This window comes from Amphiprion ocellaris, chromosome 11 (assembly GCF_022539595.1).
Source record: "Amphiprion ocellaris isolate individual 3 ecotype Okinawa chromosome 11, ASM2253959v1, whole genome shotgun sequence".
In the NCBI taxonomy this organism is placed as follows: domain Eukaryota; kingdom Metazoa; phylum Chordata; class Actinopteri; family Pomacentridae; genus Amphiprion; species Amphiprion ocellaris.
The window spans coordinates 6708551-6779315 of NC_072776.1; the positions used below are offsets into that span (position 1 = coordinate 6708551).

The 70765-nt window shown below is 39.9% G+C and overlaps 4 protein-coding genes across 6 annotated transcripts in view; all 4 read right to left on the reverse strand.

Moving 5' to 3' along the window:
• Positions 1-480: 480 nt before the first annotated feature.
• On the reverse strand, positions 481-11766 carry si:dkey-229b18.3 (uncharacterized). The gene is made up of 7 exons (XM_023285966.3): positions 10460-11766; positions 8327-8400; positions 7845-8073; positions 4246-6260; positions 3782-4000; positions 3311-3443; positions 481-1457 (listed from the first exon to the last, which is right to left on the reverse strand). Exons 1-6 carry the CDS (start codon positions 10809-10811, stop codon positions 3339-3341), a joined length of 2994 nt encoding a protein of 997 aa, XP_023141734.2. The 5' UTR covers positions 10812-11766; the 3' UTR covers positions 481-1457; positions 3311-3338.
• Positions 11767-15331: 3565 nt separating this feature from the next.
• chaf1b (chromatin assembly factor 1, subunit B) lies at positions 15332-27996 on the reverse strand. The gene is given in 15 exon segments (XM_023285949.3): positions 15332-15977; positions 17529-17617; positions 19211-19564; positions 19566-19787; positions 21377-21536; positions 21643-21734; positions 21819-21888; positions 22010-22103; positions 24350-24434; positions 24573-24669; positions 24802-24905; positions 25396-25516; positions 25621-25753; positions 27398-27553; positions 27908-27996. Coding segments are annotated over 14 exon segments (1848 nt in total). The 5' UTR covers positions 27524-27553; positions 27908-27996; the 3' UTR covers positions 15332-15876.
• A 1058-nt stretch (positions 27997-29054) lies between these two features.
• Positions 29055-41627, reverse strand: morc3a (MORC family CW-type zinc finger 3a). 3 transcript variants are annotated; one of them, XM_023285919.3, is made up of 19 exons: positions 41570-41627; positions 38455-38527; positions 37196-37328; positions 36716-36942; positions 36245-36401; positions 35481-35628; positions 34807-34935; positions 34583-34702; positions 34394-34491; positions 34176-34283; positions 33973-34101; positions 33381-33455; positions 33185-33227; positions 32935-33009; positions 32646-32754; positions 32486-32558; positions 31297-32380; positions 30465-30652; positions 29055-30327 (listed from the first exon to the last, which is right to left on the reverse strand). In XM_023285919.3, exons 1-19 carry the CDS (start codon positions 41606-41608, stop codon positions 30153-30155), a joined length of 3183 nt encoding a protein of 1060 aa, XP_023141687.2. In that variant the 5' UTR covers positions 41609-41627; the 3' UTR covers positions 29055-30152. The 3 variants fall into 3 exon arrangements, with proteins under 3 accessions (XP_023141687.2, XP_054871377.1, XP_054871378.1); XM_055015402.1 differs by lacking the exon at positions 41570-41627 and adding an exon at positions 40517-40953; XM_055015403.1 differs by lacking the exon at positions 41570-41627 and adding an exon at positions 38614-38671.
• Positions 41628-48710: 7083 nt separating this feature from the next.
• dop1b (DOP1 leucine zipper like protein B) overlaps positions 48711-70765 on the reverse strand; it is a 28267-nt gene continuing 6212 nt past the window's right edge. Inside the window, exons 2-38 of the mRNA XM_023285909.3 lie at positions 69946-70123; positions 68550-68731; positions 68287-68457; positions 66251-66440; positions 66066-66164; positions 65118-65241; positions 64896-65005; positions 63492-63603; positions 63277-63397; positions 63032-63151; positions 62759-62867; positions 62276-62512; positions 61878-62185; positions 61390-61784; positions 61029-61300; positions 60775-60927; positions 60531-60631; positions 59179-59369; positions 57491-59081; positions 57170-57269; positions 56890-57081; positions 56608-56730; positions 56376-56510; positions 56233-56288; positions 56039-56143; positions 55740-55806; positions 55462-55621; positions 53680-53762; positions 53469-53578; positions 53228-53377; positions 52623-52684; positions 52262-52390; positions 52033-52169; positions 51884-51939; positions 51651-51794; positions 51395-51527; positions 48711-49903 (exon numbers count right to left, since the gene is read on the reverse strand). Of these exons, the coding sequence (XP_023141677.2) occupies positions 49646-49903; positions 51395-51527; positions 51651-51794; positions 51884-51939; positions 52033-52169; positions 52262-52390; positions 52623-52684; positions 53228-53377; positions 53469-53578; positions 53680-53762; positions 55462-55621; positions 55740-55806; positions 56039-56143; positions 56233-56288; positions 56376-56510; positions 56608-56730; positions 56890-57081; positions 57170-57269; positions 57491-59081; positions 59179-59369; positions 60531-60631; positions 60775-60927; positions 61029-61300; positions 61390-61784; positions 61878-62185; positions 62276-62512; positions 62759-62867; positions 63032-63151; positions 63277-63397; positions 63492-63603; positions 64896-65005; positions 65118-65241; positions 66066-66164; positions 66251-66440; positions 68287-68457; positions 68550-68731; positions 69946-70083 (6924 nt within the window). The 5' untranslated portion in view covers positions 70084-70123 and the 3' untranslated portion in view covers positions 48711-49645. The remainder of the gene's footprint in view (positions 49904-51394; positions 51528-51650; positions 51795-51883; positions 51940-52032; positions 52170-52261; positions 52391-52622; positions 52685-53227; positions 53378-53468; positions 53579-53679; positions 53763-55461; positions 55622-55739; positions 55807-56038; positions 56144-56232; positions 56289-56375; positions 56511-56607; positions 56731-56889; positions 57082-57169; positions 57270-57490; positions 59082-59178; positions 59370-60530; positions 60632-60774; positions 60928-61028; positions 61301-61389; positions 61785-61877; positions 62186-62275; positions 62513-62758; positions 62868-63031; positions 63152-63276; positions 63398-63491; positions 63604-64895; positions 65006-65117; positions 65242-66065; positions 66165-66250; positions 66441-68286; positions 68458-68549; positions 68732-69945; positions 70124-70765) is intronic.

Here is a 70765-nt window from a genome sequence, read left to right on the forward strand (position 1 = left end):
AGGTATTTTTTTAGGATTTTCTGGAAGATTTTTACTAATTTTTTCCAAAAATTTTGCATGGAATACGAATTTTCTTGCCAAATTTGGGGGATTTTTTAAAAATAAAATTTTTAAGGGAAACTTAACGAATTATTGGACTTTTCTTCCTGAAAGTTCTGCAAATATTCAGAAATTTGGGTAATTTCTTTGCTGAATTTTTGGGATTTTTTTCAGACAAGGAAACAATATTTTTTGGTGTCCATAAAAGTCATCTTTAAAAGAGGGTTAAAGATGAAAAGACTTGTCGCTTAAAAAGGTTGTGGCTTAAAAAGTGACACTTGCTGTAAAAAAAAACAACAAAAAAAATAAGCAGGAAGAATGTTACACCATTTGAGTAACTGGCTACACTCCCCTTTGTTCCATGCAGTTCATCCATGTATCAAAATAGATGTACTTAAAGCAAGAATAAGATGATATGAAAGGCAAAAAATGTATTCACTCTTAACAGATAGCGAAAGACAGCTCATTTATTTTGAAAATCAATTTGTCAAACATAAACATCTCTGTATGTGCACACATTGCATTTACTCAGTAGAAGGAGAATTTGAAGTAGAATAAAACGAGCATCTTGTCTTGGATTAAAGTGGAAGAGGAGATTAATAAAACATCTGTAATGACACTGTTGTGTTGATTACTATTCAGAAATTCACATTTAAAAACAAGACACGTTTCCCTTTTTAAAATTGGCAGCCTTAGAAAAGACAGTGGACTACAAATGGCCTGCAAATACACATGCGGTGGCATCACCATACCACCCCCTCGGGTCAAATCCCCCAACTCATGGAATAGGTGAGAGTAGCAGATCAATACGAAAGGTGGGAAAGACTAGTCAAGTCATTTAAAAGTTAGCACACCAAAGGACAAAGACCCACTGAAACACCCAAAGGACAGGCTCACTCTTAAGACCCCGCTCCGACTTCAAGTATTCCCTCCAGCACTTGCATCACTTCAAGTATTCCCACCATGGACTCCAAACCTTTAATTTCATTACCACTTCTTAGGTTTACAACATTAGCTATGATATAAGTGCACTCAAAATTCATCTATACATAGAAAAATAAAGATAACACTAAGTAGCAGTAATAGTTATAACAATCACTTTACATTTCATTTTGTACACAACCGTGATGTTATATCACTTTATACCGTGGCATCACCTCCCCTGCCCCCTGAGTGTAATGTTCAAGTTTAACCTTCTGTAGCTACGGAAAAGCAAACAGGAACAGCAACCTTGGTTTGGTTATTTAAATAACTTTAGCAATCATTGACGACAGCAATGATTAGAATCGAGAGTAATTATGCCTTCCCACAGACCGTTGTGCTTGTGTGTGACGGATACATTATGTACAAGCTGCTGATCGATCATGTGCCTCTGGATTCAGCCTCTTCGCTGGTGTTAGACACTGGCAGTCTTCATCCTGGAAAACAAACATGAGTGTTGAGAAACAAAATCCTGTAAAGAGAATCAATGCAGGTGCTGAGCACATGTGATCACGCTGCGCTGCAGGGTATTGATAGCTCTTTCTGCAACATATACAGAAAGTGAAGATTAAATTCACACTTTTCTCCTCTTGGAGAAAATTATCACCTATTAGCTTCAGACAAGGCATCTGATGTGTAGCTGACTGGAATGTAGCTCAGGTGTCACCAAGACATCCTTGGAAGAGCAGACATGTTGATGAGAGGAGCAAGTTTGGATTGGTTGGTTGGTTGGTAATAAAAAAAACTCTAACGTCATAGACACACTATCCTTTAAGGCTGGGTTATGCTTTCTGCACGTCACATTCGTTGCGGAAATGAGATGCTCGGAATCCACACGACAGAACATGTGTGGCTTTTATACTCTGTGCGGCGTCTGCTCCCAAACTGCAGGGCGCAGTGTATCGTAAACACATGTCTACCACGGTACTAAAGTAGAGTAGAAGAAGTTCGCCTTCATTTACACCACTTACAATGTGGCATTTTACCAAATAGTTGCATTTCAGCAGTTAATTTTAATTTCACGCCATGAATTGTTCATAACCTGGCTATCATGGTGATCTGTGTGATGAATCGTATACATGCCTGTATTTCTGAACTTCTGCTGCTAGGAGCTGTTGTTCTTCCACCAGTTTTCCACGTGTCTCCATCCGCGTTGTTAGAAAAATTTGGAGGCGCACAATGTGGAAATTTTCTGCTTGAGAGAGGCCGTGTAATTCGTCCGTACAAAACTCACAGACGCGTCAAGCATAAAACAAGCTTTAGGCATTTTCAGACAAGGCAACTGATGTGTAGTTGATTGGAATGCAGCTCAGGTGTCACCAAGATTTCCTTTTAATAACAGACATGTTTGAGAGGAGACTTAGTTGAGTACGTTTTGATTGGTTTATTGGTTGCAGGGAAAAAAAAACCCTCGAAGTTCTATCTCCAGGAAGTGAACAGTCAGTCACTCAGTCAGTCACGGACACACTCTCCTTTACACGGCTGGTCCCTGCAGTTATTGGACAGTAATTACATACGTTGGGCAGGAAATTCAAAGCGTGGGATCATTTTATAGGGTTAAGGACGACCCCAAGAAGGTGACATGCAAACCCAGGGTTTCTGCCAGTAAAGTTATTAGGCCCTGCGGCTGCAGTAGGTGGAGCTCAGTGGTCCAGTCTGGGAACATGTAAGCAGCTCACTCTCATGGTCACTCTAAGTGGCAGAGCACACAGAGAGGTCAGGTAAAGAGGCAGACACGGCTGTTAAAAAGTTTATAGACTTTTTAGCAGTCAGGTGGACCACCGATGCAGCAACCAAGCCTCTTTGTTAACACAAGGCTAGTGTGGGCCAGGTACAGACTCATATCAGCGTTAAAGTCGGGTCCTGCAGTTTCTGAGATGAGAAGCTCTTCTGCTACACTGTGCCAACCCAATGCACACTATATGATTAGTCTTGGTAACTAAATCTCCTTTGTGGTTTTACTGACACAATCAGAATGATTGGCCTTATATTTTTGCTGGTGTTGCTCACTTCATGCAGACATGCAGTAATATTTACATTTTAAAGGTTCACCATTAGCTGCAGTTTTGTATTTATCTGTTATGTAGCATAGTGTTAACAAGGTTAGCCTACTTAATACTATTTTCTGTCAGCCCTGGAAATCATTTTCAGATGTCCTCAAAAATATATACTTCGATAAGTAAATCAACATCATGAATGTGCAACGACTACATGACTAATGGCTGAATTAAGGACTACTAGTCAGCTTGGAAAATCTTCAGTCTTTGGCAGCTCCAGGTGTCACACTCACCAATCTCAGTCTCAGTGCCACAACTGCTTCAGGAACCAGCAACAATACAGCTCCGACATTTGTATAACTTGGGGTCGTGGGTGCGGATGTGGTTCCGTACATTCCTCAGTCGAAAGAACGTCTTACTGCAGAGCTACAGGGCACAGAGTCAGAATGATAAAGAGTTAACAGCACAGAAATGACCAGAGGAGGGCACAGGATTATTGATGTGTTGTGATGCCACATTTTCAAGAAACCTGTCACCATGGAGTGTGTGCATGACAAAGTGCAACGAAACCTCGGATCTGTCCCCCCATGGCACTTATGACGAGTCCGATCAGTTCTGTTAGTCTACGTCATTACTTCTTTGGTTTGCTTGTAGAAATGAATTGAACTACAGGTGTAAACCCATGAAATGCCTCACTTAACTCCATTCATGTGAGATTTGCTTGGCAGCAGAAGTTATAAGATATTTGGGAAGCCAGTGCTTACCGGACATGGCCAGTGCTTGCCCTCAATGTGCCTGAGGCGATGCATAATTAGAGCATCACAGTCCTTGTAGGAGGCTGGGCACTGCAGGCAGGCATGGGCCGTCTTTGGAACTTTGGGGGCTTGACTACGAGGCCCTCGGAGCTGCTTTAGTCGTGCCCGATGAACAGCATCCATCATGACGCAGTTCCGGCTGTTCAGAGCAAGGAGTTTACCTTGTTGCTGTGGGAAAACAAATATGGTTGAGTTTACTCAAATTATGTGGAAGCAAACATAACGCTGCTTTCACAGGTTAGGCACTAAGGGCAACATTTCAAACTAAAAACGGTGCAGTTTTAAATTAGATATATAAAGGAAGGTGACATTAGCAATTCTCCACAGCATTCAATTACTCATTTCTAGATGGTTGATGGTCCCTAAAGGACACACAGTCATCATCATATATCACTAACTGCCCTATTATATACCTTTGGCATGGTCCGTGCAGTTTTTGACCCAGCATTGCATTTGGCCAGGTGCAAAGTGGCATTTCGGGAGCTCGTCCTGGTTCGCTGAGCCTTGCCTTGGCTCACTCTCCTCTCCTCCCTCTCCCTCTTCACTACAGGCAGGATGGGGGGCCCTCTGGCTCGCAGGGTCCTGTGTGTGGACTCGTTTGCTTCAAATTTCTCCCCAACTTGTGACACAGAACGAGTTAAGCATATATCCACGCTCTCTTCCTCTTTCTTTAGTCCTACCATGGGCCCCCCTGCCGGCCGACAGAAGCTGAACAGAAAGCCTGAGTCCAGTAGTTTGATGGGGGGCTTGCTCTGGCGTTTGCCCAGATCTGGTGAGGGTGGATCGGGGAATGGTCCGACAACTGGCACAGGTTCTGCTGGCTCCTCTTTAATGACTTTGTACAGAGGGTGGCTGTAGATGGACGGCGGAGGTGCGTGCTCTGAAAAGGAGAGCGCACCGGGTTCATTATTCTTGACTTCTGGTCTAGTGTCCATGACCCTTCTTAGCCCCTCGCTCCCCACCTTCCTTCCCTCCTCTCTGGGTTTGCACTTTGTCTTCTCCACCTCCCTTGTGGAGCCCCGCCTGAGTTTGGCCTTGGCTGCTGGTCGGCCGCTGTTATAACGCAGTGTTTTGACCGTCTCTACAGTGACCTTACTTCTGGCCTGTGTCCTCTGTGAAGGCAGGGATTTGTGAGGTGTGTGGGCACGGTGATTGTTTGATGAAAGTCTGAGACCTGAGATACAGTATTCAGCTGGCTCTGATTTGATCCTGACAGTGTTTCTCACAGCCGTCTTGTTGGTGCGGCGTCGCAGAGGCTGTTGGGTATGAGGGTGGGCACCATCACCCTTCCTCACAGATCGTCTGAGCTCCCTCCCCCCGAAGGCAGGCCTGGATGCAGGCTGGAACATGTCTGGTAACACTCCTTTACTTCGCATGCTCCTGTCACTGGGAGGAATACGCCGCTGGGAGGCGTTTGGTCTCTTTGCTGTTATCTTCTCGGTGCTGACTGAACCCACAGGCTTGGTTTTTACAGACTTGTTTAGAAGGCGAGTGTTAACAGGGTTACAGAGGGGAAGAGCCAGTGTCACATCCGCATATGCTTGTCCTGGGGTTGATGAACGAGGTTTCCGGCGCTTGGTCAGTGAATAGTTATTAGCCTTCAGCTTCCTCAGACGTTTCTTCTGTCTCCAGCCAATCAGATCCTCTGGTCTGGGGAGAAGAGCGGTCCTCTGTAGCCCCAGGACATTCATCAGCTTGTATTTCTCCTGTGCTCGTGCATAATCCTCCTCATCCTCTCCAACCTCCTCTACTTCTTGCTTAATCCTCACAGGGCTGCAGACAGTGCTGGGCCTTGATCTGGAGGAGCATGAGAGCTTGGTGATGGAGCGAGACTTTTTGTTTCTTCGAGGGCTCTCTGGCATTGGCAGCAATCTCTGAACCTCCTTGGCAGCTCCAGGAGTGGAGCGGAGAAGACGGGTGTTTGACGGAGGTATGGAGGAGTAATTCTGCGTCTGTGAGGAGGCTATGGCGTGTCGGGGTGTAGTGGCCTTTTTGGACGAGGGAGATTTGAAATCCATGAGCTTCATCCTGTGTGAGGGACTCAGAGGGAGGCCGTTATGGCCTTGGGGTTTTGGCATTCTGCGCAAATTGCGTCTGGGACTTCCTTCTAAAGAGTCATCCGTTGAATCCAGCGTGAGACTGAAGTTGTCGTTCATGTTGTCCTCCAATTCCAAAACACTTTTCCTTTTGCTTTCCCTCTGTAGGTGATGGCGGTTTTGGCATGCACCAGCACCGGCTGAAGTAAAGCCCTTCCCAGGATGGAGTTGCTGTTCCTGCTCTTTAATGAGGGCAGAACAGGCTTCCACTGCAGGCCACATGCCCAGGTGGCGGGCCATGGCGATAACTTCCGGTAGGTCCTCCTGGCGGACGCACAGAGTGGAGGAATAGGAGAAATCCAGCAGAGACAGAAGGCTGTCCTCACTGAAACCTGGGGAAAAAAGAAGTCTTTAATTAGATATGCTGGACCCTCGTCAATCAGTGAGTGAGATGAAGGAGATGAAAGCCACTCAGTGTAAACAGAGGATCAGAGAGACAGCAGTACAAGAGGGGGCAAAGTGTAATGCCAGAGAAGAGCAGAAGACAATATAGCAACCGCTTTAATCAGACACTTCTAATCCTATCAGAAGACACACATCAAAGACATACAGTAAGGAAATGATAAGACAGACTATGACATCATCTCAGTTCAGGATCTGGATTCTCAAAGTCCAGATTTCTAGACTGAATACATCATAAACTGACAATCTGGACCCATTTCATAAGGCCTTTGAGGTGCAGCTGAGAAATGCAGCATCCTTTTGCCTAAATTGCCTGACAGGACTGGTTCTCACTTTCTTGCAACCTTTTGTTTTTGGAATAATAAAAGATGAACCTTGTCAGCTCGAGTCACCAATTCTCATGTGAATGCAAATTTATTCAACTTAACTTTGAAGCAGTCATCAGTCACTGATAAATATGTCACTACCAGACCAGCAGAAAATGAAAACTGACCCTATTGTTTGTTGTAGCCTGGACATGCTAATTATAGAGCACTACAGAAACATTGTTGACTGTACTCAAATGTATTTCAAACTGGAGCTGCAACAATTAGTTTATTAGTTGGCCACGGGGGAATTTATTGGCGTGTATTTTAGGAACCAAATAATCCCTTTAAAGCAAAACCACCAAACATTTGCCGGAGACAGCTTCCCAAAGGTACTGTTTATTCTTCTCTTCTTAGTCACATACAAAAGCCAATTAACTATCTTTGGACAGTTAGTGATGTAAAAAAAATTCGCAATTTAAATGTTACTATCAGTGCTGGGAGATTAAAATGGCCATTTTTTTTATTAATTAATTGACATTCTGTTTAATAACCAAGAGTTTAATTTGCTAATGAAGATAAGGGTTGGGTTAAGCTCAACAAAAAATAGCACATACAGTAAGCTGTCCCACCATGTCAGAAGCTAAGTGTCTGAATGGACACCATCTCGGACATGTGATATATGTGGACAACAGTGCACATTTTCAGTCTTTCCTAAAACTAATTTATAATGTTGCACTTGGTATTTCATACAAAACATGCTTAAAATATGTACATGTGAGAGAGGGACCTATTGGATTACTCCTTCTAATCACTTGCATTAAGTAGAAGTGAATTATTGATTATCCTATTTGGAAATTTTTCACTGGAGTTCCTCCAATTTCTAACATAAAAGAGGTTGAAGGGAGGTCGTCTGCGAAGCTGTACATCCATCTAAAAAGCACTTCTGATGACGTACACTATCAAGCAAACTAACACTAGTATCACCAAACTCTTCCTTGTGTTTAGATTGGAAATACTGACTGAGTAGTGTAGGAGCACTAACACCCAAATCCATAGTTTTGTTGTCCTTGGGGCTACACTGACTCATGTGGTAAGAGGGCACGGGCTCAGTAAGGTCTTTAGGTCGAAATCCAGGCACCGAGCTGAATCACTGCTCAAGTAGCGATGTTTTCTAGGTCAGCTTGGCCTCTAGGTGTCTGATCTTACCAGTAAGATCTATGTCTGCTTTCATGCTTGAGTCCATTTCCGTGAAGATTTCCTGAAAGTGATCGCTGACCGCCGCCAAGACGGCTCTGTGGGCCGAGAAGGACCGTCCGTTTGTCCGCAGGGTGATGTCACAGAAGAGCCCCGCCTCCCGCTGACTCCTCAGCTTGCTCAGCATGTCAGCGCTGTATGACGCCATCGTCTTTGTGACACATCCTCTGCCGCACAGCTCCTGAGAAGCAAAAGCGCCGAGAGAAAAACCAGCAGAGAGGCATCATTATAGGAACATACATAAGCGCTTGTGGAAGACAAGTGTGAGAGCAAGATTGTGTGACAATGAGTGAGAAAGTGTAAATTAAAACATGCGAGATGCAGATAATAAGGCACCGGTAGATACAGAGAGGAGCTTGGAGTTTGATAAGAGGAAAAAGGCCTCAGGACTGTGTTTGCTGTCAGTTTGGTTTCTGACTCTTGCCTGCCCTTACCTCTGATTTCTTGCTGCGCTGACTTTGACAGGTTTGACAGCCCAGGACAAAGTCTCTGATCTGGAAGTACATTCCTGTAAAGAAAACAGTTGTGCAAACTTTAGAGGAGAAGGCAAAAAAGACAGGTAGGAACTGTTGATAACTTAATCTTAAAGGGTCAAAGCCCCAGCAACACTGAGTGCTGGCTTCTGACCCTCAAGAAAACCCCAAACTAAAGGGATTATCTCACAGATAAGTCAAGACCACAGTTAACAACAGTCAATCACGTCTGAATGGGTTTCTTGATCTTCCTCTGATTCAATTATTAGTGTCTTTGTCATGTGGCCTCACTGTAAATCAGTGTGTTCAGCGTAGAAACACAAGTTCCTCTGTCGCCTTAAAAATATGAGTCAACTAAACTTAGGCTGAGTAATATTTCAGTGCCTTCGTGTGTGTTCTGATATGTAAAACTAGCTGAACAAGTTGAGCAAATTTAAGACATTAAATTGAACTACTCAGCCAACTCTCAGACAAATGTCACCGAACGCCTTGATTTCTTGCTTTTACATTTTCTCAATTTAAGGAGTCTGTTCTCTATTTGACATTAATCAGCTGCTGCATGTATTGAAATCATTTAATGATAAAGTCAACAGGCAAGGCTGCTTCTACTTGCTATGTTTTAAAGTGTACGTTTTTACATAAAGAAACAACCAGGATTTACCACATCTTAAGTGGCACACAGCGTGGTCTCACTGTAAATGGGATGAGTTGGTGAACCTCTCAGCTGTAGACTGATCAAAATCAGTTCAAATCAAATCATCTCCAAGCAGAAACCTATCTTTTATGAGCCTCTAAAGTTAGCCAAAAATAACTATAAAAAAACTATATATTTTAGGTTGAATTAAGTTGAAATGAACAAGAAGAGATCAGTTAATTCTGCTAAATTCCTGTTTATGTTACACAGTGTACACTTTCTAGCATTAAGGAATGAATCACCCTTCTACTTAAGTATAGTTTAGACCAGGAGTGTCAAACATGTGGCCCGCATGCCAAAACCGGCCCACCAGAGGGTCCAATCCGGCCCTCAAAGTGTAAAAATTACAGAGAAGACATTAACTGCAAATTGTAAATTTGTAAAACCATAAATCTAAAATCATTTTTAGACCTTGGCAAGTTTTTTTGATCATAAAGCAAAATACCAGATTGCTCAGTGTTATTTTTATGTCTTATTTTAATATTCTGTCTTGTTTTTGTTGTCTTTTTTGTCTGACATTTGTTGCTTGTCTCACGCTGGTTGTTGTTTTGCGTATCGGTTTTTTTTTTTTTAGTGCTTCTTTTGTCTTGCTTGCGTAGTTTGTCTATTTTCTGTCATTCTGTTTCTCACTTTTGTCGTCTTGTGTCTCGCTTTTGGAATATTTTGTCTTGCTTTTTGTCTGATTTTTGTTGTTTTGATCATAAAGTAAAATACTAGATCACTCATTGTTCTTTTTGTGTCTTATTTTAGAAAATATTTTGTCTTGTTTTTGTTGTTTATTGTCTTTTTTGTCTGACATTTGTTGCTTGTCTCATGCTGTTGTTTTGCGTATTGTTTTTTTCGTTTTGTGCTTCCTTTTTGTCTTGCTTGCGTAGTTTGTCTATTTTTTGTCATTTTGCTTCTCACTTTTGTTGTCTTGTGTCTCGGTTATGGGATATTTTGACTGTTTTTTTTGTCTGATTTTTGTTGTTGTGATCATAAAACACTACATTGCTCAGTTCCAGATGGCTAAACGTTTTGTGCCTTTGTAGAACTTCTGTGATCTGTAAGTTGTCATGTGCAAATGATAAACTTAGGGATAGTATGGTTGAAATTGAAGTTAATTTTCTTAAGAAATTTCAGGTTGTTCACAATGTTTTGTTAAAAAAAACCAAAAAAAAAACAATTCCTTCAATGTGAACATTTTCAGGATGTACTTTTTTGCACTAAAACAAAGGGAAAAATTCGGACTTGTGGTTATTTATAGGTTATTAAGCTGTGATTTTACTGGTCTTGTCCACCTAAGATCAGACTGGGCCTGAACTATAATGAGTTTTACGCCCCTGGTTTAGACTGCCAGGCTGTCTACACAGTCAGGGAAGTATTATGAAGTCAGATGTAAATGAAGATGATGATCATACCCTCCCACCAGTAGTTTTCAGCCACGCATTTGTAGGTCTCTTCCAGTGAGAGGTGGCGCTGGCCGGGTCGCCTCCGGTGGAAGGTGGAGATGGCTTCATGTCTCCGGTCCTCATTCAGAACCTCCCGGTAGTTGATGTAGCCCCTCTCCAGCTTCTTTCGGTACAGCTGCCCGTCTATGACCTCAAAGTTGGGCGACCACCGTGCGGGGGGTCCACGCCCTTCGGAGTTCCCCACCAACTCCTCCATCTCCCGGGGCCGCTCTCGGTCTCCATCCGACCAGGAGGACTGGGACGGACAAAACGTCTCCGCGTTCGCGTAACGAGCGCCGGTGTGGGTGCAGTCGCCGGCCATTTTAACCGGTTTAATACCCCGATAAAAGGATGCAACTTTGTCCAGTTTGACTTCCTCTAATCAAGCAGCCCTCCTCCCGTTTTTTATTATCTGCTAAACTTTACCCACCGACCTGAAACAAAGTCCACGTGGATGTGGTGACAGCAGATCACAGCCCACCGACACTATCTGACCTCCTGCTAGCAGTCTGACACAACCGTACAGGGCTAGTTAGTCGATATTAGCCATCATGTCTCTCATCGAGGCATGTTTTTCTTCAGCAGAGCAGATGGGATCCAGCGGCAGCTTCTCATTGGACGCTTTGTATGTTAGCTGTCAATGAGAGCATCACTTCTCACTATGTGGCTAAAACGTCCCCAAATACACACAAAACAGTTACACTTTCTGTTTGGTCACATTTCCGAGCAATTCTGCGGTTTTTTTAAAAGGGGAACTTCAGCAGGAAAAAAAAAATGTTTGACTTGTCCAGCCAAGTGGAGATAATAAATACAAGCCAGGAGAGTATCGCGCCAACAACGCCGAGCCAAGTGATGTAAAGTCCTCACAACGACCACGTAAACAGGCTTTCACCGCCGACCTGTCACCGTCTTCCATCTATTTCAGAGGTCGGGAGTGGCCTCCGGGGCAGGATGACGGCGGGCAGCCTCACCTCTGGCGTTAAGTTGAGATTTCTTTTCGCCAACTCGAGTCGGAAGCAACATGATGACGCAGCTATCAGCTCAGCATCGCCACTTGAACGACCTAAATGCGAGGTTGTCTCCCCGAGCGGCTCGAAATGTTCACAAATCACCGCCGGTTCCGCTCAAAAGCGAGCCAACAAGCTGCGGTCACACACCCAACATAGTTCGCTCCCTTCTCGCTGCCGCAAAGCCAGTCTGGTAGTGAAATAATCCAATTTTTCAAACTCGTAACCTTCTGTTTGTTGCTAATCAGCAGCCTAACCGAGCCAACTCCTCCCCGCCTTCACACAAAGACCATTAGCAGAAGCGTTAAAGAGCCTCCGCCAGACGCATTGTGATTGGCCCACGCAGCTGTCAATCAAGGTAGTTGTCGTCCCCATCGCAGCAAGGTAGGTTGTTCGCTCACGATGCCAGTACACTAGTGTTTGCTTCACTTGCTGCACAGTCAAGTTAAACATGATCCACCCAGTTTAATCTGTTCACTCATGGCATACGCTTAATATTATGTAAAGGCTGTCCATTATTTATATTTTCTAAATAACTTGGTGTTATTTAGCGGGAACGAAGACTGCTAAATGTGTAACATTTTTCAAACGTTAGCTATCACAATGTCAATGTTAGTTATCTAATACTTCATCAAATTTACATTCATTTTGGCGTAATTTCCACTAGATTGCTAAACTCTTGACACAAAATACAGCCATGAATTTCAGCCTCAAATTCTAATGTAGCACGGTTCATGAATAAACAACATTTGCAGGATTTTTAATCATTGTTGCATTTTCAAATAAACTTGTTGCAGCTGCAGTTAACAATTATTTTCATCACTGATTATTTTCTCAGTTGTTCAGATAGATGGCAGTCAATGGTGAAAAACACCCACCAGTGTCTCCCAAATGTTTTGTTTTATCCACAGCCCCAAATCATTCAGTTTACTGTCATACATGAGTGAAGAAATCAGAAAATAGTCCATTTTAAGAGGCTGTAAGAAGACTATTTTGACCTTTTCTTTCTCTAAAGATATACACACACCGGTTAATTGATTCTGAAAATAATTGACGAATAATTAAATTGTTAAGTAGTCGATTGAATGTCACTATTCTGCTTCTTATAAACACAAGCTGTAATGAAAATAAAGTGATGCTAATTTCCTCAAGATTTTACCAAATGCATTCAGTAAAAAATGTCAGTCTCTCAAATATATATATAGACTTTTGAAAACAAAATTTTATTAACTGAATCTTTTGTATTAGTGCATACCAGACAAAATAAGGTACCAGTTTCTGTTTTCAACGTGTAAACCACAACCAATTCCATTCTTAAGACAAAACCTCGAACTATACACACTTTAATCTCTCTTTAAATCACTAAATTTAAAACAAAGCAAGCTTTAGTGCTGATAAAACAACAATACATACAATTTACTTGTCTGTACAGATGCCAGTGCCTTTTTCCATAAAAAAATAAGGAAAATATGTGCAAAAACATGCTGCTGTGATTCAGAACACTTTGTTACAGTCATCTGAAAAACTAAGTACTCATCCCATGGAAATCGATGTTTTTTATGATATATTTGGACAACCAAACATTTGATTCTCTTAAATGTGATGCCAATAGATAAAGGTGAAAAACCTAAATACAGCCACAAGGGAAATCAACTTTTTTAGTTATTTATTAAACAAAAATATCAATAATGCTTTTCTTTTAATTGTCTACCACTGTTTGACATTGACCTGCTCTAATTTTTGAGCAATTTTCCATGCAAAATTTCTTCAGATGCAAGATAGTTGAGGGTTTTCTTGCATGTTTTAAATCAACTTTCACAATATTTTAGTGAGATTCAAATCCTGCATTAGACCAGGCCTTTCCATAGCCCTCAGTTTCTTCCTTTAGAGCCACTCCTTGGTGGATTTATTTGTGTGCTTGGGATCATTCCCTTGTTAAAGGTTCACTTCTAGTTCGACTTTAACGTTGAGGCAGATGGCTTCTCATTGGCTTTAAAGACTTTTTGATATGATTCAGAATTCATAGTTTAAATAATGACTCCAAGCACCCCCAAATCTTACTATTTCCACCATTGTGTTTCATAGTCGGTATGAGGTTTTTCCCCCCAAGAGATGCCTTTAGTTTGCGACATATATAACATATCTGTTGTCACTTTGGCCGAACAACTGTTTCTCTGATTTGTCTGTACAGAGCACATTATTCCAAAATGCCTCGTCTTCATTTGTTATAATGCTCTTTTTGGACATTGGAGGTCTTTTCCTGGCGCAATCCTTTTCACATTCAGGTAAAACTTGTCTCTTCTCCTCATTATTTTAGATGCAGTACTTTGATAGTAACAGTCACAAGAATTGCCTGGGTCAATATATAACTGTGGGACTTTTTGTATCATAGTTGACATTTTTGCTGTTTTCAGGCCTAAAATCAACATGGCTGCCTATAACCAAACACCACATGGCATTTTTACAGAAAGATTCTTCTAAATATTATAAATACAATTGAGTAAAATTAAAAGTTATTTATAAATATACTGTAGTAAACTTGTTGACGTGATAAATCCACACTCGACTCACACACTACTTTATATTAAATAACTCAGAAAGCCTTGGAGCCTTGGAAAGTGATTTCTCACACACAGATACAATTAATAAACTAAATAAAAGAATACAATTAAAACAATTTTTGAATAAGCTCATTTTATTATTGTTCAGCTAATTAGAAGGTAGTTGTTATTAAATTTGGATGGTTATTTGACATTTTAGTGACATCCAGTCATTTTTTATTAAGAAGTGATTGTTTGCATAATAAACAATTGTGGAATTTGTAAAGACATGATCATAATGAACACAAAAACTTTTTTTTTTTACTTTTAATAAAAATGTATGCAAGATATATCCTATGGACTTCAAAAGTCCCTCTATTATACATTGACCCAGTTGCACAGTTTCACTTTTTGGTGAAATTTCGGGGTTCTTGGAGACTTCTTTTATGCATCAAACTGTCTGCTGTTGGGTTATTTTTGGGAGGCCTTAGAAAGCTCTTTAGATCTCAGCATGATGACACTTCACACTTCAACAGCAAAGAGAACAGTAGATCCTGGATATCGGAGGTTTAAATACAACAGACTCCACCTGTCACTCCTTAAGCATGTTATTATCAGCAGCACCTCAGCTGGAACCCCTGATTCTAATTTTATGGATGTGAAGGTGTGCTTACTTTTTCCATGCAACTGATCTGTTTTATTTTTTCAATTGTGAAAATGACTACAAACATTTTGTCATTTATGCAAATCGCCTTTAATGATGATTGCCTTCTCTAATATGTTTTTTAAATGTGATTTTTCATGACTGTATATGAAGTGACTATGATGATGTGATTCAGTGTTTTTTACTTTGTATATATGGGCAGCATTTAAAATTTATCGTCATTTTGACTCTACATTGAGAGTAAAACAGATTAATAAGGCCACAAAATACTGCTGTACACTCAGGGATATCACTGAAGTCATGTCTTTTGTAGATTTGGCATTTTATTCGCTTTATCATCCTTGTAGTTGATTCCTGTATTTTTGAACATGTTTGACTACTTTTGGATCGGTCGAATAAATGGAGAATTCGTCATTTCTCAAGTAGCTTATCTGCAGTTGTTCTTATAATGTATAATTCAGACCTTTAGAATTTATAACAGAACAGCTGCTCAGCGAAACTTGCTGCATTAGTTCAACATTAGAGACACCTTTAAATCAGTTTAGTTTTAACACAAATAGTTAATTTCCTTACATTTTACATAACTATCAGCTGCTTGTCATTAGTACACCATGTGACAAACCACTTGTACTCTATGTGACACGCCCTTTTTTTAATTTTATAACAAAATGACTCCGAAAGGCTCAACAAATTTGAGTTTAAACCTCAAGCTGTTAGTGCAGTCTTTAGCAATTAAGACAAGTTATTCAGTCAAAGCCAACACAAGGCACAAGCCCTTGAAGTGCTTGTATTTTGTCTTCTTTAGGTCTTCACACACAGATAGGAAGTGAGACCATTTTCCTCTTTCCAACAGCACTTTTAAATGTCACATAAATCAAATATAACACACTTACCTCATTACCTGTTTACTGTAGGATATAAAACACGCACAACTATAAAAAGAAAAGAGATTTCAAAAATACTGTTCTATAACTTGAGTACATTAAGTGAAGTGTAAAGCATCGTCTCGTTAGATTAAGTACAGACTGAATATCAGAGCAAACACAATGCTATTGCACTATGATGTTTCATCCATGGGGAGATTCAGCGGCTTTATTCTGAAGCTTCTTTATCCTCCACTCTCTGCTGCGTGCACTTGAGTCCGATATCGCAGCACCACACTGTTCCCAGTAAACACTAATCCTGGGTGACACTGCTCTTTGCTGGGGGGTCACTGGTTTTGGTCCGTTTGGACTCTGGAGGCTGGCACACGGGATCAGTGGGAGGAGAAGGACGCTCTGGTGAAAAACAAATGAGAGGATCAGCGACAGAAGCGAACACTTCATTCTCTCTCTGTGTAATATTCTGCTGGGATTAAAGAGTATGTGGACTGTGTGCGACATGCAAGACCTCTAACATTTATGCAGCGGAACAAAAAATAAATATGAACAGTGAAATAAATGGGTCAATATATAATTGTGGGACTTTTAGTAACATAGTTGACATTTTTGCTGTTTTCAGGCCTAAAATCAACATGGCTGCCTATAACCAAACACCACATGGCATTTTTACAGAAAGATTCTTCTAAATATTACATATACAATTGAGTAAAATTGAAATTACAAGTTATTTATAGAGATATTTTAGTAAACCTGTTGATAAATATACACTTGACTCACACACTACTTTATATTAAATAACTAAGAAAGCCTTGGAGTCTTGCCAGTCTTTTCTTCAGGAGGAAATGACATCATGTGGAGCAGGTCATGTGATCTGGAATTAACACACTTCCTTGACAGGTGTTTTTGTAATGGGGAACTTAGTTCAAAAGTGATCTAATTTGTTATTTTCCATGTAAAATTTGATATATTGCCAAAAAAGAAATATCTGTCAAGATTATTTCAACTTAATAATAAGAACACAATCAAAACACTTTTGAATAAGCTCATTTTATTATTGTTTAGCCAATTAGAAGGTGGTTGTTATTAAATTCAGATGGTTATTTAATTGACGTTTTAGTGATATCCAGTCATTTGTTATTAAAAAGTGATTGTTTCCATAATAAATACTTATGGAATTTGTAAAGACATGATCATAATGAACATAAAATAGATTAGTATTTTTTTTACTTTTAACAAAAATGCATGCAAGATATATCCCATGGACTTCAAAAGTCCCTCAATTATATATTGACAGAAACATCTCCATCAGGACCTCGTCTTTAGAACGACCTGCCTGAGGCTTGCAGAGTCAGTAACTTGTTTAAAATCAGTTCTTAAAACCCACTTTTACAGACTTGCTTTTATGTGAGGTTTACTTTTAGCTTGAATTATTTTTAGTGTTTTATTTTGTATTACGTCCTGTTTATTTTAGAAGTTCTCTCATTTTATTTTAATTTTAGCTGCCTGGTTGCTTTGTGTGATGTCATCTCTAATTCTTTCATTCTCAATTTTTAAAAAAAAAAAAAAATTCTGTTAACCCTCTGTCCAATTCTTTAATTTTTAAACTGTCTAGTTCCTTTGTTTGTTATGATTCTGCTAATCTAGCTAATTATTCATTTAATTTAGTACCATTTTTACTATCACTTTTAATTGACTGTTCTGACTTGTCTCCTATATCTTGTTTGATTGTCTGTTTGCATGTTTTAACTGTCAAAGCACCTTGTGAATGCGGTTCTTAAGCGTGCTATATAAATAAAGTTATTTTAATTATTATTAAAAAAATGCATTGGTGTTGTGACACAAAACAGATTGTTATTCAGGCTGAGAAAGAATCACATTCTCAATCATAAAAGTTGCTTACTGTGATATCTGCTACACCAAAGGACAGCAGTCAGAGCTCTCACTAACCGTGTTTGGCCTTCTCAGTGGAAGAGGCAGTGCCAAAATGTGAACTAACAGCTGGAGATCGGGATGCAATGGGAGTCAGAGATACTCGCCTGTAAACAAACAGAAAAAGCAAAGAGGCTTTAAGCAAGAGATCAACTCAACACAGAAACAGAAAACATGAAAATCAAACACTCCTGAGGACAAAGTTAATTATATTTCCACTGTATTTATCATTTGATAATCAGATTTAGTTAAAATGAGTCAAACCTTCCAAGTTACAGACACAAAAATAAGAACTTAAACAAAAGCATGTGCAGGCTGCCATTGTCTAAGAGCAGTCTGTCAGAGTGATTATTATTTTATAGTCAGTGGGGGGTCCAACGAATCCCTCATACCAGACAGGGCTTTGTTCACACTGCCAGTGCTGAAGACATGCAAGCCGACAAAAACATCACAACCCCAGTCAGGCTATTTATATTTCTCCAACCTTTTTTTCAAAGAATATTCAAAAGTATAGTAACAGCAAAAGGCCCATTTTGCTTTGTTGCTCTTTGTACTTGTCTCTGTAAAATGCATCTTTAGGGATAATCAGCTTAGCTAATTTAATCATTACAGGGGAAGGGGAGGTGGATACATGTAAAAACCCATCAGTGTAACTCCAGTCAAAAACACATTTGAATAGTTCCAGTATTTCCATAAATTACCATATGTGGTCTTGCAATAGGAAACACTGGTCTCTTCACCGACCTACAGTACGCTGCATCTAATAGTTAAATAGTAAAATTTTAGGTTGGTTTTTGCTGACAGAAATAAAAGTTGCATTATTTCTACAGTACATGATTAGTAAGTTAAACTTCACCAACACTTTTGAACTGGTGTCACCAACTGTCAGTCTGACTGCTTTTTCTTGTAGGCATTACACACTTTACCTTCTCCATGTATCAGCGGGTGTTCTGCCCAAAGTTTAAGTCTTGTGGTGTCTAAGCTTTTGCTGTCCTGCTCCTAGATAATGGAACAGTCTCCCCCAGGGGTCAGATCAGAAAACTCTGACTGTTCTCATCACAAAATCTATTTGATCTCAAAGGGCTTTCAGCGATGCTTCTTGTTCTTTTACAATTCCTTTTCTGTTTTCGCATGTTTTCGATTTAAATATTTATTCGCAAGCCTTTTACTGTCTTGTTATGTAAGTGTGAAGCGTAGTGGAAGCCTGGTTTTGAAAAAAAAGCTACATGAATGTATTTTACTGACTTAAAAACATCCACATAACTCGGCTGAATAATGACAAAAACCAATAAAAACACATTCACAAAAAAGAAGGTATGCTTACTTTTTAACCTCTAGCGTGTAATGATTATCACTACATTAGCCTTCAACGTTTTTGTATGAAATATGAATGTTTTAAGTCATTATCAAACAATAATGTCAACTTTTCTCAGATTTTTTTTGCTTTTCATAATTCATTTAATCTCTGTGAAATGAATATCTTGGGTTTGGAAAAAAGAAAAACTGAACTTTTAGCCTTGATACACGCTCGCTTACCCTCACATTACTAGAAGAACCTACAAGCAGGGAATTAATATTTCACTCAGCACTGGTATACTTTGATTTTTTTAAGTATACCAGCGCTGAGTAAAATATTAATTCCCTGTTTTAGGTTCTGTGACCCTGACAGGTTCACACAAGGCAGCTCTGCTTGTATTTACCTCGGGGTGGGAGCCTTCAGGGTGGTTTTCTCTTTAGGGGTGGTGGGTCCAGCAGCACTGCTGAGGACTTTTGGTGTGGAGGGAGTGAGGGGAGTGATGCGACGCTGGGTCGTGGACGAGCTGGTGGGGGTTAAAGGAGCGATACGTGGCTGGGGAGTCGATGGTGCACTCCGGCTCCCAGATGCTGGGGTCAGAGGTGCTGAAGGAGCTGTGGCTTTAGGGGTGGTGGGCTTCCCCCAACCCTCCAAGGTGTTGAGGGTGATCCTGCGGGGCTGAAGTTTAGCTTTGGGAGCAGGGGTGCTCTTCTTCTCCTGTGGCGGGGGTGACAGAGGGGGCGTCTTTGCCATGACCGGCTTGGTTTGTGGGAGTCGGGGCTGAGCTGGACGGTTGGGACAGTGGGGGTGAATTCTTGGCCGCCGATGCCTTCTTGCCCTTTTTCTCGACGCTGCTGTTTGGGACAAAGACCTCCAGGGTGGGCGGCTCCTTCAGTGGAGTTCCCAGCTCCCCAGGAGAGAAGGACAGGAAGGAGCAGTAGCCGTCTGTGGAGGACACAGCCAGGAAGGAACCATCCCGAGACCTAAACAGGATACAGTAAAATTATGTCAGTGGATGGGTACAACATGTATGACACATTCAGTTTACATTATGTACAAAAAAGGACATCTATCGCTTGCTCTATTAATTTCTTTTTTCCATGTAGGGCTGCTTCCAGGTGTCATTTAACCTTCGTGTCGTCCTGCGGGTCAAATTGACCCGTTTTAAAGTCTGAAAATGTGGAAAAAAATATATTTTCACAGTGAAATTTCTGATGTCCTCATTTTCAACATTTTTGGGGAAATTTTTCAACATTTTTTGGTGGAAAAAAATAAATGTTAAAAAAAATGTTTCTTAAGAACATTCACCAAAAAAAAAATCAACCAAAATCCAGCAAAATTTACTGGATTTTGGTTGATTTTTTTGTGAATGTTCTTAAAGAAAATATTAGAAGTTTGACTTATATACATGTAATCACTTCAGATATTTTTAGGATTTTTTTGGGAAGATTTTTACTCATGTTTTATAAATATTTACAAGAATTTTGTTGCCAAATTTGGGGGATTTTTAAAAAATAAAACTTTTAAGGGAAACTTTTAAGGAATTATTGGAATTTCCTTCCTGAAGGTTTTGCAAACTTTCAGAAATTTGGGGAATTTTTTTTTGCTGAATTTTTTTCACACAAGGAAACAATATTTTCTGGTGCCCGTAAATGAAGACAACAGGAGGGTTAAAAGAGGGTCAAAATTTAAAGTCCTTAATCTACCTGAAGCTAAAATGAAGATTTCACAGTGCTAGTTGCTCAAAATTAAGAAGTATCGTCCAAAGGTACATTTTATGGAAGCAATAAAATCAAATTGTTCTCCTGTGTGCTGAAGCCTTATTATGGCTTCCAAGAGATAGAAGCGTTACCTTCCTAGACATGACACAAACAGAATAATGAGAGGTTTTATTTGGATCGATGCTGACTGCTCAAACTAAATGTGATATGGCCTGTAGCAGTGAATGTGATACAGTGGTGCCTGGTTTCTGTTTTGTCTTTAACTGCCTTCTGTGATGGTTTTTGATGACATGACAGCAGTGACACCAGCTCTGGGTGTGTGCTAAATTTCCGTGTTTATTCTTTGCTATATATTCTACTTGTGCCAATACTGTGTCTTCCTGATTTGAAAACCAGTGCTTTCCGGTTTCTGGTATTTTCTTTTTCTTCCATTTTCATCAATTTCTGATAAAAATATACATATTTGTTGACCACCACCATTCATTGTTTGCAAGAAACTTTCTGGACATTAAAGCTTTAATCAGTGAAATGACAGAAACTGACCTACATCTTTCATCAAAATGCAAAACACGTTCCAAACTTTTTATGTCAACTGAAAATCACGTCTCATTGACTGTAAATTATTGTACTTCATTTAAAATATTATACACTATTGTCATTTTCTTTTCTATAGGTGTAATTACTGCTCAGTAAAGCACTTTATAACTCCTTCTTCTGGGAAAATTCTATACAAATAAATTTATTATCACTATTAATATCAACATCCTGGACACTCAGCACATTTGAGTCCCAGAAAAAGGTGTAAGTTTATTCTGAAATAGCTTCAAAAGATGAAGAAAGTGTTGGTTTACCATGTGAGATCACTGAGTGTGTGATAGTGGATGTTGGACACGAGGCCAAACGGAAGGGTTTGCTGCGTATCATACAGGAAGATGGAGTCCTCCGAGGCCACTGCAAACACCATACGGTACGGCAACTGGAATACATTGGGAAGAGCCTGGACAGAACCATCTGTAGGGAACAAAGAGTGTAAAATGAAGAGAAAAAGAGGACATAAGAGCTAGAAACAAATCAGAAAGAAAGGCGTTTATAGTCTGCCTTCTTTGTATGTCCTTGCCTTCTCCCTTTTTGGTCCTCAGTTCAAAGTAAACAGGGCAGCAGCGCACAGCCAGAGTAGCTTTAGTTGGACACGGCAAGTGGGCGATTGGCCTAAAAGAGGCAGACAGAGATTTAAACCTCACTTAAAAGTGTTAATAAGACAAAGTAAATGCAATAACATGCCGCAAAAGCTACCTCTTTAGACCCTTCCTGGAAAAGATGTAGGTGGTATTTATGATGTTTTCTCCAATCTCCACACATCCAGCTGAGGGTAAAAAAAAGATGAGAGCAGAAGAAATTTGGTTTGTGTAAACAGGTTTGACTGGGAGATACAACACGAGATTTCAGCAGATAAAAGCCACATTTTGAGCATGTTTTGTGCATACCTGGGGCGAGAAGGAATGACCCATCAGGCGTAAATGAAAGACGGCGAAAGAACGACCTCATACTGTCATCATGGAACATTCTGTACTGCTTGACCTGCAAAGTTACAGATAATGGAAGCACTGTGAGCACTGATGAGATGTCTCACTTACTGGACAGCTCAGAGGAGCATCTAACTATATTAGAAAGGTCAGTTTCACATTTTAAGACCATATAGAAGAAATGAAGTCTGCTTTAACCCTCCTGTTGTCTTCATTTACGGGAACCAGGAAATATTGTTTCCTTGTCTGAAAAAAATCCAAAAAATCTGCAAAAAATTCCCCAAACTTCTGAAAATTTGTAAAACCTTCAGGGAGAAAATTCCAATAATTCCTTAAAAGTTTCCCTTAAAAGTTTTATTTTTTAAAAATTTCCCAAATTTGGCAAGAAGATTCTTGTAAATATTTATAAAAATGAGTAAAAATCTTCCCAAAAAATCGTAAAAATATCTAAAGTGATTACATATATATCAGTAAAACTTCTATTATTTTCTTTAAGAACATTCACAAAAAATCAACCAAAATCCAGCAAAATTTACTGAATTTTGGTATTTTTTGGTGAATGTTCTTAAGAAACATTTCTAACATTTCTTTTTTCCCCACCAAAAAATGTTCAAAGATTTCCCAAAAATGTTGAAAATGTGGACATCAGAAGTTTCACTGTGAAAATATTTTTTTTTCTTCGACATTTTCAAACTTTAAAACGGGTCAGTTTTGACCTGCAGGACGACACAAGGGTTAATGAACAAGTGGCAAGAGAGAAGCAAGAGTGAGACTATACAGTGGTGGAAAAAAAGTTTTCAGACACCCCATGCATTTATGAAATATTGCATTAAGAATCACTCTTAAGTCTTCAAGCGAATTTCTTTCAGTGCAGTCACAGCCAAAATACTAAACTAATCCTAAAAAAGCCATTAAAAACTTAAAATCGATTGGTTCCATAAAAATACATCAGAAATTTTGATTAATGGGTCATTTTGATGCTCGTGATCCACTCATGAAGGTCCTGCTTTTTATTTAAAGACAAAATTTTAGTTGCCATGCTTTGTGTCTATATAAAGCCAACATATCTGAAAGTTCTTCAGGGACAAAAATGGCTAAAACGAGGAATCTAACTCAGGAAACACGCCTGAAGATACAGATTCTCAGCCAGGAAGGGTACAGCTGACAGATAGCCATAAAGTGCAGATGCAGTCCTTCAGCACTTGGATACACTCTGCAGAAATACAGACCAACCAACAGCTTGGAAGAAAAACCAAGATCTGGGTGTCCAAGGGGTTCTTCACCAAGAAATGGCTGCATCCTGATCCGCATGTGCAGGAAAACCACCAAATGACATCACAGGAGCTTCAGCAGCAGTGGTCAAACCAAACTGGTGTCTAGTGTTCCTCTGCACTGTACATGGTCGACTTTTAGATCATGGCTTAAGGTCCTACAAGGCTGTCAAGAAGCCCCAGATCAATGAGAGACAGAGGTTAGCCTGGCGTCGTTGGGCCCAAGCACACAAGAACTGGACATCCAGGAATTGGAAGAAGATTCTGTGGTCAGATGAGTCCAGTTTCCAGCTTTATCTTCCTCCTGCTAATGTGAAGGTAAGCAGAAGGCCAGGTGAAGCATTATCTCCAGCATGTACAGTACCTACTGCCAAGCATGGTGGAGGCAGTACCATGGTTTGGGGGTGCATGAGTGCTGCTGGTGTTGGTCATCTCACTGTCTGTGATGGCACACTGAACTCTGCCAAGTACTGTGCCATTCTCCAAACCCACAAGCTCTCTTCTGCAGAATTAACTACATTTTAATTTGATGATGTGATGTTTATTTTTTGTTCAGTTTTGAACACGTTCTCTGTAATTTGTTGACTTTTATACTGACAATGTTGAGAACCGACATATTGAAACTGTCAAGAACTTAGTATTTTGTTTATAAACAATAAACAAAAAAATATCATTTATATTTGTTTGTGTCTGTCTAATGTAGCCACACCTTTTGAAAAACAAAAGATTTTTCCACAAAGATTTCATGAAAATATTTGAGATTGTATAAAATTTTAAGGGTGTCCGAAAACTTTTTCTCACCACTGTAGAGCTGAGTCCAAGGAGAAAACCACCAAAATGATCAATGTAAAGGATAAAAATAAAGATAGTAGGGTTCAGTGTAGTAGGTTGGCAAAGGGATTGCAGGTTTAGGAACTAAAAAATTCAGAAATTTATTCCAGAGAAACCCAGAAAATGCAGACAAACTATACGATTTGGATTTTTGCCACACCTAAGACAACAACAAGAGTTTTTTTTTTAAACTACTGACCTCTCCTTCTGCATTTCCCTCAGAGCTCATTTTACTGATACAGAAGGCCTTCTTCTTCGTGTGAGTGCTGTACACACGCATCACCCTGAAGGACAGAAACATCTTCAGAATCAGGCTGCTGTAAACCCAGCTGTCGGTGACTATTTAACATCAAGTGCAAACATTAAATAAAGACTAGACCCAAAGATGGGTGAGGCTGGAACTAAACATAGCTATTGTCTACCTGTCACAGCTGAGAGTGGCAATGTATTGCCCCAGAGGATCCCAGGTCACCCCCTGTACGTAGCTCTTGTGGTCATTCAAAATACAGAGCTTCTGTCCTAAACACAAAAACAGTTGCAAGCAAAATAATGAATACAAAGGCCATATTTAAAAAAAAAACTTGATTAAACAAAACATACATTTATGAAACAAACACACACACACACACACATCTAAAACTACAAACAAACCTTTGTTGATGTCCCACATAATAGCAGTGTTGTAAACAGATCCAGATACCATAAAGTTTCCATCTCGTGTCCAGCAGATGTCGTACACGTCCTCTATGTGGCCCCTGAAAACCAGCCAAATCACAGCAAATCATCTTTGTATGACTACACTATTGCAGTAAATTCAAATCAAATAGTTATGGCTTCACTTGACCTCTGTTTTTCAAGTCAGGCATTTTAATGTTTGTACTAACTGCCATTGCAGAGATTAAAATGAATAAAATGACTTGTGGGCAAACATTTATATATTGAGAACGATTAAATATTATTTTAAAATGCTTTAATGTCTCACTTGCCTGACCATAGCATGTCTAAAAAAGCTAAGATGGTCAAAGCAGACATCAGCGAGAACACAAAATGAGATCCCAAAAGCAGAGACGGAGTTGCTGTGCAGCTGTTTATTAGATTCATAAGGATACAGGATTTTATGACTCTTATATTTTCCTGGTGGGAATCATTTATATTCTGTCTCTGCAGTGGCAAGATGAGAAATAGAATTATACAACCCTACTATAAGTAACATAGGAGACACATGCATTTGCTGTGCTTGTTTACCTTAGTGTTTTGACCACAGACCAGCTCTCCTTGTTGAGTTGAGATTCATCATCCTCCTGGAACACAGGGGTCTGCTCAGGCTCCTTAGAGTCGTTGAGCTTCCACAGCAGAATTGCAGCATCTGTATCAAATTATAACAAAAAAATTGCAGGATAGTTTATTTTAAGTACGGATCTGTTTTAGGAACACTTCACTAGAGCCTTTTGTAACTAGCATTTGACATACCATCTCCTCCTGAAGCAAGCAGCTCTCCGTTAGGGCTGAAGCGTACTACGTTGACAGCCTTGGTATGTCTAGCCAGATTAGACAGAAACTCCACTACTGCCTTCCCATCTGGACCCATGTCCACTCGCCACAGCTGCATCAACATATCAGGAGAAAAGGCAAATTAAACACACTCACTAAACCGGTCTGGCCACACACGAGACCTTACACCGATTTGACTGTATGAGGGCTTCAGCCATCTTCTATGCTGTGGTCTGCTGGGGCAGCAGTATTTCTACAGCAGACAGAAAGAAACTTAACAAGCTGGTAAAGAAGGCCAGCTCAGACCCAGTGGAAGGGGTGGGAGACAGGAGGATGATGGCTAAGCTGTCCCACCCCCTGCAGGACGACAGGGCTGGTCAGCTCCTTCAGTACCCGGCTGCTTCACCCACAGCATGTGAAGAAGAGATACTGAACGTCCTTTCTTCCTGCTGCTGCTGTCAAACTTCACAACCAGCACTGCTCTCAGTAAACTACACACTAAAAAAATTGTCACATTTCATTACAAATCTGGATGTAATGAATATTCTATACATAGAAAAGATGTATTTTTTACCAATCTGGGCAATATCAATATTTTTGCACATGTAGAACAGCCCTGTTTTGTTATTTTTTCTCAATGTGGAAGAATGTGTACAACACCAACAATACTTAATAGGGCCCGACCAATTTATCCCTTTTCAAAATAATCGTCATCCGCCGGAGTTTTGCCGATTAAACGCTGTGTGTTGTTATGGAGAAACATTAGTGTTGGACTATTTGCGACCATTATATATTTAAAATGCAACTCTGTCAAAGATGACATGTTTTGACATCTGAAAAAGGCACCTCTGGTTTTTATTTTGGGTTATATGGCTTCATGGCAAAGAAAATAATGGAGTAGAGAAAATGTGATTTAATGTTAAAGGGCATCAGAGGGCTGCATAAATAATGTTTTGCCAGTAACTTCACCTGTACTTTAACCTACTTCTAATTTGCAGCAACAAGAAGTACAAGACAAATAAAGATGCATTTCATAACTCATTTATAGACTGGCTTTTTAAGGTTATATAATTTCCCAGAGGTTTAATGCTTTGTTGCATGTTTTTGTACTTGAAAATTCCTCTCTGTTGTAAAGTTAAACAAATGCTAAAGGACAAAGTATTGCAAACAGTAAAATGTTCTGCCTGTAATTCATATCCTTGCTGTTATAAGCATTGAGGGACCAAAAAAGAAGTCATTTTATTTATAATTTTATTTATAACTCAAAAAATCCATATGGATTGGGTCCTAGTACTCATGCATGTTGCTTGTTTATTTTATATTTTTAACCGATCACTCTACGTTTTTTGCATTATCTCTGTTGCTGTTGTAACACTGCAAATTTCCCCACTGTGGAATTAATAAAGATTTATCTTAAAAGCTTAAGTAAGTTGGGTTTGTATGCACTCATGGTTTACATAAAGATAAAAAATGTTTTATCACCAGTAAATGCTGAAACAGTTAATTCAAACTTGCTGCTGTAAGAAACCATTATTGCTTCAATTCAATCTTTCTTTTTTGTTTTGTTTTGTTGACCATTATTATAGTAATTTTTTGGTCTGATTGTTGTACACGGGTAAGGTAGCATTTTTGCTTTGCCCTGTGTGTTACACGGTTCCTTACTGGATAAATGCATGTGCACAGGTTCACACCATACGGTCATTAAAATGAAGTGCATTAGAAAAGCAGATGTACTCATTAACTCCTCTCCACTCACCCTGACTGTGGTGTCCACTCCAGCTGTGGCCAGTCGATGGATGCGTCCATCTGAGTTGTGTTGAAAGTCCAAACTGTAGACTGGCTCCTTGTTGTGCCATGCAATCTCACACGTTACCACCTTCATTTTTTATTTTTTTCTATCCCAAACCGACCTCTGGAAATTAAAACACAAATATTTTACACTTACATTAGTTTTAAATGAAGTGATATCAGCTCAGTAGTTATTACAACGTGCAAAACACACGCTGTATTAACGTTTAATGATATAAACAATTTGATAAAACAGCTCATTTGGTCACACCACTAGAACAGATTGCTACAGCTAGCTAACAGCGCTAGCAATGAACTTAGTCGGATTGCTTGTATGCGTCGCGGCTAACGCTAAATTCTGAAACCTGTGCATGGAAGTTACTGTCAGCTAACAAGTGTTTCTGTTAAAAAATATACAAGAGTTACGTCTGTTTATTCGTCTAACTGAAGTAATGTGAAGCTAGTTGAAGTGTTTTACCTCCTCCGATGTCCAGCTGGAAATGCTAAATTCCCGCGTACGACTCGTTCAAAACTTCCGCTCGAGTTCGCTTCAGTGATTGGACGTAAACGGGAAGAGGCGGCGACTAATGATGACGTTTCAGGATAATACCACTATTTACAGGATAAATTCATGTCTGTGTAAGCGCAGAACTACCACTGTATAAGTTATCATCATCATCGGTATTATTATTGCAGAGTCGGCAACTTCTTTTAAATCACTTTTATAGATTTGCTTTTATGTGAAGTTTACTTTTAGCTTCAACTATTTTTAGTGTTTTATTTTGTATTATGTCCTGTTAATTTTAGACGTTCTCTCTCGTTTTATTGCAATTTTAGCTGCCTGGTTCCTTCGTGCGATGTCATCTCTAATTATTTCTCAAATAGATATATTTTTAAAATATTTAACAGGTAACCCTCCGTCTGATTCTTTAATTTTTAAACTGCCTAGTTTCCTTGTTTGATGTGTCCTAATCCAGCAAATTATTCATTTAATGTATCATTTTTACTGTTTAATTGACTGCCTTTAATCTGCCTCGTCTCCTTTATGTCTTGATTTTCTGTGCTGCACCTTGTGAACGCTGTTCTTAAGGGTGCTATATAAATAGTGATTATCATCATCATCAGAAAATAAGTATTGCAAGTATTCTATGTTTTAGTAAAATCCACAAATTTCTCTCTCAGTTCAGCTCTGCCTTACAAACATGGATATATTTTTGGGTTATGAAAAAATAAACTGAAGTATACATAGTCGAATTACTCAGAAAAGCCCTGCATTTACCCCCTTTTTTAAAAAGTAGAAGTATACAATTATAGCTTTTTCCTTTCTGGCATGCATTGTTTTACTGGACTATAATTGTTGATTCATCAGGATGACATCTGTACATCATAATGCTTCTGATGATTATATTTTGCATCATTACTATAAATCTACGTGGTAACTAAAGCGTTGAACAGCATATTGCAAAGGATCCTAAACCAGTAGTTTTGTTCATTGGGTCACCATCTCCTGGTTTAACAAATAAAAATACATCGTATTGCAAACTGGTGAATATCTGCAATAAAATAAAGAGTACAACACTTGCCTTTTAAAAAGAAAAGTACAAAGAAACAGGTAATGGAATTAGTCAAGCTGAGAAATGTATCTTACGACACATTTTATTTGCAGCAAGTAATGCTTGTACTGTAGAAAACCACTTACTTTTCATCAAGGAAAATATTCTATTCATATATTTCCAATGTAAAATAACAATTCTACTAATATAACATGTATATCAGCCTGTGACATGTAAAGCACGTTATGTAAAACTGAAAAATGCAAAAAAGTGTATTAATAAATAACCTGAACCTTCCGAGGTTACAGGAATTGTGTTTGAAAGTAAAAGAAAATCTGTTTAGAAAGTATCTGGAGAAGAAAGTAGTTATTTTAAAGAAAAATACAACAAAGATGTTTGATTGAGTGACATACTGAGATGTGTTTGTGCTACTGCCACTGTTGAAAGACACATTAAATCTGAAATAAACTGTCATGACCTGAGAAGAATTTAACTTCAGATGCCTCAACCTTAGAAGCCCTAATTTTTAAATAATGTGTCTACATATGTGGTGATTGTTTGCTGTTGCTAAAATGGAAAAAGAGATGTTAATAAAGCTTAACATAATATATGCTTCCAAAAACAATCCCATGGCCATAACTCAAACAGTGCAATTTAAACACAGACAGAAATTTGCTACTGATCAGATACTTTAACTTGCTGTTAAGACATAAATCTTTCAGAAAGATCAATTTGCAGGAACAATGTGCAGCTTCAGTTACTTAACAGGGAGTATAAAAATATATTTGTCAGAATGTGTACAAAATATGCGACACAGATAGTAAAACAAACCGCTGTCAAGGTGAAACAATCATAATTGATGCTGTTTTGTTACTGCTAACAAGTGGGTTACTTTCATGATTCTACTTAAACTTCATTGGAAAAATGTACAACCTATACAATTCATTAATCATGCTGCGATTACATTGCTCATGGGGTTTTTATTTCTGTATTTAAAGAAACCGCACAAGGAAGCTCGTAACTTTAAATTTTGCTGCGAAGCTATATAAAAATTCTGTAAACATGAACATATCCTCAAATAAATAGAACTAAATTTACTACCCCCATTAGAATCTTCATTAATATTCACAAGTAGAGTGTTGTACCTAAACCAGTGTAATGATTTATTTTTTACTCACTTATTGCATCATCACTCAGCCCCCCACCTGTGACAGAATCAATACTAGCGAGAAACTGTTCTAGGATTTCATCAATGACATTACACCTAAAATTCACTTGCTCCAGGTCCAGCGCAGGCATATGACTGATGAGAAGACGGCCGACATTCTGCCGAAGCTCAAGCAAACTAAGAGAAAGGGAAAAGAGCAGAAAAACAGAAGAAAGTTCAGATTTGCTTTACTGTTCTGAGGAACTGAGTTGCTGAATGGCTTTGTAAGAGTGGCACATCAGCATGCGAGGGAATCGATTTTCCAGCAGCCCAACCTTCTGAATGCATCCGAGCTTGAATGTGTGTCAGAGTCGGCCAAGTCTCCTGCTTCCTCTGGACGTGTCTGATCAGAAGAATCCCTGCTTCTTGCTGGTGGAGCGTTTTCCCTCTGCTGCTGCAGACTCAACTTGAGCTCTTCACATTGGGCCGCCAGGTTTGCTTTTTCCTCCTCCAGACTGTCCAGCTGGTGCCAATAGTGAAGCCCAGGAGAAGAGGAAAATTAATGGAAGGAGAGTAAGCATTTCAACGTGAATAATATTAGAAAATCCACATAAGCTACTAACTAAATGACACACAAACTAATAATAAACACAGAAACTCATATTCTCCCTGACATTTTGACTGACAGATTCTTGTTTGAAATGTGTCAAAGTAATCCCATTTCAAAAGTCTGTTTTGTTTTGTAGCTTTTCAGTGCTATTAAACTGCACTGCACATAATTCAAATCTCTAAATTTCATATTTAAGTCACATGATAACATCTGAGCCACCTCCATTTGTTGAAGACAGCTGTAAGATGTGGCTGAAAACGGCATTAATCTGTTACACATGTTTCCAAAAGCTAAAAGGAATGACCAGTTGAAGGGATTTCCCTGATGTTGACAGTTGAAGCCTCATGTTGACAACAGCTGAATTTCAGAAAACATTTTGTCATCGCTCTCAATGAAATCGCTTTGGGAAGAATGTCTATACAGCCAGTGGGGGATTAGAGGAACAACTGCAGCCAGTATGAGTCCCTTTCAATGTGCATGCTAGCATGTGAGTATGACATCAAAATAGACTCCTACATGTAATCACATTAAAGTCACATCAAAGCTGGGACACTGACCTGTGAGCGCAGATCATTATTCTCCTTGTTGCTTTGATCCAGCTGCCGGATCAAAGAGTCAACATGCAGTGCAATCTCATCTTCTTCACCTTGGGCAGTGCTGTGATTGGGCTGTGTCTCTATCGCTGCGATTAAAGCCTCTTTGTCCTTAATCAATTCATTGACTTTCTGTTTGGCTTTCTCAAACAGACTTTTGTAGTCCTTCTCCCCCTCTGTTACTTCTGTCTGACTGGCTTGGTGAGAACACTCCTTCTTAATACTGCTGTGGGACGGCTCCTGCAGTCTGCTCTGCACAGCTTCTAACTCGGAGGTAAGTCTCTGGACCTGCTCTTTCAAAGAGTCTCTCTCCTGAGCTGCATCCTGCATGAGCTCCATGAGCAGGTCTTGTTGCTTCTGTACCTCGGTAACACTGAGTCCGTTAACTGGAAGGCTTCTCTTGTCGTAGGCACTGGCACAGGAAGGTCCAGCATTTTCATCACTGTGCAGGTGGTGGGTGACACCATTCTGCTGTCTCTGATTCTCACTTTGAGAGTCTTCACTGCTCTCTTGTTTAAAAACTCTTTGCTCAACACCAGAAGCGTCCAAATTGGAACTGTGTGCTTTATCACTCTCATTATGAATATTCTGTGTGGCTCTCTTCTCCCCGTTAGTCTGATTTGGGGTCTCCACTTCCTGCTTTATGCTGGACACATTTGTCTGGGTGGCAGCACTTGACACTAGTGCAGGGGGCACAGAGGAGGAACTGGTTCCTGCTGCTGCAGACCCTGCAGGACCAGTTCCTGCAGCATTTGTCTCTGAGGTAATATCCATTGCTGCATCATTGAAACTCACATCATTACTTTCGTCTTCCTCTTTCTTCACTTTACTAATATCCAAAGCAGGCGGTGTTGGTTTTGGGGTGCTACCTTTCTCCAAGATAAGAATGTCATCATCAGTCTCATCACCACTATCAACAGGCACAGAGGGGGAACTCAAGGGGATCACCTCTACTGATGAGGGTGTATCTGAGGTGCTCCCATGGATGATATTTACTCTCGGTCTTTTAGGCATGCTTTGTGGAGTAACATATTGTGGCCTTTTCCCCCTGCAGCATTCACAAAATCCAAGTTAATACACATCTTTACTAAACTGATATATGCTATCATATATAAATGATATATCTAAGCTCACAAACAACACAAAATCTTACCCCAGGACGCTCAGTGACAGTGAACACACACTAGTAATAACTGGAAGACCACTGCTACTGGAAGGGCTGCAGGCTACAGAGAAATAACACAAAACATGTTGAAATGTAACTTCTTTTTTTTTTTTTTAAAAATTCACACACAAATGGCAATTGTCCCTACCAGCTTGTGAAATGGTGGAGGAGCTCAGCATGGAGGATTCAGCCCTTGCAGCGCCTCCTTGAAGCGTCCTACTCCTCGGGGTCGTGGGAGTAGAAGGGGAATGGACAGTCTGTCAACAAGAAAACAACAACAGAGAACTATTTTTAAATCTAAATATTCCTAAACAACATCTACCCTGTATGACGTAATTACCTTAACAACGACGAGCATGAAAACACAATCATTATCTTAAGTCTAATCAAGTGCAGCCATCTCTCGCAGCCTCCTTAGTTTAAAATGAGAAACCTACTCTGGGATCTATCTGTCGCTGCTTGGCGAGGTTAGCTGCACGCTGCTCTTCCTGACGCCTTCGATCCTCCTCAGCCTTGAGAAAAACATACCCAAGAGCCCAAAAAAGGTGTGTCAATGATTTTGGAGTTAAAAATCAATATCGTCAGTAGTTTAACAATGTATACAAAATCCCATGAGGTGTTACATGTACCTTGTTTAGACATATCAATGACAGAAAGAAAAAAGGCGCAGCACATGATGATTTGTACCTTTTGTCTCATCCTTTCTTGTTTCCTTTTGTCCTCCCGCTCTCTGTAACAAATAAATCTCAGAGGTTAAGACTCAGACCTGCAAGCAGCCACTTCATTTATGCCCAGTGATTTTAGGAAGTTTAATATCATTTGTACTAAGTGCAAATATTCAATTACACCTGCCAAGACTTATTAATGGAAATATGTGACTCACTGTTGTTTATAAGTCTTGCAGTATGAAGGCTGGTCACCATCAGAGTCCTCAGGCTCCTCCGCTACCAGGCAGCTCCTATAAACCCAAATTGGATCGTTTTGGTTAGACTTGTCTTGATATCTATGATGTGCCTGTACTTTGGGGGTGACTACTGATGCATTTCCTTATCAGTACAAAATAAAATGTGACAAAGGTTGGGTGAGGACTCCTACTGGAGCCCAGTATTCATGGTAATCAGGTGTTTGAACTAGTTTTTCGGGTCTGCAGTGGAAGTCCTCTGACGAGCAGAACCAATCTCTGACCCAGACTTAATTAATAATTAATCTTCCTTAGAAGCTTCCTTTTACCCAAGCAATGAGCAGAAACCCAGCACCTTGAGTGGACCATATATCTAAAACATATCTGCTTACAATAAACTACAGTAGCAGACCAAACTGGCTGAATGGGTAGCTTCTTCTGAATGCCAAGGTGAGTTTATCAAATTCCACTCAACCCCTCTAGGAATATGAGTACCTTTATCCATATATATTTGCTAGTTTCTCTCCGGTGATTGTGATTATGGCATTAGGTCTATTGATAAAGGTCTCCTTACCTGAATTGAGGATCAGGGTTCATACGGCAGAACCATTTTTCTGGCAGCTTGCTGCAGTCAATCCCATCAGGGAGTTTGCGCCAGAGCAAACAATCATCACACTGGACCCAGTTCTGATCTGGTCGCTTCCTGTGAAGGAGACAGCATGGTTAAACACGTATACATGTAGAATACATAACGTCTGTTGCTACAATTATACTAACTCGGTATCCTCCACTGGTATGGTGTTGTTTGGATTTTCTTTGTTCCTGCGGAAGCGCATTTCTTTCCAGTACTCCTCCAGTTTGATCCCCAAATTGTTTATAGTTTTCCTGTACAAAGAAATCAGCATGTCAGACTTCTGTGACTCGGAATATGAATGAGACTATAAAAATATTTTTGTGTATCAAACATAAGAACAATCACAACTGAAGTACATTACCTGTATTTATCTGTTTCATTAAAGCTCTGTTTGTTGTGGGTAGGATCCAGAAAGTTACATTCTATGACCCCAATGACTCCAACTCCTTTGTTGTCAGCCTGCAGAACACAAAGAATCACCAGATAATGACATTCAAAAACCACAAAAAAATATGGAATAAACATATTCACCTTAACGGCAGAAACTCACCTTAAGCTGGCAGCCCACACGTTCATAGGCTTTGATGAGTCGATTCTTGTGATACATCATTATACCATACTGGTCCTTACTCTTGGTGTTGTACCCAAAAGTTATAGTGATGCGTTTGTTCTAATATAACATATAAGGAAAACTCAAAAACAACAATACAACATAAAGAAATCGAAAAGGTTTAACAAAATTGCACATGGGGAGAACCTGTGATGAAAGGATACCAGAAAGTTGGGCTTGTAGTGGTCCTTGCGTATGAAGGCTAGACTCTTAGCAATGAGCTGAGTTTTCACCTTTAGACTGCGGACCATGACCTGCATCCGGGGCTTCAGGTACAGAATACTGCAGTATGCCTAGAGCCATTAAAAACACAGATATTCATTAATATATACAATCAAAGGGAATGTAATAAAGACTCACAGGATATGAGAGTCAATATGTCTACACAGTTTGGACTTAAACCCATAGAAACAGAGAGGAAAAAAAACTACAAAACTGGACGAAGTCTGTTATTACAGACCTCCTCCAGACATGTGACTGTGTCTGATGTTCTCACTCACTGATATAATACATGAATATGCAATAGCTCACTTTCAAAAGTTTAAACAACATTAAAAACACTAAAAAAATACAGTTGTCTAAGTTGCATTCAAGTCAGTTAAACTGTAATAAAATTATACTTGTAAATAATAATGGAGAGCCTAACTCTCCTCTTTCAGCAGATGAATGTGAAAACTCCCCTCTAGAGTCAAGCTTTGCACATACATCAATCCATAAACTGAAGGTCAAACATCTGGAACTTTAAAAATGTATGGACCTTTGTGTGGAGAAATAATGCCTTCATAGAGTCATTCTGAATTATTAAATAAAAAAATAATGGCAGATCACTGCTTCCTACCCGCAGTGAGTACACAGTCTCAGGGATGTATGATGTGATCCTGTCTGGAAGCTGAGAAGGATCGTTCATTGTCTCGTAGACCTCAGATGGAATTCGGATGTCGTACTTGTCCGTCTCAAAATCAAACTCTGGTGCTCCTGAAGACGTTCTGAGAAAAAACAAACAAACAGTTTAGATGATTCACCATTATTTAACAACCGCAGGTCCAGAGACAGTCAGGATGCTAGATCTCAGAGAGCCTGCTAGGTCACTAGAAAACATTCCTTGTATTTATGATATAAACACGTAGCTGCATGCTGTGGAAAATCTATCAGGTATTGAAGCGATAATGCTTATGTTGTATAATGCTGAGCTGCAAGGAGGAAATTGACTGTTGCTGCCCTAGCATTAACTAAAAGGCAGCTGACTGTGTATTGCACTGAGGAGAGACTGAGGCAGTCCAGGCAGTAAAAGAGTTTCTGGACAGGCAGTTTATAATGAATGCAACCATTTAGAATTCCCATCTGCAATTTCATCAGCAGTTGATGTTTTCTTGTTTACATGGCAATCAGCTCTCAGACACTGCACTATTTCCATGACTTTGCATTTTTTTTAAACTTTCAAATGTGTCCTTTTTTTGACTACATTTGTTAATAATTTGTTTGTATGATCATTCTACACATCAGAGGTTCTCACTAGAGTTGTAGCACTATCGGGATGCAGCTCTAGCCCTCTCAAGTACAACAAATACTGTATACATCTGTGTATGTGGACTACAGACAGACCTGCGGAGATTCCAGATGATGATCCGTGTGCCGGTTTTCTCTTTGGACCAGGCCGAAGCGATGATATTAATCTCGGCCAGCAGTTCGTCTTGTGAGTTGAAAGGGGAATGCAGGAGAATATCTTGCAGACTGGCTTTGTGCTCCTCTCTTACAGAGAGTAAAGAGAAGTTAAGGATGTTTGCATTGAAAAATTAGGTCAAATGGAAATAGGACGAAGGATTGAGAGAAAATGTGCCTCTAACACACACACACAAAAAAACAACTAGATTTTCATCCAGCCCATATAACACATTTTCAAACAATTAGTAACACAGGAATAATAAGATTATTAAGCCATGATAATGTCAAGCTCCAAACATCACAGGCCAGGTTACACAAAAATTCTCCTGTGTCCATTTTAGCTGAATAATAATGATATTTCCATTAATAAACACATGTATGATGTGTATTAATGCAATCAACAAAGGATATATTTGTTTCTTTCCCTCTCTTCAAAGCAAACAATAGGCACAATTATCTGCTGGGCACCAATCTCTTCCAGGTAGGTCTGAGAGAGCATCCCTACACAGGAGGCACTCTTCGACTTGGAAAAGACGATGGCATCTTTGCCAAGACGCATGGATCCAGACTTGAAGCCGTTGCCATAGATTCCAATTGGCTCTTGACCATTCACAGCTATCTTGTCACTGTACCCGAAGCTTTAGGAGGGGGAAATTTGAAAATGATTCATATATTGTGAATTGTAATTAATCACCTTCAACATTGCAAAAATGTGACTTTAAAAACAATCAACTCACATGCAGGGTTTTCGGTTGTTGTATTATAATACCAGATTTACAAACATCAAAATTACAAATGACATTTTTCGAATTTCAAAACGTAAGAAGTATTTTCAACTATTAAAGTGATTTTCCAGTATTTTTGAGAAATAACACATAGTTAAATCTGTACCTGAGCATCTTGTGCATTGTTTCATAGTCCAGTCCATTTCCATTATCCATAAAAGTGAGGCAGACTTCCCCTTTGACCATAGTCTTATCGATCCAGAACTGTTTGGCGCTGACATCTGGATCGTAGGCATTGTCTGTCAAAGAAAAGAGAGTAAAAATCTTATTTATTTTCTGTCCAACATTTTTAAAATGCAGTGATTTAGAAGTGTATAGGACATTTGCTTTGCAAAGACAGTTGTTTTGTCCATTCTGCCCTGGATGCCTGTAGTGTACAAATCAAATGTGCTTATTAAGGTAGTCATGCAAAAATAATGAAATGAGGAGGTGAACATTTGAATGGAATTACAAAGATCACAAAATATTTAGCACAGATAGATAGATCACAAAAAACACACATGAAATTATTGTGTGCTTAATTCTAATTATTTTCTTTGTTCTAATGTGAAAAGTGTGTCAGTGTCTTGATAGAAACATAAATCTCTGTTCCATTAGAAAGTGTACTCCATGATTAGAGGATACATGAGACTGTTAAGTGGTCACATGTAGCTCTGTAAACTTTATCATGTCAAAGTATCAGCCTCTCCTTGGTTGAAGAAGGTGGCTTTCTTGTCTTTCTTGTCGTGTTCTTTCTGACATCTTCATTGTTGAATGTCAGAAGGACATTTGGGATCCTGGAGGTTTCTGAATTCGAGTCTGCCCCGCAGGGATCAATTCCCTAGAAAGAATTATCTAAACCCACCGCTATCTCTCAGAGGGATTCAGATTAAGAAGGTTGTGCTGAGGTCCTTGTTACACAGGCATTCCACTGCTCTCATCTGATTTGATATTTTATGTCTGCTTCAGCATTCTAGCAAGGCGTCAGCTCTATTTACTGCCCAGCTCAGCTCATCGCCATTTAAAAATCTTTCACGGGAGAGACAAGTGACTGAGCATACAAACATAAGGACAGGGGTAACAACGGATACACAAATAAACAATGTTGAGGGAGGTATTTTTGGTTTTAATTTTGTCCTGAGGAACAATCTGTGACAACTGCAAACACAATAAACGTCTCTAAAAATCAATTACTAAATCAGTCTTGATTACAAAAGGTAATTTTTAAAAAATTTATTTACTCACAACTAGATCAATTCACAGAAATCAGGATGTCATTCAAGAATCACTCATGCAGATCAACCGGAGACATCACAACTATCTAGTAAAATAGAAACTACGACATCCAGTCTCACTTGAAACCACATCAACGTGATGATGACTCACCTATGAGCTCAGCTATGGCGCTGAAGGGCCAGGTATGGCTGGTTGAGTTGGTATGAAGAAACTTCGGTGAAAGCTGCAAGTGGAACAAATCAAACAGTTAACAAAATTGCCTGTAAATAAATTATATGTATGATGTAAGTGCATTGTGAGAAAACTGACATAATATGTAAATTGCACTGGGTAAACTGTCTTCTATATGACTGCAGTTAAAATATTTCACGTGTTGCTCTTGTAAGTCTGTATCTCCATCTGATAGTGCTCACTGTTGTCATGTGAATGGTATAAAATTATATACTAGTTATGTAACTCAAGCAGACAGAACCTGCTTGATCTCTCTGATCAGGTCTGCTGCAAACAAGTTCACGCAAAGTCAAATATTTATTCTGTTGGCACTGTTAAGACTTGTTCTCTGCACACAAATTATTAAAGAGAAGTGTAGGAGTTTCACTACCCAGTTATGAGTCACCAACTGATGAGTGTGTCACATACACAGAGACGTGCCAATTTACAACAACAAATGTTTCTAGCAGACTACTAGTGTTTGCATGCAAAAAAATAGACAAAACGGACACTTGTTTCTGTTCTACAAATAAAACAGAGAACACGTGTAATGGGATCAAAATGGAAAACCATTTATTTTGAATGAGCTGTGTTGTTGGTCTCTCAAACGAAGCAAAAATCTTGTGGATCAATGTCATGCCAATAAAAACTATTAATGCACAAACAACTATAGCTACTAATCTGTTCAATGATGGTGTTCACGCTGTTTTGTTTTTCTTTTTGCCCCTCACTTGATTATGAAGAGAGACACTAAAGTGTGGGAAGAAAGGGAATGTGAGGGGGTGATAACATGCAACAAAGCTTCTAGTCAGATGTCTGAACCTAACTCTACATGGCTGTGTACAAACCAGCACGTTTAATGGAGGAAAAGTGAAATGGATGTTAATCTGTGAGAACAGCAGATATTGTGGATGTGATTTAATTTGCGCTGCAAAGCTTCAGCTTAATATCCACTGTGTAATCCCTTAAAACGTGAAGGAGCCTTACCACCTTACATGTTTGGGGCTGTACAGTGTCTTGGTGGTTAGCAGTGTTGCCTGACACCCTGGGATCTGTGTGATGTCTGGCTACTCACAGTTCAAAGACAGGGTGATTGTAAAATGTCTGTAGTGTGAATATGAGTGTGCTATAGGGCAGTGGTTCTCAACTGGTCTGGGCCTGGGACCCACCATAAAACTGAAATGACAAGTCGTGACCCAAACAATATTTCTCCAAAAATCAACAATTTATTGATTGAGCGTTCGAAGACAAAACTTTTAAACCTGAACTCAAGTACTTCACAACAATTCAAAATCAAGCAGCAATACTAATTCAACTACTGAGGACTTTGAAACAAGTAGAACAATAGCCTCAAGTAGTTCTCAGGATATATAAAAGTGCATTTTTTTTCTACAAAAAAAGTGCAATTCAACAAAACCAGTAGCTTCTCATAATACTGCACAAGTCTGCAACATTGCTGTTGTAGCTGGAGAAACTATGTATAGAAATATGTGCAAAAGAGTCCAAAACATGAAAACTGATGAAGTGCATTCAACAAATTATTAACATGAAGAAATACTTAATGTTCTGATCAATCTCAAAATGTAAACACAATAAAACATTTTTCAAAGGGCTTAACTATATTTGAAAGCCAATATTTGGGGAAAAAAATAGCGTGCAATATTGAAAGAAAAGTATGTTTTTAAGCACTTACAAATAAACAAAAGTCACAAGTCACAATAAAAGTACTGCAGAACTACATGAAGTTCTAATGGCTTAGCTGAGGATGCTTTTTGGCCTTTACAAGAGTCTCAAAATCTGGCTGTATGCATGATAAAGCAACTCTGAGGTCATGCTCAATGTTCAGTTTATTTCAGTATTTTGTTTTCAGCTGAACAAGAGCTGAGAAGCCACATTCACAGAGGTATGTGGTGCTGAATGGTAGGAGGATTTTTACAGCTCGACTAGCAATGGAGGGATACTCTCTCATCACATCGTTGCACCAGAACTGGGAAAGGCTTACCTCTGTGAATTTCTTTCTGAGAGTGCGGTCACATGATAGCTCCACCAGCTGACATTCATCGCTGCTAGGCAACGTGATGCTTTCCATGTTTATTCCAAACGGGTCGCGCACCCAGTTGTCCTCGGGTTGTTTATCGGGAAAGTAGTCGCTAAACCGCTCGAAAAGTTTATTCAGATGCGTGCTTTTGGACTGCTTTGTCTTCGATGTAGGAAAATCCATATTTAATGTACTCGCTGTCGTACTTGCGTTTAGCCATGCTGCTGTTGCTATGAAAACATGCAGTTTCTTCTACAGTAATACGAGTGTCCTCACCGGTCGCTGCTGACACGACGACCCCCTGCGGGTGCGGAGGGGAACTACAATGACTCGCCACTAAATTGGATTATCTTTATTTTTCTCTCTTTTTAGAAAAAGGCTCGCGACCCACCAAAAACGGCCCCGCGACCCACCAGTTGAGAAACACTGCTATAGGGTGTCTCCCTGCCCTCGCCCTGGTGTCTGCTAGGATAGCACCCCCTACTGAGGGTTAAACGGCGAAAACATAATAAACACCCCCTTCCTCCTACTGAAAATGGGAACTCGTGCTTCAGGCCCATAGTTCAACTGGTGTAAGGCGCCTATTGTTAATTGACTACAAATTTCAGTTAGGGTAAATGTGATGTGACGGGGTGAAACTGGAGCCAGCCAGGCTACTATCACAAGTTAATAGTGATGGAGTAACGACGGCAGTACCAGGCGTTTACGAGGAAAACGAAAGTTAGCAGTGATTCACACCGCAGCCAGAGCTGTTTTTAAACAGTGGTGCTACTTATAATGGCAGACATTACCCTGTTATTGTTTGTGGTTGACAAACATCCCAAATGTCAGTTTAACTAGCAAACTAGCAAAATATACACCAGAGTTTAATGTAGTCTGTAGTCAGCGTAGCATTAGACATATTTAACATCTAATGCTCATATTAACAGAATTTAGAGGTTGTTTTTCGTGCTCATGCGTTTTATGCCCTAGTATGATGATATAAAATTCCATAAACATTGAATAAACTTCGCTTACCGTGCTCAGTGGGACACCTCGGTCCGCTTGCGCCGCCATCTTTCCGTAAATACGGATAGTGGGCGGAGCCAAAGCAGACCGGAAGCGGTTAGATTCGTTTAATAAACATGTAAAATGGTTACTAGATGGGTGTGTTAGTCTGTTATGTCATTGTCAGAGCCTCTGGAAAATATTCAAATTTTTATTTAAAGTCTCTTAGGATCACTTCTACTTTGAGATTTTCCATGAACAGATGGGTCATATATAACTGAGGGACTTTTGAGGTCCATGGAATGTATCTTGCATACGTTTTTTTTTTTAAAGTACACAAAATAATGTTTTTATGCTCATTATGATCATGTTATTACAAATTACATAATTATTTATTATGACAACAATCACCTATTCATAAAAAATGACTGGATATCAATAAATGTTAACTAAATAACCGTCTGAATTTAATAACAACTACCTTCTAATTAGCTAAATAATAATAAAATGAGCTTATTCAAAAATTGTTTTGTGTTCTTTTTATTAAGTTGAGATAATCATGACAGGTATTTCTTTTTTGGCAATATATCAAATTTTATATGGAAAATAACGAATTGTATCTGAGTTCGAGAAATCACCTTCAACTAAGTTCCCCATTACAAAAACACCTCTCAAGGAAGTGTGTTAATTCCAGATCACATGACCTGCTCCACATGATGTCATTTCCTCCTGAAGAAAAGACTGGCAGGACTCCAAGGCTTTCTGAGTTATTTAATATAAAGTAGCGTGTGACTCAAGTGTGGATTTATGGCATGTCAACAGGTTTACTACAATATCTTTATAAAGAACTTTCAATTTCAATTTTACTCAATTGTATATATAATATTTAGAAGAATCTTTCTGTAAAAAAGCCATGTGGTTGGTTATAGGTGGCCATGTTGATTTTAGTCCTGAAAACATCAAAAATGTCAACTATGTTACAAAAAGTCCCACAATTATATATTGACCCAGAAGCCTGATATCTATAAACTGCAATAGTAGGGAAGCAGAATAAAAAGTAGCTAAATAGTACAAGAGATGATGCACAAGATAATCTTACACATTTCTTTAAATATTGTTCTGTTGTGACCACAGTTCTAACATAACTGCTGATTGTCCCATCATTTTACCACAGATGGCAGCTTCCAGTAAATGGACTTCATTGAATTGTTAATGTTATCTCTGTAGAGGATTTCCCCCCCTTGTTTTAATAAAGATTTCTAAATCATTTTTGAATTTACATCTTACATAGTAAAAATAGCACTTGATTTTTGCCATTTTCTACAATATACAACAATACTGAAGAGATTACAATGTAATTATTTTGTGAGAATAAGGTGTAAGCAGAGCAAAATAGCAAAACAATCACACAGGTTGATGAAAAAGCAGCCAACAGGTGCAGGCAGCTGGTGGCTACATTTGAAGCATTGCTTTGCTTTGTTTAGATTTGCTTACTATGCAAAGCTAAGAGTGTTACTTATTAGTATAGGCCTTCTGTGGGAAATCGTGACCAGGAGCCAGTCATCTTCAAGCCAGCAGTTGATCAACCAATCACTGACTTCTGCGTACACACTCCAATTAGCATACAACACAGGGACACACACACCTGACCCCCATAAATAATACTCGTCATATTGAGGAGAGAAAGCAGATTAATTACATAAAGGATGCAGCCACAGTTATAAAGCTTCCTTCCCCAAGCATTACACACCTCTTAAAGTGTTTAATTAACAAGAAATGTCGGCAGGTCTAGACACAGCATCAGCAGATATGCTAATTGCTGTGACAGCTTCTGCTGTAGAAGTTTATGTTGGGTCAGTTTTCAGTGATCATAATCCTTTAGTGTTTCTTGTTCAGATAATGCAAAGTGAAGAGCCATAAAATTGCTCCTGCTTTTGCTGAATTTGAACCTGTAAATTCACTATGGCACATCTCAGCACAACTTATGTCATTTGCACATCTAAGCACACACTCATTTGCATGTTCTGTTTATTTGCACTTTTTTTGCATCACTCTTGTATATTTTGTTAATTTTTTTCTTCTATATTGTATTTTGCATATTCCTATTTTATCTTATTTTATTTTACCTTCACTTTATACCTGACCCTAATATTCTGTGCTGTCTGTTGTTTAGCCCCTTGTTGAATACCCAGCTGCTGTAACAAGAGAATTTCCCTCTGGATTAATAAAGTCTGTCTAATGGAGTGGAAAATACCATAATCTTTCTGCTACACAGGGTTTATACTCACCTGGAAGAGGAAGGCAGCACTGTGGGAACCATTACCAAATGACTCTGCCATATTAGTCTGTCAGCAGGGAACAGGAGGGTAAGAAGAGGAGTTGAGTGAAGATACATAAACTTAGATCATTTAACAGAACAGTAAACTGATATATTTGTCATAATAATGCTGAAAAAAAATTCAATATCCTCCACACTTGGTTCACATAGAGACTAAATGGACTTTGGGGTGGCTCATTTGTTTTAATACTCAGACAGGCTGACTGTTTAACCAAACAAATAATGAGCATTAATAATCTGATATAGATATACAGCATATTTGTGTGTACACACATATGAAATGAATTAAAGTGAACTGATTGGAATTGAAGTGGGATGATGACCTTACTTTACAGAGAGCAGTGTCTCACATTTTACACTCAATTTATTATTACACAATGTGAAAGTTGTGTGATGATCAGGTTAAAATAATAAAAATAAATAAATAAATGAATATTAGACTTTAAGCAGGTGTGTATCACATCTGAAGGTCCTTGAAGCAGGGAGTGGATGGACAGTGTTGATTTGTCCTCTCTTTCAATAACAAGGCAGGTTAGTTACATGAAAGGTTAGTACATACTCTATATATTTTGTATATAATCTTGCTGTACAATACTATACTATAAAAAACGCTTTGAATTTTAAAATCTACAGAATATTAAATGTAATTAACATTCAATATAGAGTATACTTGGCATGGCTGTCTTTGAAATAATGTCCTTTACATAGTCAACAATGTCAAAACACTCTGATCTCCAACATCAATCACAGAGAAGAAAACGAAATGTGTGGAACAGTGTACACGTACCCCTGGCAGGTCCTGCTGCTCAACATTTCAAACGAAATATGTGCACCAACAGGACAGGTGTATGTGATGCCCATGACAGCTGCTTCTGCCTGCAGATCCAAGCACAGCACCTTGATCATGTCCAGCACACAGCTGAGGAAGTCATGGGCAACCTGCACAGAAACAAACAGAAAAAAACACGTTCAGAAGGTGAACATTTAACAAAAACTGTAAAAGTAGTTCAGCAAAGATAAGTGTGGCACCATGCCGTGTCCTGCATATAAAAACTTTTTGACTGTCGTCCCACAACTCTGAGTTAGATTCAGTGACAGTCTTTTTCAGGGCAGTCAAAACGTGTCTCTTCTTCATCTTGTAGGAGAATCCACTCATTCCAGCATCACCAAACCCTCTGGAAAGAACAAAAGTAAACAGGTGAGCATGCTGTTTAGTTGTCGTCACTTCAGGTTAAGCTGCAAAATAGTGAAGAAACCAAAGAGTGACAGTGTTTGTGTTAGTGTGTGTAATTCTCTACCTGATAATCTGGGATCCCCATTGAGAAGACCACAACTGCTCCTGGTTGTAGACCTCCTGCACAAAACCAGTCAGTGTCAGGAGGCCTTGCAGTGTGGAATTCATATAGCATGTCTGCACCAGGTTGGGTAACCTTGACTCAAACCACAAAGAGGACAAAAGTCAGTATAGGGATCATTTTCTACACTTTAAATAAGTTTTAGCTGTACTTCATACATGAACATTCACAGACTTCATGTGGCATATAAATGTACAGTTTTCAAATACTTGTATGTTTTTGAGAATTGAGTGTGTCTCTGGCTGTCAAGGCAGACAAGCTCCTTACTGCAGAGTTCTGATGCTGGTAGGATTTACATCTATGTCTCTATTTGTCAAACATCACCGTTTGACAAATAGTGATTCTCATATCCCTTTGAGTGGTCTAAAGATGCGATGGAAAAACCTGTGTGACCTGACACCTTGATGTGGTGTTGTGATTTTCACATCACCCAAACTGGCAAACTGTAACGGCCCTGCTGTTCCTTTGGACCCATCACTGACATGGAGATGGGGGGCGTGCTGCATGGGCAACAGCTCGTCCTCCATTTAACACTGCCTAGGCTTACAGCCAACACACCAACACCAAGAGCTTGTCTTGGAAAGTGAAACCTCCAGTACCAAAGTGGAAATAATCAAATCAAGCTTTATTGCCATCATAGCAAGATGAGAGAATGTTAATAAAGTCATCAAAAATAAATATAAATGCGAATGGTACGTATAAGTACAAGAGGGGATTTGCACCTGAACTGCATCAGCAGCATTTCCCTCGTGTTGCTGACTAAGCCAGTTGCATGGGGGATTGCCTTCTCTCTGTCCTCAAGCTATGGTGATTCCAGGCTTCCCTGAATGCCTGAAGGTGCTGCTGAAGCTATCTCCAGTGGAGAGCGAATAACTCCAGTTCATTGTTAGGGTTTAGAAACCCTTCCAATTCTGATTTGAAAAATAGTGTATGGAACAAGTCAAGGGCATTTCCTTACACATCTCTCCATATTCATTCAGTTCTGTTGAACACGTGTGCTTGTTTTATGTCTCTTCATATTTACAGATTCATCAATTTCTAACAGATTTATTTTTTATTATGTTACTCCTGTGATTCCATAGTTTTTTTGGTTTAACATAATTATGTTAAAGATTTTTCTGAGCCCAAACGTGTAGTAGAAAGTAGGCAGGTTGTGTTGTTCAACCCTGTCCATGTCATAGAAACATTGCCTACAGAATGTTTGTGTTCACTGACACTACCTGTACCTCTACTGTGTCTCCTCAAATGATGGGCCTCTGTGGGTTGGCTTCCACATTTCCATTTTTCACTCCATATTTGAGCCCTCCATTTTCATCCCATCTCCTCACTAGTGGTGGACAGAATTACATGGTTAGAATGAGGCCACTTTTTTCCCATCACAACTTTAAATTGCTAATTTGCACAATAACATGACTGTTGATCTCTGCAGCAGGCAACAAACCGATTCACCTGTTGTCTCGGTGACATGCCCATCGTTGTAGGTGATCCCACGGTCTGATGCGTCACCTGGTTCCTGAGGCCGGTGAGCACCTTCGCAGACGTAATGTTGTTCTAACAGGTCAGAATCAAAGGACACCATAACAAACAAACAACTTAAAAAAATACAAACTCAATTCATTTTATTGCTAATTGCAAAATATGTTTGCAGTCAATTATTTCTCCGCCAAAGAACGTCTCGAAGTTATGTGAAGATCGGCGTACGTGAATCCTTCTGTGCACAAAATTACAGGGGATCCTCGACTTACTTACAGAAAACCTGCCAAGTGGCCTCAGACTGAAACGTAAGTCGTGCGCGTTCACGCAAAGAGGGAGTCAGATTCTGCCGGGGTGTCGGAAAAAACTACAACACCAGTCCTACTGTATGACCTAAGTTGAATTTCGCCGAAAGTCGGGATTCCGGTGAAAATATTCTGTAGATATTAAACTCTTATAATGGCTTCACAGCCTCAAACACTGGCAAAGAATATAAACTAGCAAGCTAGCAAGATAACAAGCTAATATAGCATAATGCGATTAGCTTAGCCGGGATTCCGGTGAAAATAATCGTTATGTGCATCACAATATGATCAGTTTACACATTTGTACAAGTAGAGTAATGACAAACAGTCATTAGCTCACACTGAAACACAAATCAGTAGGAAATAAGCCGCGAAAATGTAAACTTTAAGTCTGACTTACGCTTGGGAGCCATAACATCTACCTGCCCTGGGACTACAGATGAAAATTAGCCCTCGAGGCTAAATCTGGCATATTTACATGTGGACATTTCTTGACTCATGTTGATTAATATGCACTGTCCCATCTTAAATAAATAAATAAATAAATAAATAAATAAATAAATAAATAAAACCTAGGTAGCCAATATAGAATAATTCATTGTGGCGGGCCTGGCGGCAAATGAGACAAAGCCGTCCTATAGCGCGCATGACTACTGTACATACAGTATTCATCCGCTCAGAAACTCAGAAACAAAATAACAGATTTGGATGAAATATTCAGGGAAGGCCAAAAATTATAAAAGGACCACCTCATTAGATTTTGGCAGTGATGCGGCTTAAAGTCTGGATCCATGGATTTGTTAAAGATTTCTGTATCATTGCGAGACAATGGGTCACTGTAACTATGACAACAAGTGAACCCGACGTCAGCTGCCTGCTGACGATCACATGATTGTGATCCTACTACAAATCCAGGGCTGCGGACTTATCGGGACTTATCCATCGGAAATGATACAAGGAACAGTTGATTAAATTGTGGAGGTGTTTCCAAGTCCCATCAATTCCCATCACCTGCTACATTTTTAGGTCACAATATCCTTACATAATGTACACATGTATTACACACGCCTGTGCTCAGCGCAGTCATTTTTTTAATCATAGATTTCATCAGTCAGAAATGATATAAAGACTGAGCAGTGCTTTTCTTGTTTTGTTTGGCTTGACATTCCACGAGCAGTTATTTGATATTATATGAATAAATACTCAAGATAAATTAAGGAATATACATATATTTTCATTTTTAAAAATAATTTTAACAAAAGGCATGAGTCTAAAGCTCTGGGAGGCTCAACCTTTATCAATTTCTTAGTGAGTCCAGAAATTGTGTAAAATACCAAAGTTTAGTGGTGGTTGGTGTCTGAGACGATTCAATTTTTTGTGAATTTGTGAATGGATAAACTAGAGGTATCACAGATTTAATATCATAACAGAATGCAGACAGTCTCCTCTGTTCACATCTTGGTCCTGAAATTGAAAATCAAGTCTCTAGACAGGCCATAAAGAAGAAAACACACTTAATGGTACTATGATAACATTGTGAAGGTATGGGGTAAACAAAGAGCCAAGTCAGGTTTGGTAATATATCTTGCAAAGTTCTCCAAATTCACAAATAAGCGTTTTTCCTGACACAGGTGTTATCGTATCTTTAGGTTCCCTAGTAAATCTGCTGCATGACAAATGCAATAAATACACAGCAAGTCTTAAGTTTATTATTTAATTTATTGAGTTTTACTTCTGCAAATTCAAATCTTAACATTGTCCTTTAAACATCCAAAATAACTTACTGAAACATTCAGCATTATGGAAAAAAAAGACAACGGGCAGCTTTAAAAACTACTCATGGACGACTACAAAGAAAAGGCTCATTTCCCTTAAACACCAAAGATGGCAAGCATGTTTTATACCGAGGCACACCCGATGTTTTTTCAGAGGGTTTTCCTGGTGTACACAAAGCACATTCAGTAACTTACAAATAAAACTCTGAACATAATTTAAATCTTTACCAAGGGTAAAGTTATGAAAGCTTGACATTCTCGGGGTCAGACAGATGCATGTTTGCTCGTACTAAGACTGCAGTTAACCAGAGTTATGGAAAAGAACAATGACAATACTTAATAAGGTTCTTCACAGTGAATCTGCCATTTGGTGTCAAATAAAAAAAAAAAATCACTGGAACTATCATTCTTATATATTGTTGGTTTACATAATCATTATTGATAGTAGTTTTTTAGTCTATTACCACATAAAGAAAACAGAGAAAGGTAGAATCTCAATGTGTGAATAACTTCCCACTGAGATGATGCTCTCCAGGAGGACAAGAAAGAAGCATTCCACATTAATTTGTGATTGATATACCGTATTTTCCATATATATATAATTAAAAAAGCCGATTAGAAATAACTTAAGTCCCTTTGTTTTTCCAGTACAGATTCAGTGTGAGAGCACCTCAGAGGTACATGTTTTGATGTGAATATCAGACAAGTTAAAACATTAAAAAGCACAATCCAAAAACATTTCCTTTTTTTTTTCTACTTCACAATACAACATTATCAATGGTTTGTGCCTGTTTTAGGTATTCTACTCGTACGGCTGCAGGTCAAAAAGCGAAGTTCATGAGAGCTTCATGTTAGAGCTGTTAAGTCTCCATGGAGTCCAGGAACTCTTCTTCGGTGATGAGCTCCAGCCTCCTCAGGACTGTGTGTGAACTGGCGGCAGGGTAGTCTGCTACAGGGAGGTGGGGCATCGCTTGGCTGTAAGGGGGAGGGCCCTGGAAGGAACAGCACAGGGTGCATAGGAAGGGCAACAGCTGGGTGATGGAGGACAAGGAGCGCTGAGTGACGAGGGGAAACTCCAGATGCTCTGTGGAAGATTCCTCACTCAGCCCATTCATTATCTGCAATAACAGGACGGGACATCGCAATCAGAGAGAGATAAGGTCATTATGAAACAACTTAAATGCCTTTTCTTAAACCCACTAATAAATCAAGACCGTTTTTAATATAATGAATAGAGCTATAAATACACTAAATAGAGCTGTGAATTAGCAGGTGCCACTGGTTCTCGCAGTGTTTTTGGTGATATTAAGAGAGTTAAAAAAAACTGTCAAGTCATGACTTGTTTTAAATCTAATGTGTTTAAATGTGTGCTTTTTTAAAATCCTGCTACACTCAGTTTTATTTAGTTTTATGGCATCTTGCTGAACTGCTTTTATTCATGGGACTGTATATTAGCATTTGCTATTTAACCGTGATACTTGTACTGGCTAACATTTTAAAGTTTATCCATGTATTGTACATCTTTTCCTATCTTATATGTAAATCTTAACAGAAACATGGGACTCTACAAGATTATGTTAAGGCCACTAAGTTTATTTATTTGAACTTTGCTACTGATAAAATGCAGTTCTGCCAGAATTTTTGTCAAGGTATTGTTGAGTTCCTCGTGGCTGGTTAATGTAAACGGCTTATTTTTGTTTAATGTTTAAATGACACATTAAGAATAGTGATTCTGATGAAATATGATGCTTTAAAGCTAAGTAAAGTTCTCGACATGGTATGTAAAACACACTGAGTTCAAGGACCACTGGAAAGTGGAACATCCAAAATAATTTTTCTGTTTTTGCAGATTAGAATGCCACAGCACTTTGCATTCTGAAGCAGCTCTTACGTGTAAATCAAACACATGGCTACCTGAGCATATTGAACTGTATACTGCATAACTGTGAGCCTCTGACTCAAAAGACTCTTTACAGTAGAATAGAATAGAATAGAATAGAATAGAATGCTTTAATTGTCATTATACACACACGACGTATAACAAAATTACTGACAACTCCAGGGGTGTATAACAGCTATAATGTGTTCATTTCCCATATTGCACTTGGCTAAAACGTGGTGGTGAACCTGGTGGTGTGGGCCTGGATGGATCTATATCTCTTTCCTGAGGGCAACAGTGAGAACAGGCCATGTCCTGGGTGTGAACTGTCAGATATGATGCCTCTGGCCCTGTGCAGACATCTGGTGTTCTAGATGTCTGACAGAGAGGACAGCTGTGCTCCTATGATGCTCTGTACCAACTTCCTGACTCTTTCCAGAGCCTTTTTGTCAGCCTGAGAGCTGCTCATGTACCGCACTAAGATGTTGCTGGTGAAGGAGGACAACAGCAGTTCCTGGGATAGTTGACCTTCCTCAATGACCTTAAAAAGTACAGATGCTGCTGTGCCTTTTCCACAAGGGCACTGGTGTTAGTGCCCCATGTAAGATCCTGAGAAATGTATGTTCCCAGGAATTTAAAGTCACTGACCCTCTCTACAGTTTAAGACACTTGAAATATGAAATGATCATCTTTAAGTCTGCCATGTGATGTTTCAACCCTGGAATCTCACCCCAAAGCGTTGTTGTATCCCTTCCAGTACTCTGACAACATGTGGTGTGCATTCCTGTTCACCCTCTATCAGCGCAGTCTCCGGACCACTGTAGCGGCTCACATCCACCTCCGGGACAAACGCCCAGCGATACCTACGTGATAAACGCAAAATAAGTAAAGAAAATTTCAGCCAGATGGAAACATTTATCACTACCTAATCAAATGACAAATGTAAGAATGCTTTTAAGCCCTTTTGTCCTTTCATGGGCTCTTACATCTGAAAGAGTGGGATCCTCTCTGGGGGAAAAGCCAGCGAGGTGTCCAGAAACTTGCAGGCTGACAGGTACATGTCCAACTCTGCCTGGGAGAAATTCACTGGTCCATTTTTGTCAAGGGCTCCACGCACCACTTTAGCCAGTCTTGGTGGTTCAAGAAAATACAAGACAAGGCACAAAGTATTTAAGGTGAGAAATTCAACATGGTGTTAATAAAATAGGAAAGTACTCACTTTGAGACGTCTTTATCTGCCTGCAGAGCTTTCTCGAGACGTGCAAAAGTGCGAATCTGGAAAGAAAGTCCAGAAAAGTTTGTATTACAATATTTAAAGCCCACATTATTGAGTTTATAAAACCTGATTCTTAGAATATGGAATCTTACCAGCTCTGTGACCATTATAGGCCAAAGAGACGTCAGGTGATGGGATGATATCCGTAACAAGAGAACACGAAACATCAGGAACATCTGGGCTGAAACAGCAGGGCTGGGGTTCATACGCAAAGTCTCTGTGAGGCGCTCTGAAAGGAAGAGCAAGAGTGAGTTAAATGTCAAGCTAGATAGAACATATTCTTATAAAAATCTACATCAATACCCAGTAAGAGTACTCCACCTTGAATGAGGGGTAGGTAGAGATGATACTGGTCCAGTTCTCCACTGAACATGGCAAATGCTTGCCGTTTCAGCAACATGGGTTTCTGGTCGACATTAGCGAACAGTTTCAGGGAGCCACTCTGCATGCCTGGAGCACAAATAGATGCAGATTTGTAACAGCAAATAATCAAAAACATAGAAGTGACATGGTAATATAACATGGAATATATTCATAAATTAATTCTCTCCACTACTGTGCATTTCTTTTCCAGAATACTTTGGTCATACTAAGAAATAAAATCTTTATCATAGAATAGCTCTCACATTCAGATTGCAATAATCTCTTGACAGAATCGGACATTTCTAGAGGCTGTACTCACTCATAAGGTCTTTAAACATGGTCTTCTCATGAGTCAGCAGGTGGTCAACAATGGATTTCCAACTACAGAGAACACAAGGCAGTCAAGCAGCAAACATTAATCTTAATGATCTTAAAATCATGCAGGTAATACAATTATAAACAGCTAACAGACCACGTACTTTGGAAATACACCAAATATTGTTGGACATGATATGTACCCTCTACTTTTTAGCTTTGACTGTCATGTTACTTTCTGTAACACCTAGTAAAATATCTGTGTGATTAACTAGAATTCACATTAAGTGGAAACTTATTTGGGCAGTTAATCAAAAGCTTTGCTTTATTCACCTTTGTGTAAATGATAAGGCCTTCATGGGTCCATTAGCAGCTAAAACTCGCTCTGGGGCAAGAATGACTTTGGATCCACATTGATACTTTCAGTGAGGTCTAGGTAGTTTAGTATGTTGGGGCTTTATATGATGTCATCCTTTACCTTCCACTGGCATAAATAATATCCATGTATTGGAGCACGCTAACAGGGAAGTCTAAGGTGTTCTGTGCATGTATATGTGTGTTGTTTCATTATGTACAAAAAGTTCCCACCAAACACACAAACACATTTACCTGTGTGCACAGGAGGCATCCATGGTGAAGAAGAGGGGGTCCATGAAAAGCTCAAAGACCTCTTTCCTCCAGGCCCTTTTGGTGTAGGCATACCCACTCAGACTGCTCAGCAGCTGAGCACCCGCTTCAAAGCTGGGCATATTGTAGGCACTACGGGAGGGAAAGACCAAGTTAGAGGAATTATTAACCCCCTAAGAGATCAAAGCTGTTAACATGAAGATAACACTGCAACAGTAGTTACCTGTGGTTCTTCAGGTAGGGGAAAACATAGTACATGAGACGTGAGATGAGAGGAACAGCCTTCTCCTTCTCATCACTGCGATATACCATGTCCAGAAGTGGTGCCAAGATCTACACAGTGACAAAGAGTGTAAATAGAATCTCTTTAACACAGCCACAAAAAATACCCACTTATGAATTTGCATAAAAACATTAAAGAGCTATAATTCTACCTCAGCCAGAAGTACCAGAGCCTGCACACTGTAAACTGAGGGAGCAGAGGAGGAGACCATGGTGCTGGCTTGAGCCACTGACTCTGAAAAGGAGAGAAAGAGCAGTAAATACATTTGCGTTACCAACCTTTTACTAACTCCAGTATATTCTGTATTCTAGATGTACTGAATGGTAAACTGGAGCTTTGGGCACCGTTCCAATTCTTAACAAGGTAGTTAAGAGGGAGCAATGCATGCAATATGTGACAATTCTAATAGAAATGTTACATCATAAGATGAAGTCTTCACTCAGTATAACGCTGTAGTGATGTGAACTTCAAAATGATAGAGACAACTACCCACAAATGAAGGCAGAAAATATTGCCAAGATTATAACAGAGCTATCAGACCCTCTCATTGCAGCATTTAGGGAACAGATCTACATGCAGATGTCACTTCAGTCATACAGTTGCACTCAAAATTAGTCAAACCCCATAGCAAATCAGGTTTATTGGCAAAATGTACAGACTCACAGCTATTTTTGATAAACAACTAAAACAAGAACACTTTAAATAGCTCAACACAACCAGTATTACAGGTGGTTTCTCCGAATTCAAGACAAAATGCCACTTTTAATGACTACTGCTGTCTCAAAATTATTCAACCCCCTGAACAGAATCCCACCGAAGAGCACCTGCAGCGTTTGGATAGCAAGATGGATTCAGTCCAGTATCAGCAAATCCTAGGAGAAAATGTCATGCCGCCTGCGAGGAAGCTGAAGCTTGGACGTCATTGGACTTTCCAACTGAACATGGATCCCGAAGCATACCTCAAAGTCCACCAAGACTTGGTTTCAGAAAAGATACTAGAGTGGCCATCACAGTCGCCTGACTTGAATCCCATAGAAAACCTTTGGTGGGAATTGAAGGAAGTGGTTACAGCACGCAAACCCAAGAATATTAGAGAGCTAGAGGCTATTGCTCATGAGGAATGAGCTAAGATTCCTCAGGATTGCTGTCAGAACCTTGTGTCTGGCTATGCATCACATTTACAGCAGGTCATAGCAGGAAAAGGGTGATCTCAGTACTAAAGATACTTGTTAAGAAGGGGTTGAATAATTTTGAGACCGCAGTAGTCATTAAAAGTGGCATATTGTCTTGAATTTGGAGAAACCACCTGTAATACTGGTCGTGTTGAGCTATTCAAATTGATCTTGTTTGAATTATTTATCAAAAAGAACTGTAAGTTTGTAAATTTTGCCAATAAACCTGATTTGCAATGGGGGCTGAATAATTTTGAGTGCAACTGTAGCACCTTCTGAAATATCACCCAACTGAGTAGTTCTGAGTCCTTACAACAAACTCACTTTCAAGGCTGAATGGTTTTTTATCCTCTTGCTATCTTGATGCAAAGTCATGCTCAAAATTTGTCACAGCATGATAAGATATTGTACATTCACAATTTTTGTCCACCCAGTTATTAATTTTTAAAAAAAATTTAATCTATCACACAACTTTCAGTGGATGGCATAAAGACAAATTTGGAACCTTTTCCAAATTTTTACCATTATATCTTCAGGTCTACAGACTATTCGTCTACAGTGTTAAGACTTATCAATATTGCTTCTAGATGTGGCCCTTACATTCACATTTCAAAAGAAATTTAAAAGTTATGTCCATCCATAATACTAAGCTTAGTTATTGCAAGAGCACTTTCTACGGCAACAGCAGTGATTTTTAAGCTCTACTTAGTCCAAGTTGATGGCAATACATGGATACATTTATCAAAGGTATCTAAAATTACCACAATGCTCTCCGTCCACGTCTGCGTCGTCTGGTTCATCTGCTTCTGGACAAACCTGGGGCTGATTTTTGACCTCAAGGCTGCGGCTGAGCCAACTGGTCTGCTCCAGAGATGAGCCTGCAATCCCACCTACTGCCTCCAGAATCCGCTGAGTCACCTCCTGCACAATGACAAAAATATTCATATCACCACAGTATCTTAGATGCACTTGCACATTATCTTACTCAAAAAATTACTGACTTGACATCTGAAAATAGTGACACAGCATTATATCTCACCTGTAGATCTCTAGTGTCCTTCTTGCTGTCCAGGTTGGGGAGCCGATTGACAAAGTCATTCAGGATTCTGCAAGCAAAATACAAATGCATATATTAAATATTTGTATGTTTATATGTTTTATATGTTTAAATAGAAAAAATAAACATCATGAAAATACAGTGTGAAAGCTATAACTAAAGAGAGCTCTGTATATGAGCACACACATAATTCTGTGAGTTTTCTGTGGCAAAACGTCTTTCAAAGTGGGATTATTAAAGACACTGTATTATTTCTGATGGGAGTAAAGACAGGAACTGACCCCAGCAATAAGAAGTGTCCAGGCGGCGCCAGGTTGAGCTGAACAGACTCCCGTAACAGACTGAGGAGAGGAGCAACGTTTTCCTGCAGAACCTGAGCTGAAATACTACACAAAAACCCAGAGACTGTTATGAAAGTGACCACTTATAGAATGATCTGAGCAAGTCTGAGATGGTATCTGCATTGCATCTTTACCTCTGGATGTAGGCATAGCTGAACTGTAACATGGGGATATCAACCAGTGTCGACTTCTGATGGAGACAAGAGTAGAAAATTTGACTTGTGGAATTTACACAATACAAGTTCTGAGCATCTCTATTGTATGTATATTGACGTACCTGTTCTCCTTTGATCTGATGGGGCTTTTTCACCACCTCTTTGACCAAGTGTAGGATAGTATCTGTGTGTAAAGTGTGCAATGATTTCACCAGCTCCACAATGGTGAGACGAGACTCACTGGCCACAGGTAAAACCTACAGAAGGTCAGAATGCCAAAATGTCAACAGGTGCCCTAAAGCAAATCAGTGAATTTAATATGGCCGTTGTTTCTAGACACACTGCATCTCCTACTTTGTTTTTATGCCTTCTTTTACTCTTCCTGTTGCTCCACACTGCTCCCAGAGAAGCCATCAGCTGGACGCCGTACTGTGCTGTTAGAGGGAGCAGGAACTCAAGTATCCGCTGCCGCAAGACCTAAATATGCACAAATTGTGAATAAAAAGACACGCACTTTGCTTAATATACTAAAATATGACAGTATTACAGGATCAAGAAAACCTCATTCATGACACATACAATTTGAGATCGAAAAATGCTCAGAATATGCATGCACTTGGAGTAACTCACACATACCTTAAAGCTTTTGAAATAAACAGAGGTAGAAGTGTGTCTGCTGCTCTGGGCAGAGTCAGATGCACGCCTCTGATATTCTTCCTTCATGACCACGCCCCATAATAACGCCATACTGCTGAGCATCTGCGGCAGTGCCTCGATCACAGCGTTGCGTGCATTACGAATGTCTACAAGTTCGCAGGCAACGAGGGACTGACGGGAAGAAAGAGGTAAGAAACTGAGCATTAAATTGTAATGTTGGAGGTAAATATCTTGTGCTTATGCGTGCTCCATTTCTTACCCTTTTGTTGTCCAGTAGACAGTAATGTGTGATGGTGGTCAGGCCTTCCAGCAGAGTCAGAGGGTAGTCGGGGGCGATATTCTCCCTCCTACCACTCAGGCTGATGAAAAGTCAGAAGAATAAATTTAAATTTTATGTAAAGTACCACAATATCCGCACTGTATCAGCAGGAATCAAATTCTATGATTCTATTTCCATACAGATGTCGAACACATAACTAAAGACCTCACAAACCACGTAAAATAATTAGACAGTGTGGTGGTATGGAGGTGAATGTGGCAATGTTAACTGTATAAGTGAAGTTCTGTGTATTCAGGCTACCTCTGGTTCGTCTTTCCCCCGTCATGCTCGTACAACTTGACTAGCTCGTCCAAGTTCCTGCAGATCTGGCTGATCAGCGGAGCCACAATGATGCCTAGTGAGCGCCCCAGGTACGGCAGAGAGGAGCACAGCAGTGACACCCAGTGGGGGTGCATGGCATAGCCGTACTGAGGCTGCAACGCCCTGGCGGCGGCAGAAACAAACATTCCTTGGGCTGTGATGGGGTGGCTTTGGACATACTGGGCAGCCTTGATGGACTGCTGGAAAAGGACTGCAGTTTGCCACTCCCGAGCAAGAGGCGTACTGGCAGTTGAGGATTCGCGAGGCTCCCCAGACTGGCCAGATGCTCCACCCGACCCAGTAGCTGAGGCAGCCCCGCCTGGCCACACGTGGTATTCAAGGACTATGAGAGCCTGGAGAAGTTTCAGTAACTCCATTTGTAAGGGGTATTGCTCCTGTCCTCCTCCTGCTCCAAGGTTCACCAGACTCTCCTCTGACAGGCCTCCCTGCTCATCTAAGAGCTCCACACCTTTGGATGGTCCCTTGTCTGTTCCCTTTTGGCTGATATACATTGATGCAGAGAGTGTAAGCAATGCATACTGCTGCACTTTACAACCTGAGAGAAGTTTGCGGATGGGTTCCAGATTGGCCTTGCTGCCTTCTTGTCCACGTGCTGTGCAGACAAGCTGGTTCACCATCCGAGTCAACACCTCTACACTCTTCACCTGAACCTCCCTGTTCCCCTGCAGGTCAACAGGACTCAAGCTCAGGTAGGAGGGGTAATGAGAGCGCAGGAATTGCAGACACAAGGACACCAGCAGTTCAATGAGCAGGGATGGGGGCACAGAGGGGGAGGACAATGGAGAAAGCAAGCAGCCGTAGAAGCCCTTGCCATCCTGGGCCTGTTGGTGACGCTGCAGAAGGTTGGAAACCAGGTTCAAGTGTGCCGCAGAGCTTGTGTCCAGTGAGGTGGAGGACAGGGCGTCCACTAGAGGGCACTCAGCACTGCTCCTCAGCAGACTGTCTAGCAGTGCCAAGCCTTGGAGCAGATGGTGCCAGCCGCCTGCCACAGGATACAGCAGCACATGACGAAACAAGGAGTCAATGGCCTCCCTCTTTTCACGTTCCTGCTTTAACAGACGAGACCTGGCCATCGCCTCCTGCTCTAAATCATCCTCATCCTCGCTTGACAGTGAATCAGATGCCTGTGTGTGCTCGGACTCTGCCCTCCGCAGGCCGTTGACCAAACCTTCCTCAATGCTACGCGATGGAGCAGAGCCTGAACTGGAGTTTTCTGTGGACACTTGAGCACCACTGGTGTCAGCTGACTCAGTGTGTTCACTCTCAGCGTCCTCCTCCTCTTCCTGCCTATCTTCCTCTTCTTCTGTCTCTTCACTCTCACTCCTTGATATCGCTAAAGTGTCCAGTAGTTTTGGCAGCTCTGGGCCGCTATCTAACTCTGCCCACAGGGATTCCCGGTCCACAATGTTCACAACATTTAAGGTGGTGACCTCTCGTGCCATAGTGTCCGTAGATGAGCCGAGGGTTTTGGAGGAGCTTCGACTTCTGTTGTTTAGAACTTTCAGGTTACCTTAAAAACAAGGATTATGTCAGCTTAACAAAACATACACGTCAGATTTAATTCACTCAAACAACACAAGCAGCATCTAACTGACAGATACACTTACCAGCAGTAAGATTTTGTTTGACGCTCTGAATGGAGCAGCGCTGAGTCGAGGGGTGAAGCAGCAACAACAGAATTGGTTCCAGGATCCGAATCACATCATTCAGCGACAGAGTCCTGACCAGCCAGCAGTGAGCCGCTGCACTTACTGAGCCATCGGTACAGCTCAGACTGTCCACCACAACACACAGAGACCTGAGAGAGAGACACACAATTCAAAAGTCAAACGCAAACATTATTTTCAAATGTAAGCTGTCTTCTTCGGTACTTCTCTGAGTGTGTTTCTTCTTAATTTTTACAACATGTGTCACATGCTAACGTAGGAAGTCACAGTTACCTCCATAAAAAAGGCTTGTTATATGTACAATTAGCTTTTATGACAAATCAGAACCAATAATCAACAATCTTAGCTTACTTTCAGTAGTCTGTTTCACATGTACTTGATGCCAAACTGAGCACTAAGGTGTTAAGGTTACTTGTGAGGGCACTTCAACACCAATCCTATTCTGAAGAAAGGCTATTTTAATTATTTCTATCACATAAGGCTGAGTGTCCATGTAGTTTTTTTGAGTGTCAGCATCCTTTTTCAACTAATCGCAAAGATTAGAGAGCATGTTCAGAGAAAAAGTGCTGCATCCAGTGACCTTTTTCAGAATATTAGTTATTTTTATGTTGCCAGTGCGAGGGCTTCTACTTAAAAATCTCTGACCTTTTCAGAAAGAAGCTGGTGTCATCCCTGTTTCCAAAGCCTAAAGATGTTAATAGTGTATACGCTAAAATTTAGAATGTAATATAGAACAAATGAGCAAAAAAAATCGTTAATTTACATTTTGTGTAGTGTATTTACATTGAAAAATTTAGCATACTGCCACATTACCACATTTTAAATTACAATTAATCTTCACAGTTTATTTTGAAAGGTAGTGTTGGACAGTTCCATATAACCAAATGAGGGAGTCCAGAGGGTAAAGCTTATCTACCATTGGTTATAGATACAAAGAGGTAGGCCATGTATAAACTCTTGCTCTCGCATTCAGACTTGTTAGCTGCTTCATGTTTGTTTTCTGTGGGAATCAACAAAAGCCCTACTGTTTCAGTTCAAGTTTCACAGGAACAGTTACATAAAGTTCAAATTCTCTCAACCTTGTTGTGGTAGTTCCCACAACTTTGTCACGAATGACACTGTCGCTTCAAGGGATAGGAGCTTAATCAGCTTTCAGAGAAGCAGCGTTGCTTATTTTGAGCACCTAAACTACATAAGATAAGTACTGAGACAAGGTGTTCATTACAGAAAGAGTATTAATAGCGACCCTGACTATCATTTGTCTTAACTGCATACCACTATCATGTACTGACCGGTCAAAGGAGCGACTGAGGGACATGGTCCTGTTGGTCTGGATCTCCCGGGTCAGGTGCCATAGCACTGTGAAACGGTGTAGCGCCTCCAGTCTTACAGCCTGAGGGGGACAAACATACAAACCTTTAGCTTATTTGCTCAATTTGTCACAGCGCCTATTAGGTCTGTTTGTGTGTCCTAGTTAAACTGACTGAAAAAAATGAAATGTGTCAACAAGCTGTGTGGTTCGGCAGGCAAACACACTTTGTCTTTGTGCTGCAGCGCCTGGCAGATGATGTCTTCACAGATGGATGCTGATGGAGCCAAACAGTGCAGCCTATAAAACAGTTCAACACAGGAAATGTGCTGCTCTCTCCGCTCTGTCTCCAGTTGACTCCACAGTACCTGGGACACCCTCTGGATTACAGGAAAAAACAAACAAACAAAATCTTCCAATATCTACTGTATCGATACTCTAGTCTTCATTTCCACAAACATTTTCCCTTTGAGAATCTGACCTGATAGAAATCGGTGCCGTCCTCTATGGCACGAAGCAGGGCAGGATAGATGGGCGGCACAGTGACCATCTGCAGCCGCCCACTCAGAGGGTTGGAGTCAGAGCTCTGGTAGCGTCTGTGTTTGTCCTGAATGACCAGCGCTAAGGACTGGGAATGGTTGATGAGCTCCAACAAGGATGCCACTGCAGTGTGCTGGATGTTGTAGTCCCTGGACAGGCAGCACAGCGTCATCAAGGTCCTCAGCCACACAGGCAGGCTGTCCATGTCACTACCTGTGGCAAAGAAAAACATTTTAAGCATTTCATTGTGGGTTGAAGCATGTAACTGACAGTAGCATGAACTCATCCATCCGTCTGCTGACCTGTGTGGCCAAACATTTCTGTGTGAAGAGTCAGAGTCTCCTCTTCAGTTAGGTAGACGGGAAAAGTGGTGCACTCCAGCAGCAGGTGGCAGGTGGCGATAAAGGCCTGTCGACAGGCCTCAGAGATCTCCACCTTTCCCCGGGGCATGAAACCAGCCACCCAATCCAGACACCCTAAGTGCCCCCGTTCCTTTTTCTTCTCAGTAGAGGCTGCTGAGAGCTGGGCCTCAGAAGACCGGCGAGCTTTCAGTTTATTTGGAGTGAACAGTTCGGTTAGTTTGTCTTTAATTTCCCGCCCACCCAACAAAGTCTTCTGATCCCCAGAGGAAGCAGTTTGGTTCGGCTGCTGCTCTTCACCCGGGCCCCTGACATCCTCCACTTGCACCAGAAGGTATCTGAAATGCAACAGGAGTGAAGATATTTGAACTCATAGTTAACAAACATGCTCCATGAAGACCATTTAGAATAAAACTGGCTCAGGAGTTTACCTTGTTGTTATGAAGGCCAGGATCTCCTGCAGACACTGGGTCATGCTGTCTACGCTGCCTCCCCTTCGCCACACTCCCTCACCTTCTTTGCTAATTCCCTCAGCACCTACACTCATCCCCGGCGGCAGATGCTGCTCTGACGGTGAGGCGCTGATTCCCAAGCCGCTGTCTTCAGACCTGAGTGCTGGGTAAACACCATTTGCAGGCTCATTTGCATCGTCACCTCCATCTCGGTTCAGCTCTTCATCTTCCTGATGCCCATTAACCTGACCGACACTGCCATCTTTCTCTCCTTCATTCTCCAGATCCTGGATAAAGCATAATTGACACAATGAGCACAGACAAACATCAACATCTGAAAATTAACCCACATTGTCACAGATTGTAAAATGCCTAACCCGAGTCTTTGTGCTTTCCTCCTCTGGTGACTGTATTTCCATCTCCTCTGAGTGTGTCGATGCATCAACGTCCATGTAAGCCACAGGCATCTGGATCTTACTCAAAACCTTGAAACATGCGCGCAGACCCTGTGTGACGTCTTCTAAGCAAACAGAGTCCATGTGGCTGCGCAGGGTCCGCAGCATGGTGCCCAGCATTTCAGGCAGAAAATGTGACTGGATGTCAGCATGCAGCTCCTGTGGAAACATGGTGAACACACAGTTTGTGTGTGTGTGTTAGTCAGACATGGGCATTAGTCCACATTTGTAACTGCAACTAAGAACCACTAAGAAGAGCTTACCATTTATAGCTAATTTGGTTTTCTGTTTTTGTGTAAATTTAAAGTATGTGTTGGATTGTTCTCCTTGTTTTCATGTTTTCTGAGAAATCTAGCAATCAGCTCTGTAATTCATGCCCCTGTGTAACTGATTTATGGGTGTTACCAGAGGAAGAACATCAAGCAGGAAAATGATGAGGTTGGACATCTCGGTGACAGAGGGAGCAGGATGGCTGTGGTCCTGCTCAGGAGGCCTTGGTGGGTCATCTGTGTCACTACATTCAAAACAGAGATTCTTGTCAGTTCGAGTTCATGCACATGTTGCAAAACGTCCTGTAAATTTTAATCAATCTGATTTAGCCTTTGGTTTTTTCAGCATAATTGCTGCATCATCTTAGTTTTTCTGTGTTGGCACCAGGATTCTGTGTCATCGGCATACCTGAGAGAAGCACAGAAGCGTCGGGTCATGTACTCCCACAGGTATTCGCTGTTCATGGAGCTGACGAGCATATTCATCGTCTTTATGATCTCTGATGCGTTCTTGTTCTCCTTTATCTTACTGTTCAGGAAAAACAAAAGAAAACCAACATTTGTTTCTGGAATCATCTTGTCAGTTGTCATTTTGTTCAGTTAAATTCAACAGCGAACATGCAGTTCATCTGTTCTACCATTTATCACTCTCACCTAGCTAGCTGGTTGCCTGAGAGTCCTGAGCTGGTGATGGTTTCCTCCCCCAGCATCTGTCGACAGTAGCTGTAGAAAGCTCGGACCACCTCCAACAACACGCTGCTCAGGACAGCTGGACCTGTGCGGAAACATTGTGATTATAACAAAAAGTGGTGAATCTAGTAATTTTGCATTTTAGCCGTCTGTGTACTCTTGTGCTTAGTGCTGCCTACCTATCTCCGGTTTATCGAGCAGACTGACAATGATGCGAAACGGCCTGAGGTAAACGATCACATTTTCAGGGTCGCTATCCACATCCTTCTGTTTGAGGATGTTAATCACAGCCTGAAGTCAGATAGACGAACAGAAGAGGAAAACAGAAACAGGTGACAAACGTTAATATGTTTTTCAAACACACATGACCACGTGTTTCCACTCTCACATTTTGGAAAGTATGTCTTATTTCCTATAATGCAGTTATTTACACAGACATGATGTGTGGGACTATTTCCAGGAGACTTTTCTGTTTGTTAATGACCGTAGACCCAGTTGCTGCTTTAAGCCAAAAAGAAGAACTTCCCATAAAGCCCTAGGAGACCACATGCTGTTTTCACACAGCTTTTGAATGGATTAAATATATACAAGCTATAACACATTAATTAGTGAGCATTAAAGGTGCATGTAGATGGGTTTTAGTACCTTAAGCCAGTTGTTTCCCTTTGTTTTCCCACAGTCCTTTTGCTAAGCAAACTGGCTACTGGCTTTGGGTCAATATATAACTGAGGGACTTTTGAAATAAATGGGATATATCTTGCATACATCTTTATTAAAAGTAAAAAATTAACATTTTTTATGTTCATTATGATCATGGCTTTACAAATTCCATAACTATTTATTATGGAAACAATCACTTATTAATAAAAAATGACTGGATATCACTAAAATGTCAACTAAATAACAGTCCAAGTTGAATAAAAACCACCTTCTAATTAGCTAAATAATAATAAAATGAGCTTTTTCAAAAATTGTTTTGATTGTGTTCTTTTTATTAAGTTGAGATAACCATGACAGATATTTAATTTTTGGCAATATATTAAATTTTATATGGAAAATAACAAATTGTATCTGTGTCCGAGAAATCACTTTCGACTAAATTCCTCATTACATAAACACCCCTCAAGGAAGTGTGTTAATTCCAAATCACATGACCTGCTCCACATGATGTCATTTCCTCCTGAAGAAAAGACTGTCATGAGTTATTTAATATAAAGTAGTGTGTGAGTCAAGTGTGGATTTATGGCATGTCAACAGGTTTACTACAGTATCTTTATAAATAACTTTCAATTTCAATTTCTCTCAATTGTATGTATAATATTTTAGAAGAATCTTTCTGTAAAAATGCCATGTGGTGTTTGGTTATAAGTGGCCATGCTGATATTAGGCCTGAAAACAGCAAAAATGACAACTGTGTTACAAAAAGTCACGCAATTATATATTGACCCCTGTAGCTTTATAATTAATGAACACGGAAACGCTACTGATCTTCTTGCGGAAGTACACTAGAAGCCCACTTCCCAACAGTAAGGTATTTTTAAGGTTTTAATGTGTGTCTGTGTGCTAATAAATGTGCGAGATACCTTCACAAGGAAGTCTCTAGAATAAGTGCTGAAGTAGAAGGTTGTATGCTCCTCTGTGGTGGTGGACAGGGTGGGGTGTGGTGACACCATTTCTCCTTTTATGTCTGTACCTGAAAATACATTCACATGAAAACAAACGCAAGTGAACAGAGAGAGACAGTAATCTTGGCCGTGATGTGATGTACATATTTAATTACTGAATTATATTCTAATGATGAGAACCTAGGATCCAGGCGTAGAGGCGTCTGTTTAGGGACATGTCCCTTCGGAGTAGAGTGAGTGATGCTGCAGACACCACTGTGGTCATGTCTTCAACACTCAAAGCTATACTGGGATCCGCTGGGTCCTAAACCAACAGCATAGTCGACAGAGGAGTAAGGAAGATGTGGAGATACATGATAGAACAATTGGCATGCTCAATGGAAAAGAAATACAAAACAAAGAATCCTAAAAGTAACACACAATATTAGCATTAAAAATATGTTTTGCTCTTGCCTATGCCAGGTATATATTATAAAAAAGAGATCAAACTGAGACGCAGTTACACGTGCTCAGGTGTAAAACATATTTTATGCTTCCTATAGCAGAAAACTGTTAACCTGAAGAAAAAAAACATATTTGATAGTTGACAATAGCAACAATAGACACCGCAGGGTTGATAATATTAAAGGGAAATCCCCCCTTTTTGTTTTTTACCTTAAATAACCCAAAATTTAATATTTATACTTTAATCTTGATGGCATGTAATTTAATTAGTTGCTGTGGTGCTCATAATCTGGTGGCATTGCTGGATCGTGTGGGCAAGCAATATCATGTTTTACAGATTAAACCAACTGTATCAACTCAATTATTTTGGAGAATACACAAAGGTCAAGGCACTAGAAATGTCAGATTTGCCTTCCAGCAAACACTTGATGAATGTAGATGTTTATTTGCGGTGTTTAGATGATTAACTGTGTTTGCAGCCATTCTGACAGTCTCGCAACTTGTGTTATCTGCCCTACTGGATCGTGTTGTGTTGGTATCCCTAGATAAATTGTGCATACATGCATAAAATGTTATCACAATGACTGAACACAAGTTATCTGTCATTTTTTGACAGATAACTGAGCAACGAGGTTACTTAGGTCACTTAGAGAAAGGATGAAGTGTGGTTATGTGGGTACCTACCAGACACGTGGCAAAGGGGAAAAAGTAGAGCAGGATTTCAAGGGTGTTCCTCTGAACCAAGACGTTTGAATCTTGCAGAGAAAGACAGACTGACTTCACCTGGATAGAGACACAAATTCAGACCTAAACATCACCAAAAAGGAGAAAACAATAAGCAAACTTAACAACTAAAGACAGGCACTCACCACTACGCGGTGGTCGTAGCCGAGCATGTGTGCTTGTTGGCTCAGTGACGTCATGCGGTCAAAATGTGTGACTATAAAGACAGAAGCAGGCAGTCGCACCATGGGGGTGACCAGCATGCTGCCCCACAGGGCGCCATAGAAGACCTGCTGCCCCACTAGCAGTGACAACTTGACCAGCAGCGCGTCAGTCCTGGACAGCGAGAGAGGACAGTGGAAAGAAATTATTGACCTGCACCCAACAACACATCCACTGATAAATCTATATCTGTGTCTTGTGGTCAGTGGTGATACACTAATCAGTTCTAACCAAAGTTATCCATTGTTTCAGTACAGAAGTACTGTTTAGGCAGCGTAGAAGCCTGCCGGGCTCAATGACTCAGCATGTAGTTTAGATGATACCTTGGTCACAAGTTTTCTGATCACGTTTTGCCTTTAGCCTACATGCACTTCTGTGTAAATTAGTCTAAAATAAACATTGAAAGTTGACAGATCATGGATAAAGTCATATTGGTTGTTTGCAGTGTATATTTGAGTAAGCAAAGTGAACAAGGTTAAGGGAGGCAAATGGGTACCGGTTAAAATAGCATTATATTTCATAGGGCTGGACCCGAATATCCAGATATCTGAATGTTTGGTCGTTACGGTGGTATCCGAATATTTATTTTGAGATCCGAATATTCGCCCTCCCCCTCCGTCGGACGTTACAAAGCGACCTGAATATTCGGATATTCGTCATTATTCGGGGCCGACTATCCGGAGCCCAGAAACTGCTATTTGGGCCAGCCCTAATATTTCAAGGGTTATTATAATACCCATACAGTGATATTTTGCTTTAACTTCATTTCCTATAGGGGCATTGCAGTGCATCTTAAAAAGAGCAAAGTGCATAAAATACTCAGTTTTGCTACTGTGTTATTGGCAAAAGATTATGAAGAAAATGGAAGATAAATTTCTATATTTTTAGTATGATAAAGTCCCAAATCTTTCATTACAGCCTCCCTGTCTTATTCTGAGCCCCAAACCCATTTGTTTCCTCTCCAACATGTGTTTTAGGTATATAGATATTAAAAAAAAAATGGTTAGGAACTGTAGCTTTTAGAAGATGATATTTAAAAAGGAGTAAAGAGAACATTTGTTGCATTTCTGTTTTCGGCTGTGGATGTGGGGAGCTAGTCTGTATTACCCCTCAAAGGTTGCAAAACCCATCATTTGAAGGGCATGTTTTCTATTAAAAATGGCCAAAATAACAACATTTATTTCTGATGGTCCCAGAATGTATCAGGTGTGATGTGCGGTTCCAACAGAAAAAACAAAAATTGTGATATTTCATCAAAAATAACTTTATTCTATATATCTATTTTTTAATCTCCAAAATTAAGCTGCTACTATCAGATCGTGTAAGAAAAAAAAAAAAATTTTGCACTCTGCACAGCTAAGAAGCAGTTACAAGGCTAAGACCTATCGTCACATGGCAAAAATTTCAGACGTTTCAGGTGAGCTGCATGCTGTGTCTATAGACTAGGAGACGACAAGAGAGCCTAAAAGGAAAATATAACAGACTGGATCAATAAAATAAATGCATTACTCGAAAACAGTATACAGAGAAGCAAGAAGTCAGGAAGTTGTTGAAAGATACATTAAGCATGGGATTTATCTTTCTGGAGTTGATGTGCACAGTAGCTTGGAAAACGCTTATTTTGTGGAGGTTGTAAAGATGTAAATAGTTAAATAACAATGTCATGTGGAGCCTATATTTTGTCACAGTACTGGTAACACTGGTATCATTGGTAACTCTCGACATCTAGCCATGGTTGTGTTGTTTCCATAAAGGCACAGGACTTTAAATTGCAGTGAAATATTAGCACACAGTGAGTTAACAGGAGCAGAAACTGCTTGGTGTTCAGAGGGTGACTAGTTGAGATTCAGTCAAAATAAACTACAGTTTATGACAAGAATGGAAGGCTATAGTACATGTGAATAAACTAAAGGTTTGAGATTCTTTCTCTCTCCTGGTATAAACAGTGTATGTTGTGTACCTGTCATACACCTCCAGACCTTCCTCCAGGCCTGGCAGGAGTCCTGTTATGAAGGCCTGAAGACTGGGCAGCAAAGCTCTCTGCAGCGGGAGATAGTAGCGCTCGTACAGCGTCAGCAGCACAGGCTTCACTGCCATGGCTGCGTGGCCCAACAGGGGAAACAATCCCGAACTAAAAAATAGACACACACATTTAGTCATGTTACTCATACTAAGGTCAGCACTCTCCCTGAAGCAGGAGAAGATCTAGGCCACTTTCTTTACCTGTAAATGAACAGATCCTTGGCTAGCCATTTTGTTCCGATGATCTTGAAGATGACCTCGTAGGTCTCCAGAGCCTTGAGGTGCACTCCGCTGGGCAGGGCCGGGTGCAGGCACTGAGCCAGGCGCTTCCCTATGATCAGCCTCTTGGGCAGGAGTGAGTAGCGAAGGTTACTCTGCAGGGCCTGACAGAAAGAGAGGGAAAATAAGAAGAAAGAGTTAACCCTCGTGTCGTCCTGCGGGTCAAAATTGACCCGTTTTAAAGTTTGAAAATGTGGAAAAAATATATATTTTCACAGAGAAACTTCTGATGTCCACATTTACAACATTTTGGGGAAATCTTTGAACATTTTTTTGGTGGAAAAAAAGAAATGTTAAAAATGTTTCTGAAGAACATTCACAAAAAAATCAACCAAAATCCAGCGAATTTCGCTGGATTTTGGTTGATTTTTATGTGAATGTTCTTCAAGAAAATACTAGAATAGAATAGAATAGAATAGAATAGAATAGAGTAGAATAGAGTAGAATAGAATAGAATAGAATAGAATAGAATAGAATAGAATAGAATAGAATAGAATAGAATAGAATAGAATAGAATAGAATAGAATATTCTTTATTGTCATTATACAATGTATAACGAGATTGCAGAGCTTCTCCTTTTAAGAAGTTTTACTGATATATATGTAATCACTTTAGGTTTTTTTTTTTAGGATTTTTTAGGAATTTTTTGAAAGTATTTACAGTAATTTTCTTGCCAAATTTGGGGAATTTTTTAAAAATAAAAATTTTAAGGGAAACTTTTAAGGAATTATTGTAATTTTCTTCCTGAAGGTTTTGCAAATTTTCAGAAATTTGGGGAATTTTTTTGCTGAATTTTTGGATTTTTTTTCAGACAAGGAAACAATATTTTTTGGTGCCCGTAAATGAGGACAACAGGAGGGTTAACATAGTGTGTGAGAGTTTGGCAGAACAAAAAAAGGATTTTGTGCATACTGCTACTGTGCAGTCATGCTTATCAGATTTCATCTCCCCCTCACATTCTAGGTGTACTTCCAGGACCAAAGTTTATGCATCAACACACAGAGACACTCCAAAGTCAACATCTGTGCTACAAGTAAGACAAACAGTGGCACATTTAGGGCCCATAATAAATGGTCAGAAGACTTCAGCGATAGGACTGTATAACACAGACAGAGAGTCTGTGAGAAACAAGCCCTTCCCCATCAGAGAACTGAAAGTTGACACCCTGATAATATCAACACCAAAAAAAGAAAAGCAGAAAAATATAAATGTGGAATGTGAATTTAGGTTAAATAATTAAACACAGACATATAGAGAAGGTCACTGATAGCTACAGCGTTTCTTTAGCATCAGAAAACCTCTGTGCATCGTACTGTACCTTATTGAGTTTTCCCAGGGAAGAGATGAGATCCGCCCACTCACTTGAGGACTCAAAGTTTCGCAACGCTTTCTCAATGACCGCCGCATAGCTACGGTAACGGTAGTCGTTCTGCAATTCTAACTCCTCAGGATCCATGATGCATTATTCTGATCCCAGCATGTTCAGCACAAAATATCTGCAAAAAAACAGAACAAGACAAATGGGAGATTTTGCAAGTAGGTGATAGTACATGGCTGCATGAAAACTCCTGGCTGTCTCTCGTCTTCTGAAGCTTGTTTATCGCAAATAAAATTATCCAGTTAGCTCTGTTCAGTGACAGACACAAACTCTGAGGCAATGGACACAGATGTCCTTATTCATGACTGACCTGTCTCTCTGGCAGTGCGTGCAGAGAAAAACAAGCTAAGACTGAGCACAAACACACACACGGACACACTATGTTTCTCTGTTGTCTACACTGAAATTTAAAACAGCATAAATTATGTTTTTGGCCTTTTGGAGGGGGGAATGAAGCAACATTGATGCAGTATCTCCTTCTACTGTTGTCATAGCAAACTGTTTACACATCTAGCTAATACAGAGCAATATTAGCATTTATTAGGAGTTGTATTTTGGTTCACCTGTTGAATAGCAGTCCAATATTTGACACTCTTTTAGTTATGTTTTCGTCTCCACCATCAGCTGCTCAGTGCTCTGTTATGCTCACCAGTTAGGAGCTAACTCTGTCTCTGTAGTGTTTGATGCTTTGCAGGTAAACCAAACAGCTGGCTGCTGCTGGATGAAAGGGGGTTATAGCTGTGAGACCAAAGAGCAAATT

Bases quoted from the DNA above. Each gene is read 5' to 3' on its own strand.
- morc3a (XM_055015402.1), bottom strand. From the start codon at position 40,735: ATGGATTTTCCTACATCGAAGACAAAGCAGTCCAAAAGCACGCATCTG. The intron at 36,402-36,715 runs ATATCCTTTGTT...ACTTCTCTTTAC, and splicing joins AGAGAGGGAAAGAAACAAAT to TCTCTGTAAGAGAGGAGCAC. The intron at 32,559-32,645 runs GTAGGGACAATT...ATTTCTCTGTAG, and splicing joins CTCCACCATTTCACAAGCTG to CCTGCAGCCCTTCCAGTAGC.
- si:dkey-229b18.3 (XM_023285966.3), bottom strand. From the start codon at position 10,811: ATGGCCGGCGACTGCACCCACACCGGCGCTCGTTACGCGAACGCGGAG. The intron at 8,074-8,326 runs GTAAGGGCAGGC...TTTGCTTCTCAG, and splicing joins AGCGCAGCAAGAAATCAGAG to GAGCTGTGCGGCAGAGGATG. The intron at 6,261-7,844 runs GTAAGATCAGAC...TTTTTTCCCCAG, and splicing joins AGCAGACATAGATCTTACTG to GTTTCAGTGAGGACAGCCTT.